Source organism: Melozone crissalis, unplaced genomic scaffold (assembly GCF_028551555.1).
Source record: "Melozone crissalis strain CALT ecotype California unplaced genomic scaffold, PUWL_Pcris_2 ptg000002l_1, whole genome shotgun sequence".
Taxonomy (NCBI): Eukaryota; Metazoa; Chordata; class Aves; order Passeriformes; family Passerellidae; genus Melozone; species Melozone crissalis.
The window spans coordinates 21,877,355-21,929,254 of NW_026535780.1; the positions used below are offsets into that span (position 1 = coordinate 21,877,355).

Genomic DNA, 51,900 nt, shown 5'->3' on the forward strand with positions numbered 1-51,900 from the left:
ACCTGGGGCCCTTCATCACTCCATATACACAAGCCAGTGAGTTTGGCACCTAAGAGACTTTCAGAAAGCTCTTAGCTGCTTTTGGGGCATGGTGATATAAGAAGAGTGATCTTAGCAGAATGCTTGGCATATAGAGAATCTCCTCAGGAGAGAAATAATATTATGGTTCCCCTGAAGGAAAAGAGGTCTCACTCCCTCTTCCCCTTTTCACATCTGTCCCATCACATGTTCCAGTCTGGTTGGGTCAGCTCAGAGAGCCACCCCAGCAAGGAGAAGGATGCAGATGCTTTCTACATGGATGGGTGAGCAGAACTGGCCCTAGGAAGCCACAGGACCTCAGAGCTGGGAAAAAGAGGATGAGCCTTTTGGCAGCGCTGATCCATTCAAGCAGCTTGCCAGGTGCATGAAACCACAGGTTCAAAGCACAGAAATTCAAACCCTTATAAAGTTTGTCCTCTTTCCTTTGGTTTTAGGTGACCAGTGCCCTTCCATGCAAAATGTGAGTCTGCCAAAAGCTGGGCTGGAACAAGTAGGAGGGAACCAGCCCGCCAGGTGAACACCAGGCCCCTCCCAGGGGCAAACAGACAAATCCAGTCCAAAGTTTATTGTTTGCCAGCTGAAACTGTTGGTAAATGAATCCTGATATTTTACAGCAAAAATTAAACAGTCTTGCTCTGCTCCAGAGCTCCCATTTCCAGGCCCCTGGCCAGTTAATACTTCATCTCTTGCTGCAGCATGACCAGCAGTGGAGCAAGCACTAAATGGGTCCTGCTGGTCCTGGTCTGTCACAAATCCCAAGCTGGAGCCTGAGGCACCACGTGAGACACTGCCTGCCTACCACACCTTCTCCTGGTTTGATTTCTGCAGATCCCATGGAGGATCTGTTCAGGAAAATTCAGTCTGCAGGCACAAGTTTTGCAGCTTATCTGGCCCACATTTTTGATGTCAGGAAAAGCACTGCAAGAAAAGAACTCCTTATTAAGGAGAAGGGCTCCAGATATGTTGTTTTACCAGTGCAAAGGCTTTTCTTTTAGCAGGCATTTGTCTGTGGTGTTTTCAACCTAAGTATGGCAAGCAGAATCTGAAAATAACACTGGTTAGAAACTGATTCCTGAAACAAGTCATGTCCGATTCTTGGCAGAGCAGTAACGAATTCTCATAACTGAGTTTTTCCAATTCTGTAATACATTAATTAGTTGGAATATGTTAACATCTCAAGGATCATATCAAATCACAAATTTCAATTGCACATAATTTCTACCAGTGTTTTGGTCCACAAATTATTTTGAAATACACCAGAGATAAAATAAAATACTTTAACCCTTATAATTTTTTAATAAAACCATAGGAAGAAAAAAAAACATTGTTCAAGAAGAAATCCAGTAATTTAAAATAAATAACTTTTGCCTCAGATTTTTACATTTGATTTATTGCTTTAAAGAGAAAATCCTACACCTGGTAACCTCTATTACCTCCTGCAGCCCTCCTGAGCCATGAAAACAGATTTCAGAAAGATGCCCAAGGCCATTAATTTAAAAAAAGCAACAATACCAAATCCTTTCACCCATTTGTTTCCCAGGTCACAGAATGAAAACCTGTAGGCCTCTTATTTCCATCTTTAGCACATACTCTCACTTGAGACTTAGCAAGCAGCTTAAATTTGGCTTGCAAAAGAAAGACAGGCATGTCCTTGCTCCCTGGAGAAAGCATGTAAAAGTCATGTGCTTTTTTTATTTTAATCTTTAGAAACTTGAATTCAAGATGCTAGGCAGGAAAGGAAGGCCAAGCCAAGCAGGTGGTACCATAAGGTGCGGACACAGTGTCTTGTCCTGTGTCAGCTGGAAAAGCCCCACATTGAAAAACAGCTTCCCAAGTCCCCAAATGCCATAATTCCTGGGACATTGCCGCAGACAAAATACTGCAGCTCTGTGTGTGCTTTGCAGCATTTGGAATGAAACAGTGTTACTGGTCTTCAGCTGAAAATTAAATAAACAATTACTTGGGGAAAAAAACTAGACCTGAAACAAAGTACACACAGTCTATGGCCCCTACCCATTAGTGCCCCTGCACATGACTGCAGCTTAATTCAATCCCAAAACAAGACATGAACATTTTTCAAGAGCACTTTCATTTGTTTATGCAGGGGATGTGACCAAAACCCCTGTGCTGGCTGAGGTGGATCAATGGTACCACACAGGGATAAGTGCACCCATGAGGAATTCTTTGAAAAAGCTTTTTTGATGGGGTACTGGGACAAAGAGACACCAAGATGTCCCAAATCTGAACACAAAGCCTGTACTGTCATTGTTGCCATCACTGTTGGCTCTTCAAATCAGTGTGGAGACACAACCGTTTAATTAAGGGAAAATTGCACAATTACCGCAACTGTGGTCCTGTTTTTTACAGCCTTTCCTCATGCAGAATTACCAGTGTTAACAGGAGTTGCCCTACTTTTTTAGAGGTATTTTACCAAGACATACCAAGAGAGGAACCCTGGCTACCCCACTTCCTCTGAAGAACCATGCATTTTCTTCGCTAAAACCTTCTTTTGCTGAAAACAAAAGCTAAAACTCAGGCCAGACTGTGCTAAGAGATCCTAGAGCCCACCCCAGTACAGCCCAGTGCACAGGACTCCTCTGGGAGGATGTAAAATGTCAAGTACAGTACCCTAATCCTGCCTGGGCTGGGCACCTCAAATGTGTCCCTGTGCCCATGTGCCTGTGGTCATGGCAAACATTATCTTCCCACTGCTCACACAAGTACTCATTTCCTTGGAGGATAAGAGAATTTATCTGATGGTAGGAGATAATCAGGATTGTTCCACACCCAATACAAAATTATTTTTGCTTTTTAGTAGACACAACTCTATTTGTTTATACTTCATATATACTTACAGTTTTGACTCCTGAAGAGGAATGAAAGGATTTAAAAGGGATTATATATATAGCAGAATACTTTGAAATCACTTACAAAAATTCTAATTTCTCACATTTATCTTTAAACATTTACACAGATCTGAGGAGTTCCAAAGGGGAATTTTTATAATCCTGTTCTGTGCTCATTGCGTTTAAAAGCAATTAATACTCTAAAAATGTCCTCAAGAGGCATTGATACTAGAAGAATATTCCATTTCATTAATGGTGATTTGGTTTTTGTTAAGGCTTCCTTTATCTTTAGGATACATTTGATACAATCATGGGATAAATTAATTAGGATTAAATAATACTATGTCTCATCAACATACAGGAGTTCAATGTATACTTGAATATGTTCAATAAAAAGGTGCTACTGATTCTTGTTCCAGTGGTGTTCCTCCTGTTAACTGGCATGTAAAGTGCTTTCTTCTTTCAGCTTTGCCTTTTCACCAAGTCATCTTCCTTATTCAGTGTGCCATAGCATGAACAATGAGAATCTGGTTGTATTTTGCCTGTCAGATTTTCTCCTAAGGAAATGTGGTGAGAGAAGGAAAAAACAACAACTTTGTGAAGAATTTTAATAAAACATTCCCCACCAATCCATCATTTAAACATTCTTTGCTCCAGTAATCATTGTTTTCATTTGACTAGTTGCAACAATAGCTTGGAAAAACCCTGAAAAATTCTTTGAAAAATCTGTTAGGAACAGGAATAGAAATCAAGTGAACAGTATATTTATTAAATATGACTAGAGCATATTTGTGACTCAATTCTCCTAGGTCATCCCATTATCTGATACCTCATTTAAACAGAGACAGAAAAAAAGCCCTACTTACCAGGAATATGTCCACAGTCAATAAAAGGGATTTGTAAATGCTCCTCTTTTTTATTTCTTGCAATTATAATCACACCAAGGAAAGACAGGAGACACCTGCAAAATAACAGTGGCACAGTATCATTAGAAACAGTTCACTGTATCTGAGATGAGAATTTCTTTCCATGTTTCTTTTTCAAGGACTTCCAAACCCAAGTTGCTGAGTTTATAAAGAAACACTTCTTCCTGGCAGCTCTGTAAATTTATTTTGGGCTTCTTTCAGTCTAGTTTTGCCTCCTGAAGCTTTATTATCAGTTCCAAAGACTCCAGAGCCAAAATTACACTTCCAGCAATATATACCTAATCAGATGCCTGTGGGTGTGAGACCTCAACATTTGAATCCCTGAGCAAATCTTCCCCGAGCATCCAAGCTAGCATTCTAGCATGTGCAATTTCATTAACAACTCAGTCTGGCTGCGGACAGTCGACATCTCTGTTGTTTTTCTTGTTTGATTGCGTGTCTCAGGGGCAGGCTGTACGCCAGGAACAGTGAAAAACTGCTATGGCTGGACACATCTTCTATCTGCTGTGTGTTGGACACACAACCCCTAACTCCTAGCTGCCAAATACATGGTTGCTCATCTCCATGTTTTGTGTCCTTTCCAGCAGACAAGATAGTGGCCGTGTGCACCTACTCCAGCCCAGCTGCAGAAGATGAAGATGTCTGTAGCTATCAGCCCCATTTATTTGACAGCACTGTGTGCAAGACACCTCCAGCAGTTCTAGGAGATCTTTTAAACATTTTGTGCCCATTATTATTACTGTCACCTCTCCCAAAAGTTGTTGTGGTGCTGATACCCGTGTTTCTGCTCTCACAACACCTAGGCCATTCTTCAAAAACATATTTAGCATGCTCTGAATTTTTCTGCAGGCACACTGTGTTTTTCCTGACACAGGCAGATGGGGGAGAGTTACTATAGTACTGCCTTGTAGGCAAGCAGCTCATATAATTGCCCATGCCTAGGGGCAGGAAAAACCAGCCAGACACACCAGGGGAAGCTAACATGGGAGGAGATGTCTCACAGCTGTGAAAGCACCCCCTATAATTTGATATTTGGTGGAGAGCAGTGACTTCTCCTTCCTGCTGAAGGAACAGATGATGCTGGTTTTTCATTCCATCATGAGATTAGTAGTTCACAAGTGTCTCACATTTTTACATATTTGGATTCAACGCCAGGCCTCCAAACTCCCAAAGCACAGACATCAATCTTTCCTTTAATGTTTTTTTTATCCCACTATAATGGCTATTCCATAATACTTTAATAACAAGGCGGTTTCTCCTTACTGAGAAAAGAAGAGATTGCACAAGGCAGTGCCATTTCAGTACAAACCTTAGTGCAGATTTTAGGCTGATACACTCACCCGAACAGAAACATGAACACGCTCGGTAAAGCTGCACTTTGGAATTCCCGATAAAATATGACCCCTGGAATGTGACAGAAACAAGAATTGCAGATCTTGACTGGATTCCAAGTGATATGAATTACAGCTGGGAGGGTCAGAAGAAGTGTCATGCTTAAACAGAGCAAAAAAAAAATCCCAAATAACGTATTAATACACATTGTGATGTGTTCACTTTATGTCCTATATTCCATAATCTAGGCTTTCTCAAGATACTGCATAGGGCTGGAGAAGATTTAGTCAATCAGGCTGGAACACGTGCTGGGTTAGTAATTGCACAGATGCATGTATCTTTTGCATTGTCAGCAACAATTTCGGTGCAGGTCAAACTCGAGGTCTTACTCACAAGCAGCGACATACCAACACAGCTGAGAGGTTCTTCATGGACTTCGTTAAGCTCCTCCAGCAGAGCATGTGGACATCTTAACTCCAATTGGGAACAGATTTTCAATAACTAACTGTGTCCCTGAGGTTTACTCCAAGTGAAGGGCTCCAGCAGCCAAGTTTGCCAAATCTTTCTGGCTGAAGGGATTGCTAGCTCTTTCTGGTCGCCCCTCTTCCAGGAATTAGCACCTCTGTAGTGGAGGTGACAGAACCAGATGTGTATCTGGATCTCAGCTGCCCCTATTAACAGCCAAGTATATTAGCTTTAAACCACTGATGAGCACAGCTTTGCTTAGAAATGCCAGTGGGACCCAGTGCAGCTGAAGTGTGACTGTGTCTTCAAAGGCTGTAACTAGGGATGGGGAAATCATGACACCAGTACCTTCTACAAGCACCCCAGCAAGATTCAGCAGAGGTTGCTTTTCTAAGCCCTACAGTGGTTTAACTAACCTGGTGCAAATGCATGTGTATCCACTCTCAAAGCTATTAAGCCATTCCTGAATAGGTACTTGATCTTATAAGGAGGCACCAGGCCAAATTCCCCATATGGTCACAGGAACACAACCCCCTTTTGGCACAAGTTTCTTCTCGGTCACAAAGTGTAGGTCTCTTCTAACACAGGTGTTGAGGCAATCTGTGCGTGAAGCTAACTCCCCTTCTCATTAATGGCAGCTCTGCATGAGAAACTCCTGCACAGCAATGACAGGAAAGCCCCCAGCGTGTGTTAAAATGAGTCATAAATGTTCTAACAACATGATCATTTTGGCTCATTGCTGATACAGCATCTTAGTCGTCCTCCCAGCTCATGTTCTTGCGCTGCACACCATTTCCAAGATTTGCAGTCCCTCTTTAACAATGCTGAGTTCAAAGTTCTCACCCAGAATAAAATGTTAAATGCTTAAAAAGTTTTTGTAGTCATTTTATTTCCTTCACTTAACCCAGAATTCCACCTTCTGAAATGGAATATATGCTAACTACTATGAAGCACAGCTGGTTGTCATTTGAGTAGTTTGCCAGGCTGTTAAAATTACTCTACCAGTTCGTATAGGGAGAGACTGGTGTGCACATGGTAAATGCATTTACTGGATGTCAGTATGAGGCTAGGATAAATGCAGGTACTTCTAGTAAGCCAGCAAGGTACAGTGAATCACACATAATCTATTTTGGAAAGGTTAGATTTTGATTATTTTTATAGAATTATAGAATTATTTGGGATGAACCTTAAAGATGATCTAGCTCTAACACCCTACCATTTATCTTGTTTCAGAAGTTGTGAACTTATTTATTTTTCAGAATTTAAACACCTATGGCTTAGGAAAAAATTATTTCTATGAAGACAAATATGACAGGTTTGGGTTTCTATTCACAGGGTTCCTGTTCTTGAAAACCTGATGTTTAAAAAATCTTTCTGTAGAGGAAGAAGGTCAGAAACAAACCTGAAATGATGGCACTGGTGGTGAAGAACACAAAATTAATGGGGACAACTGCTGTTGCTTCATACAGATGCATTGCTTGATTCAAGAACCTGAAAGATAAGCATTATTGTATCTCATGCCTACAGGAGATATCTTGCACTTTAAGTCAGGTTAGCCCACTTCCTGTCAGTTTAACAATAACTGTGACCATTTCTTACCACAACAGCAAGTAGCCCTGGACAGCATACACATACTGAATTTACTTTCTGGTTTTGACTCTGGAGAGTACAAATGAATAGGCAAAAGCAAGAAGGTTGGCACGGATTCTTCTGGCCACAGGTTTTCAATGGACATATTTTTGAAGCATTGCTGGAAAAATTTTTTCTACCACAGATAAGGGAGGAATGCTGGGGTATTATTGCTTATGATCTGCATTGGTTCTTGGAAGCAGTGCTGCCTGCCAGCAGCCAGGGACAAGTTGCTCTAATTCAAACAGGTTGTGTAAGGGTACATTGCCATCATGGACATGAACATGTGAGTTCCTGTAGGAACTGTTTCACTTTGCTGAAGTCCACACTGCTGCTACTGCTCACTCCAGCTTGACAGAAACACCTATTTGTATGTTTATCCATGCAACCACATCCAGAAACCCCGTCCTGCAGGGAAAGTCCAGGAAGGTGGCTTCAAGCCCCTTGGGTTGGAAACTCTCTGTCCTGCTGTTCCAAAAGGCAACATGACCTCTCACCAGAAACATGAGCAAGAGTGTGCAGGACTTCAGGAGCATGCATTGCACACAGACCTGCAGGACTGAGACACTGGCCAGGGAGCAGCCTGCACAATCTGCAAAAAGGCATTAACCCACTTGTACAGAGACCACAGCTATCACCATTCACCCACAGAGTGATGAATCATGAGCTGACATCGTGGATGCACCTGTAGATATTCTGTTATGTGAATGGTCATTTCAGAGAGAAAAATCAGGAGTCTGCAGACTATATTCAAGCCTGTAAAAAGAACCACACTTGAACATTTCTCTGGTGCAATATACGCACACAGTAAAAATCCAAGCTTGGATCTGTTTTAGCCATTAAAATAATTGCGTGGTTATTTTAGCAACTGTTGAACAGTCTCCATGGTGCTTTAAAAATAAAGAAATCCTACATATCCACAGGATAGTCAGGATTTTGAAGTCATTGAAAACACCTCATTATTTTTTCCCATTTGCAACAAACTTGGTCACAGGGACTAAATCAGTGATAGCAAGGCCCCGTGTTGGATCCAGGAGATTGTTGCAGCACAGGCTGTTCTCAGCTAATGAATGACAGTCATATAAAATAAGAGAGCAAACAAATAAAATGAAAAATTTAGACTGACAGCACTGTCCCTGTTAGAAAATGAATCTAAAGGAGTAGAGAGAAAGGGATGCTGAGCCCACGGAATGAAATGGGCACATTCACTTCTGCTTTAATTTTGGCCAGCAAAAGAGGGAAAGAAAAAAACGACAAGATGGTGAGGTTAATTCAGCAGCTTCTTATTTACCAAGCTCTTATTTCCTATTGTAAATGCCCTGAGCTGTTCTCCCAGCGAAGACAAGCCGGATGTAAATCACTTTATAATCTGTTACCAGGGAGTTCCTGAGTCAGCCATGGAGAGTCAGTGCATAATAATGCATGGACTTTCTGATTCCACATGGGAATGGTATGTTCTGCCATGAAAAAGCTGGGCTGGCTTTTCCACCAGAAAATAATCATGCAAGGAACTACTCAGGCTCACACTGGAGCAGTCTAGATGAGATTACTGAAGGCTGCTATCAGCACCAGAAGCAGAGGGACAGGCAGAAAGGGAACAGCCTCTGTTCAGCTGCAAGACATATTTTACCGTGCTGCCACCCCCAGCAATCTGCCCAGGCAGCACAAACCAATCACTCCACAGAGCACAGGCCTGCAGGGGAAACTTGAAAGGTATAGCCAGGCAGGATAGCAAAGTGCAACATGCAGATTTACCACAGGCAGGGAGAAAGTTGGGGTTCACTCCCTTCTCCAGTCTGACTAGGGTCATAAAGCTGGGGAACAGACATGGATAATGAGGATAATCACTGTCATTTGATTATTCAGCAATAAAGATTTCTAAAAGTAACCCCCAAACGACTACATAGGCATAAATTTCATTTAGTGTGTTAAGACCTGTGCCAAGACTAGACAAGTAAGTTTGGGAAGACCTAGCTGAAGGTGATAATGAGAGGAGGTGGTGTCCATAACAATCAATTACAAACTAAGAAATAAAGTTTAAATAAACAATACAACCAGCTGGAGGCAATTTTTGCATCTGCCAGGGCTCTGCCAAAATTTGTTGCCTTAATTTGCAACTTGTATCTGGAATCATTATCAGTACCAAATAAAACTGTCAGATAAAACATGTATGAAGGTTAGTAGGTAAGCGGAATCTCACTTACTTGACTTGGAAAGCACAAGACGTTGCCATTAAAATACTCATGATATAGAAAATGGAGTAAGTTAGCTGCATTTTCCCCTTCACAGAAAGTGCTATCATGCTGGACACAGCCTTAACAGCAATGACAGTCATGGATGCTGGAAGGGAAGGGAAGAGATTAGCAGGGCAGGACTCAGACTAGCACTTCAGTGCATCACTGAGGGAGGACAAGGATCCAGGCCAGAGCCACAGGGCTGATCACTTAAGATAAGACTGAGGAAGGACTTGGGCACCTAACACAAGTGTATGATTTGATAAATGCTTGCTAAGCTACTGTCTAAGCTCAGTGGCCTTAGATCCAAGTACACTTTGTGTTTTGCCTTTAAGCCTTTTTAGCAGACTGAACTCCCAGCTGAAGGTGGTACAACAGCCTCCACATCTTCCACAAATACTTTATTTAGCTCCACACACTTTATGTAGCTAATTTGGAGCCCATATTACAGCATTCAGGAGACATCTGAGAGGTCTGGCTATCTGTTCAAAGCAGTTAGGATGCCTCTTTATAGCAGCCTGCATGTGTCACTGGTAGCCTCAAATAACTCATCATCCTCAGGATTTCTCTTCTGAAACAGGAGCTGGACAAAGCTGACTTCTGGGATCACATCCCAAAGCACCTAAATCTCCCCTTGCATTATATATATGAAGAGCAGACAAACAACACAGGGGTCTGCACTTCATCTCAAGAGCCAGGCTCTTGAGACCATTTACTGGATTTATCCCACAGAAAGAGTATTTCAGTAGTGTATTGTCAATCCATTTAATCACTACCATTGTATCACCACAAACAAATTTCAGACAGCAAGCAATGGGTTTTATACATGTCACCAGTTCAGAGAGGTTTTGCAAGAGAAATCTTTCAGAAAAGGGGCTGAGAGTTTAGCTAAGAGTTACTTTAGATGTCCTTTTGGAGCTCTTGGTTTGTGGAAACTAACCCAAGAAGTCTGTGATTACTGCAAATGAAATGTAACAAATTAAAAAAACCCTGAAAAATTCAAGAGTCAGGCTGCAGAGATGACCTTTGAAGAGAGGTAATTAATTGTCAGAAGCAGCATCCCCCAGCTGAGATCCAGTTCCACCCTGGTGCAGAGCTCAGGAGTGTTGGATTTCAGTCTGATTCATCCTCCTGTAACATTGGGATTGGCAAGGAGACCTGTGCTGTGCAAAAGGTTCAGGCCAAAGGTTGGGAAAAAAGGAGGGGGAAGAAGAATGAATGCAGGTTTGAGGGTTTGATTGCAAGCATTTTTCTTATAGAAAGTCCAAAAGTTCAGAGGGAGTTTAAGAGTTGCATACATCCTATGATGATCCTGTTAATGATCACGAAATTCACTGTTTTCATGACAACCTTTCCCCCCAGCACTTCACTTCTTTCTCTGTAATGGAAACAGGTGAAGTGCTTTAACAAACACAGCTGTAAAACTGAGCAGAGGTCAAACACTGGCCTGCAGTGGTGCAAATGCTGTGATACAAAGTCAAAAATACACTCAAGCCCCAACAAGACATCAACATAAAACTGAGATTTGCACTCTAACATGGGGAAGTTATTATTTTAAAAGAACACTTACAGGTAAAAATTAGTGTTTTGAATTGTCATGCTAAGGGTAAAGATTGCAAATTTTTTTCTTTCTGATGGAAGGCCAGTTTCCACACCTTAAAATTTTAACAAGACAGAAATGAAAGCACCAGGAGGTTTGGTTGGTTGGTTTCTATTCTTTGAGAAGTGAAATTATCTTTTTCAGTAAAGTAACTCCAAAACAAGTTTCAAACCCAGGAGTTGTTTTCTCTGTCAGAATGAGCTCCCCTCAAAGCTAGTGTGACAAATGATGTCACTTTCCAGCTGTTAGAGCAGAGACCTCTGAAATCCCACTATAGTCTGAAATGTTTTCCCCAAATTTATGATAACTGAGTGTATACATGAGGTAAGATGATTCTCGCCAAAAGAATCTGCAGAGTTGTACTAACCAAAACTTCATCAGATTTTGTGATCACCTCTGTATTTTCTTGGTGGTGAGAGTAGCTTGCATATGCAGTGAAACACAAGGCTGCCCTCTCTGTAAAGAAACCTTTCCACATTTAATTTACATCATGGAGTATGAACACTCCACCAGGACTATATCACCTTCCATGAGCACTCACCCCTGCAGCAGGCAGGGCCTTGCAAGGGCAGTGCCTGTGTCACACACAGGCAAAGTAATGGACAATTTTCCAGCTCCTCCATCACTTCACTCAGCAGAAAGGTCAGAGACCAACCAGAGTGCTCCAAGTGTAGATTTGTGGGGACTGCCAGGCTCCAGGACAGCTGCAGGAACCAGTCAGATGCAGTTCTGAGTTTCATGCTCAAGGGAAATGTCAGTATTTCAGAAGGTCCCGTGAACCAGGATTTGCTTGTTTGTGTCTTTTTTAACAGAGCAGAAACAATGACACATTTTTCCTCAGGTTGCATAAGCTCACAAAAACCTCAGCAGCCCTTAGCTGAAAATGTATTTTTGGTTGGTTTCAGGCAGAGCAGCAGGCTGCAGTCAGTGCCTGCCAGGGCACGGGTTTGCAGCCCTGCTGCCACTCCACGTGTCCCTCGTGTCCCTCGTGTCCCTTTGCCACCGGGGCTGGCAGGACGCGGGGCACAGGCAGCAGGGCTGGCCAGAGCCACTCCCCCAGGGCTTGCTCGGGGCAGCATCACGGTGGGCCAGCCCACAACTGCAGCAGTGAGGTGCAGGAACACATCTGGAAACCTTCAGGCTTCCAGTTATGCAGGAGGAGGAGCTGGACCCGGTCCAGGACTGGCTGGACCTTTGCTCAGGAGTGCACAGTGCTCCACACTTCTCATGGCTGTGCTGGAAGCTGCAGAGCAGCTTTGCCAAGAAGCTCCAGGAGAGCTTTGCCAAAGCTCCAAGGCTCTGTGCTAGGAGCTGGGAATAGCCACACTCACCTGTGCCAGGAGCTGGGGACAGCCACACTGATCTGTGCTAGGAGCTGGGAATAGCCACACTGATCTGTGCTAGGAGCTGGGGATAGTTAATCTGTGCTGGGAGCTGGGAATAGCCACACTCACCTGTGCTAGGAGCTGGGGACAGCCACACTGATCTGTGCTGGGAGCTGGGAATAGCCACACTCACCTGTGCTGGGAGCTGGGAATAGCCACACTCACCTGTGCCAGGAGCTGGGGACAGCCACACTCACCTGTGCTGGGAGCTGGGGATAGTTAATCTGTGCTGGGAGCTGGGAATAGCCACACTCACCTGTGCCAGGAGCTGGGGACAGCCACACTCACCTGTGCTGGGAGCTGGGGATAGTTAATCTGTGCCAGGAGCTGGGGATAGCCACAGTTACCTCTGCTGGGAGCTGGGGACAGCCACACTCACCTGTGCCAGGAGCTGGGGATAGCCACATTCACACTTCCCTCCTCCAAACCAACAGCAGTTAGACCTAAGGCTCTGGGGGCTCTTCCATCTCTGCCTCACACAGGGAACATGGAAATCCTGCAATGCTTGTGCAGAGCTACAGATCCTAATACTCCTAGGGCTGGGAAACCGACATAGGAAGACTGTCCCCAAAAAGTTGTTCTCAAAGTCTGAGTTTTTAGCTGAGAAAGAAACCACTCAGGGTTTTTTACCCTGAAGGGAGGGAGTTAATAAATCTGTGAGGGTTTTCACATTCAGTTAAATCCAAACTTTGTACCTGGCAAACTTTAGTGAAATTCTATTTTATCAAAAACCCTCATGGTCATCTCCATTAGAAATGTAAGTCTTTGCAGACTGCAAGTCTTTGCACCCGCTGAAATCAGAGAAAAAATAACCTTTGACTTCGATGGCACCTTTCACTTCAACCAAAGACTTGTGTCCCATTAGGGTTTCATGGAGAAATGACAAGACAAGGACAGGAGAATTTGTCACATGGGATGGTGAAAATTTGTGATATAACCCTACAAGCATAGGAGCTTTAGAGATGAACTCCTGACATGTCTCAAAATAGATTCAAGTTTAATTTTATTGAAAGATGCCAATAAAATTATCTCCTGTATTTTCCCTGGTTATTGATTGTGGTGACAATGATAGAAAACAAACTTCAGTGGTCCACTGAGTTCTTGTTCTTCTTCAGGAAAGGTGGTAAAATATGAAATGTTGCATATGCAAGTAGTCATAGATAATTAGAAGTTGTAGTACATTCACACCATATCACTGCACTTGTTTACAGAGCATTTAGAAGGTCTCCAGCTTTTAGAGAACAGATTTTCACAGCCTGCTCTCCAAAGCAAAGTTTTGAATAGTCCACTTTCCCAGGATCAAAACCTAAAGTTTTATTTAAAACAAGTTTCAGAATATCCTTACGCATAGCATATTAATTTGAGGGTATCTGTAAAAAGAAATAGTCCCATCAATAAGTATAAAACCTATGTTTAAAAATCAGCTTTTCCCTTCAGAAAGAGACCGCAGTAAAAATCACGTGAAATGTTTCAATGACTCTTCTTCAAGCACACTGCTTTGAAATGGCTCTAATCTAAAGTGTCTGGAGAGATGGAGTGACAAGGAATTATCAAGTAACAGACAGGAACATTAAAGTGAATAATATGTTCTTACCCAGTAGAGCTACCATCATTAGCAAAACCATGATGTGTTTCACAGCCTTTCTTTTGTAAAAATAGAGGAGAATGCAGAATATTAGAATTTCTAAAATCTGAAAATAAAAGAAAAGAAAGTTAGAGCTGTAAAACTATGTAATGAAGCTTCATTTAAAGTCTTTGAGATGTCACATTCATTTTTGCTGCTCTATATGTTCAAAGCAAAGAATGGCTTTATAAAATATCTTATGCTAAAAAGAAAAATCTATTGACAGTTGACTGAGCTATCAAACAACTGTTGTCATTTATCTTTCCTGTTATAGCAAAAGTTAAACTTTGAGCATTTTTTATATCCTCAGTTTCTCATTACCTCAGTCCAACCCCCTGGTAGTTGCAGGTAGTGGCAGGCAGTGCCAGGCAGCACCAGCTTTGGCTGAACCAGGTCATCACAGCTGGCTCAGTCCATCACCCTTCTCTTGGTCCTCATCATTTCATCATTTCTTCTCTTACTAAAGCTACAATAAAGCTCCACTGTCATCTCCTCCTGCTTAAAAGCAAACCAACCCACCAAGAAGACACATCTGAAAGGAAACAGCCAAGCAAAACAATCAAAAGGACACTGGAGTCCCTGATGGCAGCTCTGGAAGGGGTGCACAGGTCGGTGTGCATGGCCTCCCCTCCCTCCAGGGGAAACCCCAAGAGCAGCCATGGTGTTCGGCCAGAGATGGCAGTCCTGTGGCCAAACCCAGGGAGATAAATGATGTTTGCTTTTCAGGGCTGCTGTTAAAGTTTACTTAGCTCTGTCAAGTCTCACATACTGAGCTGGAAATCCAAACAATTAGTTCTCAGTGCTGCCCAGCAGCCTAACTATTCTTCTGTGATTCTCTGCCACTTGGTGACTGACCTACAGGTCATTTTTAATCAGAAGACAAGGGAGAGTCTGTGACAATTAAGTTACACTGCAAGCAGAGTCCATGGCTCCTAACAGGGGCTCACATAGCTGGGGTGCCCCAGCTGCTGCTTAAAATTGTTTTCTGAGAACTACCCAAAACAGACCTTAGTTTCATCACTGATAGTGTGATGCTGTAGTGATAAATATGAAGTCCAGGAATGGGAAGGACATAGATTATATCAGCTTCACGTACTCTGTTTAGAGGAAATGAAGGAACTTTACCGGCTTACAATCATCTGTGCTATTACAGCTAATCTCTGCTGAGGTCTCCTCAAGCCCACATATCATCAACATTTTTTAATAATCATGTTTTCCATGTTTCTAAGCTCTACTAGAAGGCACCAAAACAAAATACCACATTGGCTGCCTCAAATGCTTTCTGGCATATACAGGATGGTCTTCTAGGCACTTCAAAAGAAAAGCAGAAATGTTTTGAACCTGACTTTGCAGAGATTAAATATTAACAACCCAATTCTTACTATGCTTCTGTTTAGGGAAACCTAAGAGCTTCATCTATGATTTACGTCTTCTGTAGAGATTCCAAGTGCACATAAGCAAAAGAGAAAAAAACAAACTAGAGTAGTCATTCTTGCTCAGACATAATCATGCTACTGCAGAGACTCAGAAGGTGACTCAAAGTTGTCTTGTGGGAATAGGGGCTATTCTGCAGAATATAGCAGTGGAGTGCCACATGGGGATGGTTTACCACCCACAGAGAGCATTCTGAACCATTGGAGCTTTGTATTTCTCAGCAGACCACACTTTGGAGCTACTTTTAGAAAGATTCTTGGACTGTGTTGTACTTCTGTACTGTCTCCTCATTGTATATTTAGACAGGAAATTCTGCGGCTTCTGCTGCACTTTTTGATATCTCAACAGCCAACCTGTGCTAGGCATTTTATAACCAGTTTTGAAGAGCATGTTCCCTGTCCAAAGAGGAAGTTTACAGCAGGGTTTGCTTGATCTTTCAGGAGCATACCAGGGTAATCAAACTGGTATCTCAGTCTCTTGTGGAGCCTTTGACTTGTCCCCTTTCCCTGGTCAGAGGAAGCTCAACACAGATGAATGCACAGAATAGAAGGAACATATAAAGTTTTAAATATTGTTGAGTCAAGATTTGCTGTGTATTTGCTCTGTCCTTCCCTACAACCTATGCTATACATGCAGAATTAGATGCTGGCTGAGATAGGGAAAAGAAATAAAAGAGAAACAAAGTTCAGAGGTTACCTACAACCTCCTCACAATGTCTCCTAAGAAGAATACAGCACATTCTTCCTACAAATTCAATTGTATTCTTGAAAACTTGTCCTGAAATTAAGTTCAAAAAGTCCTCAGGTGGGGAAAAGCCCTTTTCCAGGAATCTGTTGTTTTCAAGAAAATGTGAATGGTATATCACACAGAAATTTCTGGTGTCACTGAGTGTGGATAGGGAGTTTTCTCTCTCCACCATTTATACATAAATGGGTGAATCAACAATTTAAAATCAGTCTCTAAAATGTCAGGCTACTTTATCATCTATAAGTGGAACTGCATGGTAGTGGGTGATATTCAGTAGAAAAGAAAGAGCATTGATATCTCTATTTTGAACTCCCTCCTCTTACTCTGCTGACTGCATGGACTTCTTGAAGCTCTAGTAGATGCTGAAGCTATTCTTACTGAGTACCCCAAAACCCTTGGGTATTGCCTTCAAAAGCCTCTCTGCTGCCTGATTAAAAGTACATGTTGTGAGTTATACAGCATGAATATTAATTTTTTCCACTGAGCTGAATCAGCATCTTCCAAGATCTTTTAAAGGGCACAAAAAATTGAAAGAGAGTTTAAAATGCACAGCAAATTGAAAGAGAGGATTAATGTGTTTCATGGTAGCATGTGATTTGTGCTTAATCGGTAGTTAATGGATAGTTAGATGCATGTAAATTCTGCAAGCTGGCTAAAAGATTAAGGTCCTTAAACTGCCTACTCAGTGGCTTTCTAACTGAGATTCCTACTAAGAAAAGCCTGGGCACTAAGACTCTAACTTGAGTGAGTCCCTTTTCTGGGAAATAGTAACTGCTTCTGAGGCTCCAATATTGCATTTTTACATTCGGCTAGAGGAAAACATTTTCAGCTTTCCAGGGGAAAAGAGGGACAGAAATTCATCCTACTCACTCTGGTCTTGTTCCAGATGTTAATTAAATACATCAAATAAGATATATGATGTTTGAAGTTTGTTTAAAGACACTTTAATCAAAATGTTATTTTTGTATTTGAATTCTATCTCAAGTTCAGATTAACCTAAGTGGCAGTGAAGTAGGGCACCCCTTCACATCTCAGCTCCATACAGAGCTCCTTTCAGCCAGGCTTAACAACATGGGAATAAAACAGAGAGATATGAAAGACAAAAAGTAGAACCAAGAACATAGCCTGATTTTTAAAATCACAATTCCACCACATTCCAGAAAAGCCCTGAAACTTAGAGGTACAGGCAGACAAGGTGCTATGAATGCATATATAGGAAATTTAAACAGTACCAATATTTAGGTTTTCCCTCAAGTTCCCCAAATATCAAAATCTTTCCACTCTTGTTAATCCTGCACAATTATGACTTTCCCCTGACATGAAGTTAAAAACTATCTTTTGTTGCTGCACATTTTCAGTTTGGATTCAGTAGGATGATGGGGGACTTTCTCTCCTTTGAAAGTCACACAATTTATCTTCAGGAGCAGTTTTGCTACCACTAATTTATAATGCTATAAAAAGCCCAGTAACCCCAGTTTCCTGAGTAAGGGAGTAGCACGAACCAGATACTCACTGAATATACCAAAAAAGGCCAGCTCACTAAGTAATTCTGCACTTGTCTTGCTGTGAGCTCTTGAGGTACACTTGGAGCAAATGTGACCAACAAGTATATCCCTGTTATTGTCAGCGTTCCTCCTTTAAAGAAAAGGACACGTTACTTTGGCAATACAGTGCTTGGTGATCATAGTTATACTTGACTTCCATCTGATTAGGAAATAGTTTCTAGAAGAAACTAGAAACAATTTAAACAGATCTATACTTAGTCAATTGGATTGCCTTGCACTTGTGGTCTTATCTAGTCTAATTTTTACTAAAGGCTCAAAGAATTTTGGAAATGTGAAAAAAAGCTGTCAGTAAAGCCACGTGAATTAGGGTACCAACTCAACAATGCAATTTCAAGTGTGTCACAAAGGAGGATTAATCCTTTGTATTTCCCCCAGGCACAAAGTTCATCACACAAACTTAGCCTAAACTGAAAGGACAAGTTTCCTACTAGTGCAGTCAGCTAGATGATTAACCAGTGTAAATAAACATGACTGTGCCAAAGTCACTGTGGCCACAGAGATGTGCACAAGCCACCAACCTGCCCTGGAAGCATCAGATGCAACACACATGTGCCACTCCAGTGCTCAAGTGAAGCTGTCACAGGGCCAACATTCTGGCTGCTCCCTGTTGCATTTGCAGATCTATGAACTGTTTTATAAAAGGATGATTTGCAATAGACTGTTCAGCCACTAGGCTGCCAGGGCCCCGTTTCAAGGCTGAACTTGCATTATTATGCTTTTAATAAAAATCTGCAAGTTCTGCCTTGTGGACATCTGCCTGTGACAAACACAGATGTTCGCTGAAGTATCAAGATAGAAGTGAGATGATCCCAAGATCATAAACTGTATTGGATTAAGGAAGACATTAGCTAATCAATTTTTCTTCAAGTAATCTTTAAAATTCTTGGTAAAGCTATAAATCGGTGAGGAATGCAGGGCTCAGGAATACAAAACAAAGCACATCCGGAGGGTTTTGTTGGCACTGCTATCTCAAACAGCTCCCTTGGAAAAGCAGAACTGTGTTATATTTATGTGCTTGCAAAACCATCACCATATTTCCCATCGTACAGCTCATTCTTATGGAATGTAGCAACATTGTTAAATCCATCTTGCAAAGTCAAACTCACAGAAATAAAATAAATCAGCTGAATACCAGTTAAAGCAACACACAGTGTTTAAGGCCATAAGGGAAACATGATCAGTGAAGGGAGGGGGGATTTGAATTTAGCAGCTGAGCTGGCAAACTTGGATTCCAAACCTAAATAAATCGTATATAGTATTCCTGGAACGATACTGAACAGATCTTTCCAACACATTCATGAGAACAGCTGTCCTCACTACAGTTTGGACAATCAAGCCTAGATTTTAGGAGCCCACAGAAATATCAGGTGCCCTGCATCAGGTGCACTGTCCCAGCTGAGGTGGCTTGGTGTAAAGCCCAAACCCTGAAACCTGGTTTTCTCTCACTATTGCTGCATTCAAGGGGAGCAGTCTTGATAGGCAAAAAAATCTTGGACACAGGCAAAAAGTTGTCAGGCTTTTACAGCGAAGACCACATTTCCCAGCTGAACACTTGACAATATGATTATTTGTTTTTTGAAGTGATAAAACTAAAACTAAAGGATAGTTATCACTTTAAATTGAGCTTGAATTTTTGTGCAATAGCTATGCAGTAGGAAAAAATATCTTATATTTGAATAAGTAACTCAATAACTTCCCTGATTTTATTAATTCTGTGTTGTACTCATAAAGATAATACTAAAGACAGCCTCAGGGGCAAAAATAGAAAATGAAAATAAATTTGAGCAATAAGGGCACATAAGGAATGAATTACAGTTATAAGAGCAGAGGATTTGGGAATACAGTCTTTTCCTCATGCATTGAAGATTCTCTTCCTTTTTATCACTTTTTCCCAATTTTGAAAGTATCTGCCTTGAAACACTTGCTTGGGAAAGTGGGAGTGTGAAGGTGGGGGGCTGTGTGAGAGTTACAGCTTGCTAAGCATATGGCAGCACACGTCTAAATTAGCAAATGCTTACTTACCCAATATATCAGCAGTCCTCATGGTCTTCTTTAGGAAAAAGACAGAAATAAATGCACTACCTAGAAGAGATATATAAAGATTTTTATAAATATACATATATTTGTTAGAATATCAAGTGCTACTGCAGAAACCTGCCCTGGGACAAGTTTAAATATATCTCATGGGTGTTGTTGTTGCACCATACCATGATATAAACAGCCAGCAGTCCACTCCTGCAAGCCACCAAAACTCACTGTCTGTAAGATTTCAGATGTATCCAGCAGGCTCTTACATGGTTGAAAAGATGCAATGCCCTCCTTATTTCCCACCCAGGGGCACTGCTTGAACTGCTCTGATTCAGTCGTGTGTGGAAATGTCAGGAAAACTGGGCACTGATCAACCTTACTGTTTCACTGCCCATTTGGCTACCAAGTCTCTGTATGGACGTGCTCAAGGCAAATTGCATCACAGAGCAATAAAATTCTGCTTCTTTAGTCTTCAATGTATTAGAAGCTTATAAGCAAAGTAACAGCAGTACAATTGAGAAGAAAGTCACTGCAAGTACATAGTATTTAGCATGAGCTAAGTGGTCATGATGCCTGCAGGCAAACAGGGAGAAAACCCACACATGTACGGGAGCACTCTCCATGGTCTTTCACAGTGACTTGCACTGAGGAAGGAGAAAACTGTGAGTCCTAGAAATGATTTCCTGTTTTCTGGGAAACACTTTCTCTTGTTCAGCTCTTGCATCTGGCCTCTGCCAGCTCGTAGTCCTGCCTCCTCAGGATGGGCAGCAGTGGGGGATGAGCAGCAGCAGTGGGGGATGCGCAGCAGCAGTGGTCAGGGCAGGTTTTGTGGTTAGCAGCTCAGTGGGGACATGTGCTGGAGAGAAAGGAAGGAATGGCTTTGAACTTAGGATGGATGAGACTGGGAGACATGGCTCTAGCCCAGCACACAACAGCTACCTCTAAAAAGAAGAAAAAGAGGCTGGATAAAAGAGATAAGTAATGTCCTTTGTGAGAGGTGCATCAGCAATGTTAGATTCATTCAGAAAGCTCAAAGAAAGACTGCTCAGGAGGAACAGTGAAGGAACACATTGAAACAGTCATGGGATGCTGCTACAAGAGCTCTCTACTTCTCTACAGCATGGTTTATTCTTGAAATAACAATTCATTTTTATAACTATTTTTGCCTCTTTATCTCTATTGTTCTCATGGAAAACTTAATTCGTGGTTAGCTAGTAGATGTACTCTAGAAAAATCTAGAGAGGTTCATACCAAGAGGTAAACAGAGAACTGGAATTCAGCACCAGGCCTCTGTTTTCCAGTCAGTAGAAAATCAGAGAGAGCAGAAGTCATAAAATTAAACTGTAGCAAGAGTGATGGGGATCTGTGCACACGAATAAGCACAATAAAAGGATCTTCAACTGAAAATGCCTCACTGAAATTAGGTTGCCTGATATGGTTTTCTTTAATCAATTTTACAGGGATGACTTTGCTGAAGACACTGAAGGTATCCAGGCAACACTGGCAATAGAAGAGCTACCTAGGTTTAGGAAAAAGGGAATAAAAAAATGGTAAAGAAGCAGCAGCATCCAAGATAGTGCAGGATTTAATTACTGCTCTGTCTCCCTGCTCTCACAGCTTTTACAAATCCCACCTCAAACTACTCACCTAGATAGTCTCTGTCACAGCAAAGAGTTGCTGCTTAAAGCACGGATACCTCAGTGATTTTTTTGCTGTTCTTTTTGTTCGTTTGTTTGTTTTGAGTACCCCATGTCTGGACTCTCTGCCTTCAGCAGAGGTCTAGTAAATGCAATTCCACTGTTGGCATCCAATCTGGGGTAAGATGAGTTATGCCCAAATGCCAGCTTACAGAGACCCCAGCCTCTGAGGCTGGCAGTGGGCACAAGGAGCTGCTGGAATGCAGCCAGGTAATGAAACCTGTCCCTCTGCTTTAATAATGCATTCAAATGCAGCAAGCCCTGTCTCCAGAGATAGCTGGTATTGCACCAGATCATGAGCTTAACAGAATCTATGTATAATTAATACTCTATGAGGAAGAGTAATATGTAAAGGAATCTAAAAATAGGAGAGGTTTTAAGAACACATATTAGACCATCTGGGAGTAGAGAAAAAGCTGCAGTAGGAAGGGAGGTACAACACCAAGGTGAATGAGGCCCAGGAGATACTCTGAACACACAACACAGCTGCCTCTGGGGTAAGCTGCCAATGCTCCAGTTGCACTCAAGTGAAGAAGAAAAGGAAATGGGGTAAATAAAAGAGAATAAGGAGAGAACAGTTGCACAGACCTGATGAGATGCTAGAAGACATACATGACTGATGAGAAGCCTCACAAACTCTGGCTGTTACCTCCAGAACTAAACTTTAGGTAAGTTATGGTAGCATGGCCAAGAGAATGTGATATTTTAATTTGACTTTTCTTAGTTTTCTGGGGTCTAAGCTCCCAGGTTTGACCATGGGGTATTCTTCCATATTCTTCAGTTTTCGAGGTAGGCTTGAATCAGATTAAAGCAAAGAATCCCAGAGCTGATTGTCTTGTTGCAGATGGGCCAAGAAGGAGGAGTACAAGAGGAGCCTTGGGAATGCAGGCTGGCATTTGCCACTTTTGCCTTCTGCTGGCTTTGCAGCCTTTTCTGGCTGGCAGGACAAATGACAGACATCAAAGTGCTCCCCAGGAGCCCAGAGAGAAATCCAGAGCCCTCCCAGCTGCTCTGCTCCTCCTCCTGGGCTCCTCTGTGCTCCCACTCACAACCCTGGGTGCCCTCAGTTGCTCAGGACATTAACTCCTCCCAAAGAGGCAGTTTAGGCTCTGTGCCAGAGGCCAACACACACTCTCTGCTCTGCTCTCTGCAGGGTGGCCTCCAAGCTGATCCTGCTTTGAGCAGGGGCTTGGGTTAGGCACTTGTGGGGTTCCTTCCAACCTGAGTTCTCCTAGGACTTGTGGACTCTTTGCAGGAGAGCACGTGGGCATCCAGAGGCTGATAACTAGGCCTACCAGATATATGAATACAAGCCCTTACTGTATCCCAAATGCAGACCTGCTGAAACTCCCCAGACTCTCCTCTCTTTTCCTACCCTCCCTCAGACCACAGGTCAGGTGTCTTGCATCTTCCCACCTCTCCTCCTCTCTACCAGTGATGTTCTACCCCCATACTTTCCTCCTAGCCCATTTGCCCTTGATTTCACCCCATCACCACAGTGTAAGTTTAATTCCCTACCACTTAGCCCAAATTTTTCCTTTCCCGTGCCAGAGCTCTTTTGCTCTTCCTTCACAAAAACTGTGCTTCCTCCTCCTCCTCCATTATACTGATGTGAGAAATAAACTATTGGACATTATGTTTCAGTCTGTGAGTGAATAGACTGAGGAACTTGGGCAATTGCTGTGCTGAAAAGTATGAATACATCTTTGCAATGTTTTTTTTTTGTTTGCTTTCTTTTTTTAAAAAAAATGTAGTTATAGAAATTGAGATCTGTGTCAAAGTGAGGAATAGTTTCCTTCTTGTTGTTTTTTCTTTTTTTTTTTTTTTTTTAATTGGTTAGCAATAGAATACAACAATACAGAAACCCAGACAAGAAATCGTGTCAAAGCTGGCAGTAGCTTGGGAACAAAACAAGCAATTTATCATTGTTCTGAAGCCTCGCTGGTTTTGAACCCTGGCTTTGGGAATGCAACACATGGACAGCCCCAGGCCTGGATTATCAGCCTTCAAGACATCAAGGCATCCTTGGCATCTGAGAAGACTTGGGTACTTTTGGGTGAATTAGAATAATTTTTTAGCTTTTTCACTAATTATTAAGGTAAAATTTCCAAAAATAGGCAGAGATCTAGCTCCCATTCCCAGTGACAATGGTGGCCTGCTAGATGAAGAGAAGGGCAGAAAATCTGTAGATGATCTGTTAAGGATTAAACATCACAGAACCAGCACATCCTAAAATAATCCTTGAGTTTGTTTCATGCCTTGATTGCATGCTTGTATTAATACCCATAATCTGAGAAGTAAATAGGTCCTTTAAAATGCTTGTATCCACATGACAGAGCCTTTCTTAATGCTCATGAAATTAAAATGGAAAATGTGATTTGACACTACATCAAAATCATGATAAATAAAAACTGTTGGGTGGAGAAGGGGGGAAAAGGTTTGTTCAGGAACTTAATTGTTATCTAAAAATCTTCATCTTTTCATATATCAGCATAAACCAGGCTGGTTACATTCATTATTGAATGAATATATTAATTATATATTGAAAGATCATATATTCACATATATTGAATAAATGTGCACTCATTGCAGCGTGTGAACTTCAATGTAAATTGAAAAAAATGATAAAAAGATTTGAGGTTTTTTATGGTATACAATTAAGTGACTTGAGGAATGGCTGTAATGGTGCTACACATAGCTCTGTCAGCTGCTCATTCTCTTAGGAGAGTGATCATTCACAATTATCTCCATATGTAGGTTTTCTCCAGCACAAATAAAAATAAAAAGCAGTGTGATGTGTGGGTTCTGCCACTAGCAGACAATGAATGGTGAGAATCCAGCTCACAAAATAACTCCTCTGCTTCCTAGACATGAAAGCTGCAGTTAGGATTGGGTTGTCTTTGTTTCTTTAAGAAAGGGATAACACACAACAGAAGTAAAAGACAGAAAACACATAGTGATTCATGGTATGTATTCTGTGTATTTTGTCCAATCCAGCCATAAAAAACTCAAGTGTGTGTACAGGATTTATTTTTCCTATGCAATACTATTTCACTATAATTCACTATTGAGATGTTTTCCTAATACTCAGGCCATTTATGAATATGATCTTTTTACCTCTTGTTTTTACTGTCTAATTTTACACTAAATAGTTTTTGTAACAATTGTTCATAACAGTTATATACATATATCTGTTCATAACAGTTAATAACAATATTATTATATTCTTTCTTTTCCTCTTTTCAATTTCTAGATGAGCTTTATGCACTATTTAAAAAGACTAATGCTCTCCTTACAAATGCAAAGACTGCTTGCACTACTGTCTTCTCCAACAGTTTTCAAAAAAAAATCCACAAAATTTCATATTTGCTTTAAATGTTAATTCTCTTAAGCTTAACAGATTCAGTCAGGTAAAGGCATTTAAACTCACCCATGCAGAACACTTCACCAGTGGTCAGGATGAAATACCAAGGGAAGAGAACTAGATATGACTCAAAGACTATTGCACCTCTCTCAGTTTGTGCAACAATATTTCACTTTGAGACCAAGCATTTACTCTGTACTATGCAATTTAAGGGTGTGCTTCCATCTAATCAAGCAGTTTAAGTTCACCCAGTTGATTTTGCCCCAAATCATTTGAGCAGTGCTCCAGTTATGAGGATGCAGTTGCTGGCAGTCACATTCCAAGATGTGACCTCAGAATATGCTTTATGTGAACAGACTCTCAGCCTGTCTTCCAAGCTGAAGTGATTCAGGACCCTCCCAGTACTGAAAACTTGAAGATGCTTCAATCCATCCCCAAACAGAAGCTATTGTGGTCTGCCACAGAGTCAGCAAAATCTGAAGAGACGATGAGTTACATGGTGCACTTAATTGCTGCAGCTCAAATGACACCTGGGAACAAATTCATTACATCTAATTGACTTCTAAAAGCTCTTCTTAGTTTATATGATGGAGATTAATGCTGCACTGAATACAGAGAAAGACATTACAGATACCTCTTGACAGCTGTCTTGCACACTGAACCTGTAACATTCCTAACACGATCAAAGATTAGTACTGGAAAAGTGGTGAACAAAACATGAAACTTTTTTTCCCATCTGAGAAACTGCTCAAAAGAGAGACCATTAATTTTGGAACCTGGATTATAGGACATACACCCTGCAGAGAGAAGGAAAAACCCTGAATATCCTTTTTTTTTTGCTTTTTCTAGACAAGTACAAATCAAGTATTTTAAAGAAGAGTTTAGTGAATGCTTCCTAGGTATCATTAGTAACAGAGTCCTCAGAATTCCAAGTTCTTGGGTCCCAAAGATGTTACATTACAGTGTGCAGGAGAAATCTATTTCTACAAGAGTATCTGAGAATCTTCCTAAAGTATCTCAGGAATATAACTTTTCAAAGCCTGAAGCCTCCCACTGCTGTTTACAGGAGCATATAAAAATGCAAAGGGATCTTAACAATGTCAGGCTGGGTGAGGCAAGTGTAAAACAACTCCCCACAGAATGGTGAACACTGCAGAAGAAATGGTCTCCAATGCCACTGACTCTTCCTTACCTTTCCCATCCCCAAGTCATTTCTGCAGGCAAAAGCAAGATGATGAGCTAAAAAACACTGCAACCTAAAATTACCCAAGCTACGTGTAAAACATGAGCTTTACTTTTTAAGTATAGGAAGTTTCTTAATGATCACATCAAACATGTATTACTCCTCCACTTTTAAATTAAAAATTTACTAATTTCTCCTCTTGAAGAAAACAACTGCTGTCTTCTCAAACTATTTAAAACCCTGAACAGATGTAGAGCTTGCATCATTGCAACCACACACAGAAATACTTCCACTGTGTAAGAAGAAAAATATATCATTTTTCTCTCTTAATCCTAAAAAAAAAAAAAAAAAAAAAATTAAATCTCTTGGCGCCATGCCAATTCATGATCTTTGGTGCTCTATTCTTTTAAAAACAAGACACTGGAACAATCCAGCTCAATAGAAAAAGGCACAAAGTTTTCACTATTTAATTGATACCAGGTTAAGTGCAAAATCCAGTTGGATGTAGTTAAATGTGGTGGCAGAGCATAATAGATGTTGGCTCCATCTATTTTAAGATGCTTCCCATCTCAGAAGTCTGGATATGTATGATGGGTACAGCCCAAATCCATTCTGGGCAGAGACTCCAGTCTGCCTTCTCTTCCTCCAAACCCTGGTTTCCAAGCAAAGGAAACTCCCTGCAAACCCAGAGACCTGCAGAGAATCCCCTGGATGCCTGGACGTACTGCAAAGTACATTTCTCCCCAGCACACCCTATGTCCTGCATTTCCAATGGCACTGAGAGTCAGCCCTTACCATATGGAACATGTTGACACTGAATTTGGGAACAAAATGCTTCTCAGAAGGTTGGACTTGGGGTTCAGGTACGCATTTGGAGTTTGTTATCAAGTACTTAATTTGTTCATTAAAAAAAATTTAATTTATGAAAGACATTCAACAATACCACAAAAAAACCTGTGAGCTAGACTCTGCAAAGGCCACTCCCACCACTTAAAAGTGGTCACAACTTAATGAGAAAACGATTTCTTGTCTTTTAAACTGGAAAACCTGCTGCTTAAACTACCCTTGGTGCAGTTGCTAGCAGATGATGCACACGTGACTTGGGCAGTTCGTCACTGCCCTAAATGATGAACTCTTTTAAAATTGAAGGGATGCTCTCTCTCTGGCTTTAATTTCAGAAGACAGGAATGTATCTTGTAGTAGGAAGTGTCACTGGGAAGTTATTGCTGTAATTGACTGTCTGCACGATTTTTACTTGCTCTTCCTTAAGGGAATGTTTGCTAGACTAAATAAAATTTCAGATATTTCTATTGTTTGGGCTGTGAAATGGACACTGTCAGCCGATTTATGGGAATGGAATATAAGATATTAAAGTGCTTTCTGAGATCTTACAGAATAAGCATTCTGAGACAGTTTAAAAAAATAAAATGGGTGATAATTTTGGTAAGATATAACAGTTAGGAAAATGGTTTCTTGGTATTTATTGTAAGTGAGGAAAGTGTCAAGTGCTGGAATCACCAGATGCAACATTTCTTCACTTTCTGAAAAAGCAAAGAAGGAATCTGCTTGGATAAAAATCTACCCTAAATGTGATCTCATCTTTTACAGTTTAATAAATATTGGGATTTTTCTTCCTACTCACTGCTTTTTGCCTTTTCTTTCTAATTTTCTATATTTGCATTTTATTCAGCTTGGACAACAAATGAGATTAGCCAATGTTCTTTGATGTTCAGAGAAGTTCTGACAATGCCTAAAATTGTTACAGATGTAACTACTGCCATCAAAATCACACTGGGGTACATCATATTAATTTACATTTTCATCTCAAGTAATATGTCATTCCTTTCTTTGAGAACTCTCTCTCGCTATGATGAACTAACATGGCTTTATATCTGAAATTCTGCAACAGAATTTAACATTGAAGGTTGGAGTAAATTGCCTCCAGTTTCCTTTTCCCTCTCTCTCTGCTAAATTGAACCTATATATTGTGAGCAGCTTCCTTTCACTACAGCTAGGCATTCCACTGGGAAGGCATTTCATCTTTTCTACCTTCCCATGGAGAGCCACTCACTGCAGTGTCACTTCCAAGCATGCAACTGGTAGCTGGAGACCATGCAAAGCAATCACTTGCCAATAGCAAGTAAATGAGCTCCAGCATATTCAGAACTGTTGGGATCTCTCAGTCCTGGATGATTCAGCTGTGGATGTGAAGTGACCAGGTTAAGGGATGTAGCTGCACCCTCTATTCCTGTTTTTACAGCTTCCGGGCAATATTGCCCTGTCCACCCTGCTTTACACTAGCACAACATAAAGACATATTTTCAAATGTGTGTCACTTTGTCAAAGAAACAGACATCTCATACCTGAGCACCTTAATAACAAAAACCTCCACATGAAGTAAAGAGTGAGATCATGTCTCTTCAGCTAAAGTCCAATTAATCTGCACATAAAGGAACAAATGAACATGTTTAATAATGTCCATAAATGTACTAAACATTTCTGGAAATTTCTAGGTCCTTTCTGTCACACACCGCAGAGTGTCAAGCAAGTTTGCCCACGTCAACATGAATCACGGTGAACAGGCAGCAGACACTACTTGGTGTGATGGTAACACAGCAAATGTACTCAGGATCAGAGCACAGCTCTGAGCATGCAGCAGGATGCCAGTCCCCCTCTTTGGGGGCTTGCAGAACTGGCAGCCCTTACAGCACTGGGCAGGAGCTAGCAGAGCACAGTGACACAAAAGACAAAACCATGGAAAAAGAAATATATTAGAAGAGTCTTTGATTTAAGTAGACAGTTTTTGTCAAACTGTCAGCTTATGTAGTTATATGAATAATTTCTTTTCAAACCACGACATTAACATTTTCCTCTTGTGTTCCTGCCGCAGTTTCTGTGGTATCATTCCTCTAGCCAGAAGCAAGCATTTGATTGAAGCACATACCCGAGCAAGAAATGGCAAATGGTCTCACCTATGACAGAAACAGATCCCAGTGGAGCCACCAGAGCGATGGGGGCGAGGGCATAGGCTGAGAAAGTGCCCAGCTCTGCCAGCCCCAGGAGGGCAATGCCACAGCACCACAGCTTGCTCCTGTAGCACAGCTCCGGCTCTGCCCGGCAAGCCAGCCGCAGGTGAGCGCATTTCTAGAAAAGGAATTACCAGGAACAGGCATGAATAGAAAAACTTCCATTGTGTTCCAATGTCTGACACAAGTGGAATAATTAAGGGGGCTGTCAACTTCAAGTTCCAGGTGCGTCAAGGTTTTCTTTTTAAACATGACTTTGAGCTTGTTGGTGCAGAGCTTTGTGTTAACTCGGTGCTGTTTCAGATGTGCTTTCTTAGCCGTGCTGGAAAAGGCTGAAAATTTAGGCCTCTGAAAAAACCTGAAAAATGCTAAGTGAACACTAGCTAGTGCTTCCTAGCTATCACTGCACACATCCGCTCCTGTCCCAAAGCAAAGCTCAGCAGTTGTGCTCTGAATCTGGAAACACTCAAAGGCAGGAGATGGGGCCGAATCAGAACTGTGGCAGCAAACCGGGACAGGGAAACAGACAACAGGGTGTTCCTGTCTGTGAAACCTATCCTCACCACAAATCTACTTTCAAAATGAAAATGGCAGCACTTACTCACATCTTCTGTAGGGAGGACTCTAAATTAATTAAATAGAATTTATGATTTGGTGACAGTCTCCTGTTTTACCTTAGAAGGAGATCATAAGTAAAGCATTATTTTCTAAAGAAAAAACAGTTGGCAGAGTTATAACATATACTCCAGTAATACTTCATGAACACTTCCTTTACATGAAGAAGGTATCATTGGCACAAGTTGTAATTGTTTTTTCTCTGGCTGTACAGCAATAATGTGTATATAGCAAGACAATTTGTCTTTGATCACACTGATCCTCTGAAACAGAGTCCAGGCAGTCTCTATCAAGAAAGTGTCATAACTGGGAATGATGCAATGTTCTGTAGATTATATTTTCCTTTCTTATACTCTGCAGATTATATTTTCCTTTCTCAAATTACTCTCCAGCCTTTCTGCACATGGGTCAAAAAAGGTGGAAATCAAATGATATAGTTATTACAGTACAAATGGTGGTAAAAGAATTGTTTTTTCTCCATCACTTGATATTTGATTTTAGAAGTCTCCCTGCAGAGCCCGGGGAGGTTGCAAAGGATTTTCCTCATACTCCCATCCTTCTCTGTAGGCTACTTGACAGAGCATGGGACCAACAGCAATGTCTGTGATAGCCCATAGTCTTAGTCAGTGCTCTTGTTGAGAAGATGCAGCACTTTGTTGCAGCTTTGTGCTGTGGAACGTGTTCAGGGGATGAAATTCTAGAAGAAAGTTTAGCCCTCCAAGAAGAAAAACTTGTGCCACCCATCCAAAATGGATTTTCCATTTTTATAAACAAAGAAACCCCAATAAAGATACAAATTAAATTAATAGTAAATAATACTAAATTATTATTCAAGAATCTGAGTTTCTGCCAAAAATTAAATAGGACAAATTCTTAACTGAATCCTGAGGGGTATTTTCACCCCAGATTCTTGTAGGATTAACTATTGAAGACACAGTGAGACTGAAAAGCTGTGCAGCAAACACAGTAAGGTGAGCTCAGCAGCCCCCCTACAGCCTTCTTTCTCCAGATGTCTGTCTTCTTTGCACAGTGATGTGTGCAAATGGTATTTAGGTGGAGGCTGTTTATAACTCAGCTGAAATTGCAAATGATGAGCTGTTCTTTAGTAGACAGCCTGCTAGAGAGATGAGAAACAGAATAATGGACTACATGGTCAGAAAGGGACAGAACAAAAAAATTTGGCCTGTCCAGTTAATAGGATGTGAAAACAAATGTGGAGATCTAGGGAAAGTCATTATTCATATTTAGAAGTTATTGTTACTAAATGGAGAAAAACCCAATTTAAAGGATAAAAAAATTCAGTTTAAACTTTCCGTCAAATGGCAATGAGAACCATTGGGTTTCCCTAATCAGCATTTAAAAAGCTGATAGTTCAAATCCAGTAAGGGCTGTTATGATTACAAGTCAGTGGAAGTCTGCTTGTATGCCTTGGTACATCCCCTTGCAAAGCATCTACTTTGGCACCCAGTACCCTCAGCAGACAAAAGATATGAACTCTGAACAATCTCATTATTATGGACAGATGAATTTCCAGTTCACTTTTCTTCACTTCACCTTTATCTTTCCACTTCAACTTCAGAGGTTTTCTTAGAGCCTGTCCTAGTGCTGTCACCACCTGCAGGTTGCAATTCCTGTTGGAAATTCCAGCAGTCATCTCAACTTGCCTACCTCCTCTGGCTAAACAGGTTTCTTTCTATGGGATTCTCCAGCTAATGATGTTTAAATAGAAGGGAATCACTGAAGAACCTTCTAGCTTTATAAATTGGGTTACTATGAACAGAAACTTTCATATTCCACAACTTTGTCTTTCATTCTTTACAGAAAAAGCAAGAAGTAGCTTTATATGAGACTTGTACAACTTCTAAAACACTAGCTAGCAAAACTGCTTCTTCTGAACAATTTACACAACGTCTTCTGTGCTTTAAAAACTTTTGTTAGAAGACCTCAAAATACAACTAAGCCTACAAGATACAGACTATAATGAAAAATTTAACTTTCTACTGAGTATGTATTCTAACTATTAAAACAGAAAGTATTTTATAATTGACATCCTACAATACTTTACCATAGTTGTAAGGACAACACCTTCCTTTACTTTTATGATTTAAATAGTGTTTACTCAGATTATTTTATCTTAATTGCAGAAGAAGAACTAAATTGGCCAAAGTTGTTTTGGGGTCCCATATTGTAAAAACCTTTGTGTCTGTATGCATTTATGGAACAGGTCCTCAGGGAGCTGACTTAGGGAGGTGCCAACCTTGATCTGCTGCCTGTCAGCTCTCGTGAGTGACGTGGTGACTGGCACCGTCTTGGCCACAGAGACCACGAAATGACCAAGCTTAAAATCCTTGTTGAAGGGGGAAAAGTGCAGCAAAACCTCAGCTCTGGACATGAGGAAAGCAGACTTCAGGGTTTTTAGGGACCTAGTAGGAAAAGTCCCCTGGGAAATGTTTCAGTAGTGCTGGGGTCTGTCAGTGCTGGTCACTTTTTAAACATCAGCTCCTAAGGGCACAGGAGCAGCAATTCCCCAGTGTCAGAAGTCAAGCAGAAGGCTGGCTTGGTGAACTGGGATCCTCTTTTGGGTCTAAGGCAAAAAAGGAAGGTGTGTGCCCTGCGGAAGCAAGGTCAGGTGACCTGGAGGAATAAGAGATGCAGCTTGCCACCGTAGGGAAAAAACTTCTTGTGGCCAAAGCTCAACTTGAAGACAGACAGAAATGCGGAGGACAATAAAAATAGATTTTTCAGATATTTAATAGCAAAAGGCAGCATAGAAATAACATCACCTGTTACAGGATGAGGATGGGCACCTCACAAACAGGGACATGGACAAGGCAGAGGTGCTTAATGCATTCTTTGCCTCTGTCTTCAACACAGATGATGGACCAAGGGGGTCTCAGTGCTCTGAGCTGGAGGACCATGGCTGGGAGAATGAGCAAATCCCAGCTGACCCTGAACTTGTGCAGGATCTACTCCTCCAGCTGGATCGCTAAAAATCTATAGGGCCTGATGGGATTCATCCAAGAACCCTCAAAGAACTAGCTGATGTCATTGCAAAATCTCTCTTGATTTTGATCTCTCAGTTGACTGGAAGCTGGTGAACATCGTCCCAGTTTTCAAGAAGGAGAACCCTGAAAAATTCCTGTCAGTCAGACAGGAATCAGAATTGAGACCTGTCAGTCTCAATTTAGTGCCAGCAAAATCATAGAAAAGATTATTCTGGGAGGTATTAAAAAACACCTCGAGGTCAACACAGTCATTGGTCACAGCCAGCAGAGCTTCATGAGGAGAAAGTTCTGCTTGTCAAACCTGACTTCCTTCTGTAACACAGTAACCCACCTTGCTGATCTAGGAAAGCCAGTTAATGTAACCTTTTTGGACTTCAGCAAAGCCTTTAATACTGTCTCTTATAGTACCCTTCCTTAATCCCAGGTTCAGTGAGACCACAAGTGACTCACAGCTGGTGTTTCTTTCTGGCACATTGAAAGGAGGAGGAATTATGAATATTTCTTTTATTCCTGTATGACAATCACAGCACAGAACAGGCTGAGAGCTCCCAACAACTCCCAACTCCCAGCAATTATTGCAGGGCACTGCTAGATTACAGTTCATGAAAGAGAGAAGGTTTAAAAAATGCAACAAAAGTTGCACTTTGAACTTCATCAAAACCAAACTGCAATGTAAGTACTTGCTAAGCATAAACAACTCTGAATAAAGAGAAACCATATCATACCTGTATATTCAAGGAGACACTGATGAGAAAATTTGAAGCAGCAGCAAGTAAAACTCCAAACAGCTGAGTCTGCAAATCACAAGGCAAAGAAATACAAAAATACTTATTAGTTTAAGAAGAGCAGTATAATGGTGGTTTTCTGATAGCACATTATGACCCAATCAAAACCAAATTATTGTACTTCTCAGTCACTGAGTTCATGCTGCAGTGAATAAAGTGGTAAGGAATGCCTTTGCATAGTTGACTATGGCTTAAGTAATAAACAAGTGGGAAGGGAAAGGCATGCTGGTTTTGCTGTCCTTCAGTAGAACACCTTCTTAAATCTCATTAAAGACAAAACTAGGCAGTTGAAAACCACAAACAGGGTTTTTTCCCCCAAAAAAGGACCTAGTTTTCTACATTATCCAGAAGGAAAACCATCAGCAATCAAACCATTGGATAATTGTGTTCCTATTGGAACACAATTATCTTACATGTTAACATACCCACTATTTGACAGGGCAGCCAGGAACACAGGTGTCCTGAAAGTGTCTTTAATGTATTGTGTTATTTCATTATAAAAATTCCTAATCAGACTGTCTAAATTCCACTAAGATTTGCAAGCTTTCTATGAAGCCAAGAAATTAAAAACACTCAAGCAGGATTCATTATTTTGGAAAGAAGTCATTTAAAGATGCCATTTCAGCAAGGTCAAACAACATGTACTTGACAGAGCTCCCTGTCCACTGTCAAAAAGTTCTAACACATTGCAAGCCATCCTAAGTGTATTAAAAACCCATTCAAGGTCACTTCTGTAGTGCTGTGAGGAGCCCCATTAGCTTGTAGAGAAGACAAACATAACCATCAGTTTTTATAAACAAGGTCACGGTAATATAACCCAGCATAACAAAAGTTTCCAGGCTGTAAAGCAGCATCCAACTCTGTGCTTACAGCCTCATGTTTCATACTTACCCAAAAGGTTCCTGAGCAGCTCTGAACAGGCAATGCCTACCACCACAGAGACTGCTGCCCCTCAACACTTATAAAGAGCTACATGTTCCAAAAGCACTTGGAGGGGGGATTGTTGTTGTGGCTAGATAGTTCCCAGACTGAGCAAAGGCATCCCCAAAAGTGTGAAGAAACAACAGCCGTATTACAAACCAAATATAATATTTAAGCCAAGCAGCAGAACCCAACTGTTTCCAGCCCCTCTGTTTCTGCAGTGGCCCAGAGCTGGCAGGAGAAGCAGACAACAGACCTGATCAGAGAGCAGCGCCTGGCTGCCTGCCAGGTGTCACCAGGACATGACTGATGGGTCCAAAGGGATTCAGGGACAAGAAAGCAGTGAGTGAGGGGGCTCCCTCTGCTAACTATTACAGCATCAGTGCCACAGCTTGCATACAAGAAGCATCCAGTGAGAAGCATTACTCAAGATTTTAGCCCATAGCCTCTGGTGCGTGGCCACTGGAGGTCCTTCCCTTCTTGCATCCTCTCCCTGGGATCCAGCAGCATGTTCTGGGCTCTCACACACACTGTGTTCTGGGAACACACCTCCCTGGAGCCAGTGTGTGATGTGACACCTCAGCACAGAGGCCCCTGCAGAGATCAGCACCCACTGTTAGAGGGACACACAGCCTCCTTCCACTCTGGGGAAATGCTGCACATGGACACCACCCTCTGCAGAAACCCAGGGGATGGGGTTTCCTTCCTTATGCCTTAATGCTGTAGCATCAAATCGTGAGCACTGATCTTGCCCAAAGTTTGACCACTTCATCCTGCCCACACAGCAGCTTCAAAAAACAGCAACTAAATCAAAACTGTTTTCTTGCTCCTGAAGACTTGTACTTTTTAAATGACAACATGCTCCCTTGTGAGGAGGTGGAGAAGTGGCCTTGTCAGCCTTGTCATGAAGTGTTTAAGAAAAAGGAGACAGAAGGGAATAGAAAACAGAATCTGCCCCCTCATTTACCCCATCATTTCACTGCAATTACATTAGTAATTGTAACAAATCCCCACTACTCCCAGCTGAGAACTCAGTCTCTCTGTGGCTCTTGTTGTTCCAGAGGCTGATCCTATCGTTATGGCTGCATCTCTGGATGCAACCCCTTGCAGCTCCTTCCTCCCAGTTTTCAGCTGGGGGTCACAAACCTTGCACAGGACTCAGTAGGCAACCAGCACACCACAGAGAAAACACCATTGATGTGAGCCAGACCACAAGAGGGTCTCCATCCAGCTCTTGAATGCAGCTGGTGAGCAGAGGATGAGGTCATGTGTTCCATTGGTCATCTAAAATACTGTGCTAAATCAGATCCATGTGTGGGTACTGATGATGACCTGAGTGTGTGCCTCCAGAGGCTGTGAATCAAATCTCCAGCAGCAGGTTTTCCAATGCCCTGCATCATGGGTGTCCTCCCCAGAACAGCAACTGCTTTTGCACCACGGTGGTTGCTTCACCAGGTACCTGTGAGCTTGGCTCAGATATCACTGGGGAACAGATAAGATTTCTATCATGATGACCAGCCTGTGTCTGAACAGAAACAATGTTACAAAGGTCAATTCTCTTCTTGGAGAAACACAGAATGGTTTGGGTTGGAAGGGAGCTTAAATATAATTTAATTCCAACCTCTCTGCCATGGGCAAGGACACCTTCTACCATGCTGGTCAAAGCCCCATCCAGCCTTGAACATTTCCAGGAACGGAGCATCCACAATTTCTCTGTGCAAACTGTTCCAGTGCCTCACCACCTCATTGTGAAAAGCTTCTTCCTTGTATCTAGTCTAAATCTGCCATCTTTTAGCTTAAAATCCTTATGCTGTGACACTCCTCTGTGCCTAACTTAAGCAACCTCCTGGTCTGCACCCAAGGAAAAGCAGTGCACATGTAGAGGCAGCAGGCTGGGCTCCAAGCTCACTCCCATGGCTCAGGTCACCTTATGGCAATGACCACACGTTTCACCTGAGCGTTGCTGTTGGCATCAATAGTGCAGGGCCTTCCCCAGGGGACTCAGGAGCTCTGCTCAGCTGGGGACAGCACCGTGCTGCCAAAGGCAGGGCTGCACACACCCCTGAAGAGTAAGAGCAGAGCACGATGCCCTAAGGAGGTCAAACATCACATGGATCCATTCAGGGAGATGAGATGAAAGCACAGCAACACCCTGCAGCTACAGCATGGCAAAGCTGTCTCATGTGGGTTCATACCCACACGTGCTTATATTAAATTAAAAAATGGGGGGAAATGCAGTAAAGGGGAAAATTACATTGCAAACATCTCAGGCGATTTCTAATGAACCAGGGTTACCACATACAGCAGCACTCAGAGGAGAAAAAGCATATCTCAGGCTAGGAAAACCATTTATGAGAGACAACCTGCAACTGAAGACAGATCACAAAATTGCTGTACTGCCCTGAAAGCCACCAGAGCCCTTCTGTTCCCATCTTATCATGTGAAAGGCTTCATTATTTGTGCAGTGTCTGCCATTTAACATCCTTCAGAGGCTAAAAGACTGGTGGAACAGCCAATTTAATAAGTAATAAACATGATATTCTCTGAGTTTCCAGTTGTGATATCCAGTTGTGATATCATCCACAGCACTGCAGAGCTTCCCACATATAAGTCTCAAGACAAACCTCAGTTGGGGAATTCAGTTGCAGACACAACTTCAGAGCCATGGTACTGCTTCAGTCAACTAAGGACTTCTACAGGAAAGAGCTTTAAATATTCAAAACTGTTGGCATAAAATGCAAGTTTCTTCATCACTGAAACATCTGTCTGAGCATACAGGCCATTTTGTCAGGCCCCAGATTTCAAACTGTTGACATATTCTTCCAGTGCTTCCAAATGCATGAGGCTTGTCAGAGAAACAACCTTAAGTTTTCCAGAAAATAAGAAACAATACAGAAATTTATTTTACTTCACTTAAATATGTTTTGGAACAAGCCATGAAAGCCACCTACCCACTTTGAAGTCCTTCCTCGATAGCCCCTGAGCACACAGACCATGGACTGAGATTGTGGATCTGCCAGCATTTTCCTTGGTGGCAAACAGGCTTGAGGAATGCTTTCCTCTGGCCTGCTGCTCCCTCACTGCCCTGCTTGAGTGCCTGAAATAATCCATCCAAAACTTACCCCATTACCATTACGTTCTTTATCAGCCACCTGCCAGTGTTTAACACTGAAGGAGGGTGAAAAGTCACAATTCACAGCAAGGGTTTCAAACCAGTGACGCTGTGCAGTTTGTCAGGGGTGACACTGCCCTGTACAGGGGGTGCTGGGGTAAATGAGTTCAAGAAATGGCAAATTTGCCTCAAGCAAGGCACCCTCAGCACTGGCCTGGCACTCCCATCCCAGCCACATGAGGCTCCTGCACAAGCTGGGGTGTGGGGGAGGGAGGTTTGAACCATCAGCCAGGAGAAATCCACTTGTCACGTGGAGGGCAGCACTATTTTGCTATTCAAAATAAGCGAGCAGCAGTGTGGCACTGGCTAGGTATGGTCCTGCTCCCAGCACTCAGGCAGGACCTGATGCTTGTTTACCAGAAAACCTTTTCACATCATTCTGACAGTATTTTAAATTGACATTTTACATGCAAAGTCTCTATTTATTGTCAAAGTAAAATAAGGGTTTTATGGCAAATGAAAGCCAGGCTGAAATCTGTATCTTTGGCAATAATTCTACTAAGTTTATCCCTTGCAGACTAAAATCTGCATTGGAGACTCAGTTATATGGTGAAATGCAATTTATCCATATTACATGTGTGTTTTCCTAAAGCACATTAAACTGCAGTTGCCAGGTCTGTGAAATGAAAACTTAGAAAAAGGAACATAATTTGCACTGACTAAAAGGTATATGCCATTATTTATGGAAACTTGCTATGCCTATAAATTGAACTGATGAGCAGAAAAAACCCCAAACACTTTAAATGTCTGTTGTCAGCTCACTCATCAAGGCTAGTTAAAGTGTGGCTCCTTTTTTTTTGTTGATTTCTCCACGTATTTGTGATCTAAAGGTGTTCCCAACAAATTTAATGGTGTGTACCGTTTCAAAAGCTATGCACCATTTCCAATAACTGGGATTTTGTCAGACCTCAATGGATCTTATTAAAAAAAAAAAAGAGAAAGGGGTGGAACATGTTCTAAACTTCCAATTATGAGTTAACTCTGAAGCAAGAGGAATTCAGAGTCCTTAACAAAAACCATATTTTTCAAAGAGCTACCATGTGGAATTGGGAGAGGCTTATCATTTAGCTATTATTATTCACAAAGCTCTGGCTGTACTCAGTACTTCACAGATGTACAAATAAAACAAGGTCCTTGTTCCAATGGTTTTCATAGTGCAATTCATATACTCAGATATCAGTTAAGGTCCACATGAAGTACTGAAGGACAGCTGAAATAAGAGTAAAAGGGCAATTACCAGTGTGGGAACCTGAAATGAAAATGCATTTGATTTTTTCATTGTGACATAAAAGAAAAGGGGCATTGTTCAACATATGAGAAGGAGAGAGTTAAAACATTTGGCATCATCATTGTCAGGAATAGAGAGAGGAGACTTGGTAACTACATTACCTCCCAAATTTAAAATTTATCTTTTTCCAGGAAAGTAACAAATTGCAAAGGCTGGAATGAGAGTCTGTTAAGTTATGAAAAGGTGGGGGAATTTCAGAGGATACAGCAGCTACAGAAATGGGACTCTTTTATTTATCTCTAGGTTTTAATCTCTTTCCTGAGATCTTAATTATATTCATCACTCTGATTATTTTAATTCATATACATAGCAGCTAGCAAACCAAGCTGGAGAATATGAACTGTGAAATAAAGTAACTAAAGTAACTTTTCATGTGCTTACTAAGGTTATGTACAAACATATCCACCCACTGTACTGTTAACAAGCCTAGAATCATGGAGTTAAGTTGAAAAAGACCTTTAAGATAATTCAGTCCAGCCATTAACCCAGTACTGCCAAGTCCATCACTTAAACCCTAAGCACCACATCTACATGTCTTTTAAGCACCTTCACGGATGGTGACCCAACCTCCTTCCTGGACAGACTGTTCCAGTGTTTCAGAACCTTTTCTGGGAAGAAATTTTTCCTAATGTACTATTCAAACCTTCCCTGACACAACCCGAGGCCATTTCCTCTTGTTCTATCACTTGTTACTAGGGAGACAAGAATCACCCACCTCACTACAACCTACTTTCAGGTACTTTTAAGAGACCACTATGAGTAGCAATTTTTTTTTCCTTTTTTAAGAGTTAAAACTAAACCTGTCACTTCTACATTTCAATTTCTTATTCTCAGGAATGAAATCTTAAAAACTAGAAATAAATGGGAAAATGGAGAAGGGGCAGAATAGATTTTTACACTGTTTCCACGAGCAGCCTGTGATAGTTCGGGACATTTTTGTTCCTGGGATATTTTGCTGCATAATCAAAGACCATTTCATGTTTTTAATAATGCCTGCTAGATTGAAAATAAAAACCTCTCCCATGACTGTATAAAAACATCAATCATAGCTGAAAACATCTTAATAAAAGATTTTCTCAAGTACCATCACATACTGTCTCCGTGGCAACTACAGAAATTAAATACCAGGAAAAGCAAGAATAGGAATATAAACTTTTGTCAGTTTCCAGGTCCCACAGGAGAAACAGGGAGGCAAACTAGCACTGCCTGACCAGCTTCTCCCCTAAAATAGCCAGTTGGCTTGAGGATATGCTTCTGTTGCTGCCTAGGAGCAGGCTTTCTGGATATCCCTGTCTGACCCAGGCTAATTCCTGGTGTACAAGGTAAGGTCCAAGCCTAGGAATATGAATCCCCAGAAGCTACAGTCTGGCTCACATTGAGAGGCTGTGCTGTTCCTATCACATGCTTAATGTGGCTCCATGGACCCCTAAACTGAGAGCCAAGGAGGTGACACAAGGCTTATGGCAAGCTGGAGGCAAGCTCAAAAGGGAGCTATCTGAACAACTGAGTAAACAGAGCTGTTCAGTGTCACAGCAGGCAGGGCAAGGCACAAGGAGTACTCTCAGAGAGATGGCTCACTCTGCATGCACACACAACCTCTGCATGGACACACAAATGTGCCTCCAAGCCAGGCACAGAGAGCTCATTCCCTCCTGTTATTGTAGAACAAGTCTTGCTAAAGAACAAATGAGCTATTTCTGACTCTACCTCAATCAGAAACAGAAAACCCTGAGAGAAATGTAACCAGCTTAATACATTATTTAGCAAATCCTCAAAAGAATTTTTATATAAGAATCTCCCTTTACCAGTTGAGAGGAATGGCATGCCTCTTCCAGCATGCACCTCTCCAGCATCACTTTCAAACAAAGGCAGGCTTGTCTCCCATCCTAACTCAAATAATCTGTTAGCTGCAACTAACCCTTCCTTTGATCTTCACAGAAAATGCTTCTCCATGTCACAACCTGAGTGCACGTGCTCAGTTGTTGAAACACAAAGTCACCCATGTCAGACAGGGGCAAACACAGGCAGGAAATCACAATGCTCCCAAGCCAGTGGCACTTCAGAAATATTCTAACAGGAATAACAACAGGGCAGGGAAAAAAGAAAAGACCTGACTGCAATTAGAATGAAGTTGGATCCATCTGTTAAAAGAATTACTTGATTTTATGTCAGGGGAAGGAGCTACCCTTCCAGCCTGCTGTTCCTGCAGAGGAGGGTTGCTCTGCAATAGTTCTCTTGCTTTCCTTCCTGCACCTCTCGCACTTGGCTCTCCTAGTTTGGTTTCCAGAGTGTTAATCATTTACAGATAGTTCCTAATGCAAAAAAAAAGAGTGAACTCCAGAAGGCAGAACCTTCTGCTTAGCAGCATTATTCATTTAAATATAAACAACTGCTAGATTATCAGTGGTGACCTAAAACAAGAGGTCCTGCACTGCCTGAAATATTCACACATATATAGATGAGTGCCTACGCATAAACACACAGCTGGATGCTTTTAATTTGCAGATACTTATGATAAAAACTGTAAGATGCAAATCTTGGAATAAAAAAATAAACTCTAAAGAAATGGCCTCACATGCAAGTTTCTTGCAAGGGCCTGAGACAGAGGTAGCAGGCTCATGTTTGCTCCGCTGTCTCCCTGTGGCACAGTGCAGTTGCACATTTTGACATTTTACTGCAAACCAGTTTAGTGGTAGTTTACAGGTTTAAAATATAAAAAAGTATTATTAGCATTTTGTAATTCATAGTGAATGCTGACATAAAGAGTAGGGGTTTAGCTCACAAAAATCCAAAGCATCTAGTTCATATCTGCCTTCTGCAAGAGGAAACTAAGACCAGTGTAGCTGAATGATCTCTTCTACATACCTTTAACACCTTTTTATATGCTCCGTTGTACTTACAGAGAAAACAAGGTGGTGATGGTTTTTCCCCTAGTTTTGAGCATTGTTGGTCTTTCAGCAACTGTATCTTATGTGGATTCTCCAATATAGAACTTGCTGTCTCTTTTTTCTGCAATTTTAGCATTAGTATAGGATTTAATGGTTATAGAGCTTCTTCTTGACAGGGATTACTATGGAAATGGGGTGAGGAAGATAAATTCCTTTTCAGGAATTGAAGAGATGAAGGAGAACTGAGTATCCTTTTCATGAGGCAGATGCTATTATTTCTCACATGCATGTTTTTTAAACCATGCACTGCTCTTCAGTTTGTCCTGGCAGCCTCAGATGTGTGGTTATCACAGCCGCCAGCAGCTCAGCCTCACACAGCTGGAGCCACCCTTCCAGCAAGATGGGGGAGAAAATTGGAAGGGTAAAAGTGCAAAAACTTGTGGGTTGAGATAGAGACAGTTTAATAAATAAAGCAAATGCTGCATGAGAAGCAAAGCAATGTCAGGAATACATTCACTGCTTCCCATTGGTGTATAAGTGTTCAGCCATTTCTACAGAAGCAGGGCTCCAACATGGGTAATTTACCTAGGAGCACCAATGCCAAGTGTCCCCTTTTGCCCTTCTTCCCCCTGCTTTCTATGCTGAGCACAACCCCATATGGTATGGAATAGTTCTTTGGTCACTTGGGGTCAACTGTCCCAGCTGTGTCCCCTTTCCTGCTTCTTGTGTCCCCTTCCCTTTCTTGCTTCTTGCTTCCCAGCCTACACATTGATGGGGCAGTATGAGGAACAAAGCCCACCTCAATGCCCTGCAAGCCCTGCTCAGCAGTAACTAACACCCTGGTTGCTAGCAGTACCTTTTCATCAAAACTCCAAAACAAATTACTATGAAGAACATTAACTCTGGCGAAAACAAGTACAGTAGTCAAGAGATGGAGCTAGAGACTTGATCAGGTGAAAGCTGCTATTATTTGTTTGACAGAAGCTTCTGCAGACATGACAAGCTTTGCTCTTGGTCATCTTGACATGATGACTGAGTCATTGCTGCACGATAACACAGACACAATGAAAATGTTCATGGTGCTTTAGTCACTGCTGAGAGCAAAAGACTATTACTGAAAGAGAAATAAAGGAAAGAAAATAATGTGATAAGAAGTCAATAAATAAAAGAACCTTGAGACAATTACAAAGCAGAAAAAATCCCCAAACCCACAGCAATACCCCCAATAAAAATGGAAAAGAAACATTAAGAAATAGTAGGTTAGAATCATAAAACAAAGTAAATGAAGTCACAATCTATTTACTCCTAAGCTGGAGCCCAAAAAAATTAAACTAGGTTTTAACTGAGAGTTAACTGTGTGGGTACAAGTCTGTTATGCACACAAAGCCTATATTTTGGTTGTTTTTCACAGGAACATATTTACAGTGGAGATACCCTTGGCTGTTGAAGAAAAGGGCTTCAAGTACAATCTGTACTAGCTGGCAAAATTACTTTGTTTCCATTAGGATGACAGTCAAATCATTGAACATGCTAGCTAGGACTCTGGTGGAGGTTTCAGCTCCCATGAGGCTGATTTGGTTCTGGGGAATTAAATGGCAGCCAGAGGCAGAGTTGTCCACAGAGGGACATGCACTTCTATGTTACTACCTCACCTCACCACCATGACGTCCTGTCCAAGGAGCCAGCATTTGCTTTGCTCTGAGTCATTGTTTTCATGTGTGGAGGGACTTCCTCCAAACCTTGCACCTCACCATAGACCTCTACATTACAGGTTGTTTCTGCAAACCACAGCAGGATTCAAAGGAAATATAGCCAGAGAGTGGCTGTGCGCCTCATCCAAGAGTTTAACAATTCTGTGACTTCTCACTATCATAGTTCCATAACCTCTCTTCATTTCCCCATTATGGGCAAAACAGTTCGTATCACCAAACGAGGCCAAAGCTTCTAGCCTAGATGATGTAAGTAAGCCATGAACGTCATCAAGGAGAGTGGAATTATACCAGTATAACCTCAGTCCAAGCAGCACACACCTGTTCAGTTTGATGGTGACTATTTACTTTTGAGCACACTGCAAACATCCCTTCCTTAAAAGCTCTGCTCCTCGCCTGGTGTTGATTCACACACCAACTGGCTGCTCTTTGAAGCTGCTGGCTGCTTGTTTCAAAGTTCATATTAGTCAAAGCATGGGAAGCATATCTCCCCACTGCTCACATTAGTGAATGCCATTTTTCTGGGACAATCCATGGTGACATTATAAACATGAGCATAACAGTTTATACATGTCACCAAAACTCCAAATGAAATAATCACAGTCTTCAGATGCCAGGTTAGTCAAAGGTCCCCACCTCCCTTATCACTGAAGCTCACAGTTGTTGTTTGTTCATCTTTCTAAAGCCTTTTTTTTGAGTTTGGTCAGATTTCTGCCTGAGTGATTTGGGTTTTTTGATTCCTTCAAAGAGGATTTAATCAGATATGGCAGACTATTGGAGACAAGCAAGGATAAGACATTTTTTATCAATGCCCAAAGCAGGCTTCAAGACCCTAGTAAAAGGATCGTACTTAAACTCTGAAGAGCAATGCAGTCTTTGGATCACAAAATCTTAAGAGGCTGGTGTTACAGGTGAGATTTTACATGAAAGACAACTTTTATTTTAAAAATTATATCCATGAGTATTTTCCTGTCAATTTACCCAGACAAATTGCCTCATCAAGGAACCAAATGAATGCTAAGGCAAATGGAGCACCAGAAGCACAGATTCAAGGTGGGAGCAACATTACTCCTTTGTGTGACAGCAATGTCCAAGATCCAAACAGCAACCTCATGAAATCTCAGGAACAGACAGGTGTTGCATGAGCAGCCAGACTCTCACCCTCCATCACTTTGCAACTCGCAGACATGCTGTGAGACTCGAAAATCAACACAGTGGCCACGGCCAACTCAATTTAAAGTCATTACTTGCAGACTAGTCTAGAAGATGGGGACAGGAAGGGCAAAGCACTGCACTGAGCCAGGTACATCCAAAGGAGGGTAGAGATTCAGATTCAGGCCATGCCTGGTCTTTCCCACTCAATGTTGACTAAGGGAAGAGAAGGACTTGCCCTGCTCTGCTGGCTCCATAGTTTTAAGCCCTCTAGTCAGTGGCTAAGCTGGATATCAGACACAGCCTGCTCTATGCACCCCATTTTTCTTCAACATTCCATTTTGAAGCAGTCTGAAGCAAAACTAAATTGTGCACTATGTAGGATATGTGTAATTAGCGACTCAAGTTTCTTTGCATCTGTCTTTTGCACCCCACTTTCTGACAAATGACAAGTATTGTAATGTTCCTTAGTGCCTAGAAATTTCCTAATTAACATTATCACGCCTCTTAAAACAGATTAGTGTAATTACAAAGCTCCTCTTTAACTTGCAGTCACCTCAGTCACCAGTTAAAAAAAAGGAAAAGAAGTCAAATGCAAATGTTCTTTAATGTCCTCAGAAAAAAATTAAAACTCATTTTACCATTGCATCTGCTGGGAAGGGAAGCATGGAAAACAGTCTGAGATTTCTGAAAAATAGCCCAGTGAGAGTCAGACAACAGACAGACAAGCTGTAGCTGGTGCTTAGCATGGCCCTAGCTCTGCAAGAGCATTCATTTCCAAGGTCCTGCATGAGGTGTCCAGGTAGAGCTACCAAGACTTCTTCAAAATGAATTGTGAGCCATCAGCCTAAATAAAAGAGTTTTGCTCACCAGCTTCTGTTGTCTGTCAGGCAAGGAAACACTCCTGCAAGCAGCTCTGCCAGCAATGCTGAAGAGAAGAAAATGCCCAGCTTAGATGGACTGTGAGCTCTCCCACCATCAGCGTTTGCTTTGAGCGCGTGTGCCCCAAGCTCAGGATGTGGAGCTGGGTTGGTTTGCTGCTCTCTGCTGCCCAACACCACGCTGGGCTTGGCAGGAAATTGCCATGGGCTCGTGGCTCCTTCCAGGCTCTGTAGGGGAATCCAAGCAAGATACTAGAGGCCTGCCAATAGCACACACTAGGCAATTCTGCTCTGGGACCCTGAGAAGTGCCTGGTGGAAACCAGATAAGCAGGTCACTCCTCAAGCAGGCTGATAAAACTGCATACTGCCTCCAGTCTTTGGGCTACTCTCCCACTGTTCCAGACCTGCTGCCCCATGTCCAGCCTCCTCTATATTCATAGGAACTCATGGTTTGCTCCCACTCTGCGTGCAGTCATCAATGGCAAAACCCCCTACATTTCCCTATGGAATATGAGAGCTGGGATGATACAAGCATGCTTATAGTGTTGTGCAAAAGGACAGGCAAGGGGTAATGCTTTCCTGTACTTATTTCCATTACCTTTGAGTCATGAGCAAGTTCCCAAGCAGCAGCTGATCTCCCTTTAACCTGGAGGCTGCAGTCTATAAGCTGTGTGCTCATTTCCCATCAGAGATGTGATCTTTACATCTGCAGGGACAGTTGATGTTCAACACAGCAGAATGTATGAGGTTAAAAAAAGATATGGACAATATTTTCTAACCAGTGTTCAATTTTGCCCTCTTGTGTCAGCTTCTTGGTCACACTAAAGCTAATCAGAGCATAACCCTCAGCAGATCAGACCCACAGCTCTGGCAGAGCCTGAGAGCTTGTGTGCAAGTTAGCCCAGTTGAGAGTCCTGCATTTAGGAGCCAAAGCCACAAATTGTTTTCTAGCAGAAACTAGTTAAATGGGCATAAAACCATGGAAAGTTGCTGGATTCCTGACAGCAGAACAACACTGGAAAATCATGCAATGCTTCTTGCTTCTAGCTGCAGTGGGCAGAAATTGAAATATAGGAGATTCCATCTGAACATAGGAAGAACTATTTTACTGTGAGGCTGGCAGAGCACTGAAACAGAGAGGCTGTAGAGTCTCCTTCTCTGCAATGACTCAAAAGCCTTTTGGACACAATTCTGAGTAATGTGCTCTAGGGAGCCCTGCTTGAGCGTGGAGATTGAACCAGATGATCTCCAACCTTAGCCATTCTGTGATTCCTTCCAAACTTACCCATTCTATGATCATGTGCTTCATTATAACATTTAAGTTTTGAATTCCCCTATAAGAGATTAAAAAAGGTTACATTTGAAAGGCTGAAGAAAGTCCTCTTTTTAAGTATTGATTTTTTAGGGCTGAAATTAATATACATTTCTGCAATACCTAGGAAATTATTTGCATTTTCTCCCAAACACATTTCCCAGTAAGATAAAGGAAACTGAAACTGCATGAACTCTGAAATCTCACAGGTAAAGGACAACAGGATGACATAGGGTCAGTGTTTTGATACTCTTGTTTGCTTTCTGTGAAGAGTTTTAGAATAAAGAGCTGAAGGGATGGTGTTGAACAGGAAAAACTTCACAGATGAATACACCACCAGAAAGCAGGGTGAGGACATTTTTCTCCACTTTCCCCATGCTCAGGGACTGGTTTACTGATTAACCTGGAAAAGCTAACATCTGCAGTGCATCAGGGAGCATACTGGAGACTGAGGTATCCTACAGAGACAGAAAAAATAAAATTAAAAACCCCAGGAGGGTTTGCCTTCAACAGACTTTCTCTTCCTTCCTGCAGAGGAAAGATGTCCTGATTGAAACCCACCTGTGCTGTGGCCATGCTGCCCTCTGACTCCCACTCACATCTCCTATGGACACCTTGAGTTGCTTAGAGCTTTTTCTAATTGAAAGCCATGGCTGGAAATGCCGTTGCTTAAGTATTTAAAATGTCCTGGTGATTGTTTGTAGGGATGTACCATGACAACATTTTTCTCTGGTGATGGTGCCAGCTGAAGAGACCCTTGCTGTTTCTGGGGTGCTTCCTGAGCCAAGGCAAATGGAGAGAAAAATCTTTCCCTCCATGGAGACAGCTCCCTGCCTTCCTGCCTTGGGTCCCTCACAGCTCAGGTGAAGCAGTCCCCATGGCATCACAAGTACCAGCAGGCACTGGAAAAAATGAGACCAAATGATGCTCTCACCTTGCTGAGGCTCAGTGGCACTGGACATCAAGCCCTGAGTTGAAGCACTGAAGATGTTTCTCTTGAACAGAATGAGATAAAAACCTCAATTGTGGCATTCCACAAAAAAAATCTAGATTTCATCTATATGATAGAAGGCAGAATAGAAAAACCTCTATAATAATCTGCTTAATCTGTGGGATTTCTCCTCACAGCTGATAGCAGCCACCACCGCTGGCTGATGAGACCCCACAAGGCAACAGGCACACACTCACCACCTGGCAGGCTCTGATGGACTCTGAGGGGACAAGAGGCCACAGGTCCATCTGAAGGAACTGTCAGCATTGTCAACCCCTAAATACAGAGTAGAAATTATTTATTCCTACAACCCACAATATAAGGCTGTGGGCTGTAGGAAGGTGGCCGTCTGGGCAGCCAGTAATAACTCAGAGTCTATGAAGTGATAGGCAAAGAAGGAAAAAGAAGCAGAAGTGAAATAAATTTCTATCTCTGGCTCAGGTTCTGCACTTGAATAACTACACACAGTGTCTACACACAACAGACGTGAAATGCTGAGTTACAGAATAGTTGTTATGGGGCTCTGAGTAACATGGTTGAGTGGAAGCTGTTCCTGCCCATGGCAGGGGGTTGGAACCAGCCAGCCTGGTCCTTCCAAGGACCTTCCAACCCTTCAGCAAGGTCCTTCCAACCCAAACTATTCTATGATTCTATTTCATCTGAGCTCTCAGTGACTGTTCTCATACAGATGTTTTCGCCTACTCTGATAATACAAAGTCAAACCAAGATCAGTACTGTAGATAATAATCTCAACTAACCCTGCAAATTGTTTTTGTCCATAAACAACAATATTGTAAATAAGTAAAAACCTATGAGAAGTCCTGAGGGAAATAAAAATGTATTACACTGAGGCAATTACATACACTTTCTATTAAGCAGACAAAGCCCACATGTTGTGGCTTCCTACACTCATTGCTCCAGCAGACACAAAAATATTACAATATTAGTTTGCAGGAAATACTTCAGGTAACTAAGTACATATTTCATCAGATTTTACTGCACCATTAAACACACTCATGTCCTGTAACACACCCTGCCTATACAGGGAGGGCTGTGGGAGCATGGCCTGGGTATTACTGATTTCAGAGATGGAGCTCCTCAGGCAGTATCAGCCAAGCTATATCAGCTATGCTGATGGCAAGGAGAAATCCAACTCCACTGCTCTTCCCCATGGCCATGTGTGCTCCCTTCCACACTTAGGCCAACAGCTAGCATACAATCAGCCTGATCAGGGTCCTCTCTGGAAAATAATCCCAATTAAATCAAAAGACAAAGAAACGTAATTCCAACACAAAGCAGTATTATACTACACAGTCACATGGACACAGCCACTTAAAGTTTTTCCAGGGAGCTGAGTGTTTACAGACATCACTGAAGGCCTAGACCAGTGCCATGGATTTCCCTAAAGAATGTATCAGATCTGCTGCTCCTGGGTTGATGTGTCTGATGCCCATGTGGCATTAGGCATCCACAACTGGCAGCTGTGCCAAGCCCCTCATGTCTAGGAGCTCTTGAAAGGGGATCTCACTCTTTCACCTCCTCATGGGGTTGAAGGGGCTGAAAAATACTCTCCCAAAGGTGATTCACCTCAGCTGTCTTGGGCTGTTCCCAGGCAGATCAGAGCCAGTGTAGTTATAGTCTCTTGTAGAGGGAGAAAACAAAGAGCTCATTTTCAAACCAACAGAACAAAATGACCTCAAGAAAAGGGGAAGGGAAAGCCCCTGTGCAAAGACCTGAAAATGGGACGGTCCACTGAATCACAGGATAGCCACGAATGGGAGGAGGGAATTGTTTCTGAGGCTTCCAGAAACATAAAATGTGAAAAAGGGGGTGGACAGAAGAATGGAACTGTTGGAAAAATTAGGGTTGGCATCAACACATGACCCATAGCTACCCATTACTGCTCCAAAGCTACAACTAAAGTAAATAAAAGAACAGAGTATCAGTCTCACCCACAGACACCCAAGCAGCTCTACAATACTATTAAGGTCTACCCAGAAAACGACCACGTTTAAAAAACAGCCAGAGTCATGCAACAACCCCAAGGAGTACAGGAGCAGGACTGGGAGGTTTTCCAAGCAAACAGAAACCCCCTATTTTGACCTGCAGGTGGGTATCCCCATGCCAAGGGAATTCCCTGTTGCTGCCAACTTCTTGGCAGCTGGGCAAGCTCACAGCCTTGGGACCCCAATTCACAAACCCACAGTAAAACCATTGGCTCCACATTCTTATCTCCCAGTAAGAGACCTCAGCTCTGGTCCTGGGAAGCACTGCCACCAGCCAGCCATCAGCCAGGAGTCCTGCTGCTCCAGGGACCTGTGCACAGGAATTCTCAGTTTTCCTTCACTCTGAGAACATGGGGCTGAAAAATGCACCCTGCCAAATGGACATCCACCCAGCAGCAAATGCAGAATCCAGAGGGGACAGTTTTGGGACCTTCTTCAGGCTATCACCTGCTACTGGGCTGTTCCTAGAAAAAGACACCAGCTAGTTCCAAGCCGTTTATGTACAATTTATATCAATACTTTCCATCATGACAAAGTGGTTTGCCTCTTATGCAGAGAAAGTCAAGAATGCTGGGTATCTTTCCATGCCTTCTAAACAAAAAGCAGAGAAAAGGTAAAGGGTTTAATCAACCTCCAATTAATTTTTATTGGTAGCAGATGCTTCAAATTGCTAGCTCTTAGGGGCTGCTTCAGTCTCTCTTTTGCAGTTGCCTAAATCCATTGTCAGCAGTGACAGAAACACAGATGACAAAAACCAGGGCTGTTCTAGCAGAGAACAGAACAGCTCTGCCCAGTTCCTGCTCAGCAAGGACTGCTCGGAGAGGGAGCCAGGGTGGGATTCAGGCTGAACTGTGGGGTGAGGAGGGAGCAGAGCCAGCAGCCAGCAGGTGCTGGAGTGAGGCCCTTCAGAGGACCCAGAAGAGAGGCTGAATCCAGTGCCCCTCTGCCCAGGCCCTGCTGCTGCTGGCGCTGCACGCTGGCACTTACCTTGTGTGTGCTGTACCAGGGCCCGGACAGGGGCCCGCTCCCGGATCCTGCTCCCCCAAAGGATGCATTCCAAGGTGCCTGGGAGGATGTCCATGGCCCTGCCCTCAGGCCCCAGCCACTGGCCATGCCGTGCAATGTCACACCAGTGGGGAGGGGTGGCTCTGAGGAGAGGTGACCAGGACGTGGCACTCTCTTCCTGAGGTGGGCAAGGCTCCTCACATCCTCTGCACACAGGTGTGCGCAGCCAGGGCTGCAATCGCTGGTGTGCACCAGGACACCCTTAGCTGGAGAGTAGTTGGAGCACAGGAGAGGAAGGGGAGCTTGACAGAAGGTTTTGCTGCTCCTTCCCAGGGCATTCAGGTGCCTTTTTTTTGGTCTCTGACTTCCCCAATGCCCCACCCTCCTCTGAAGAGGCAGCCTGGGAATTTAACTCCTTCAAATCACTGCCTAAACCTAATGGTTAAGTATTAATTCCTCACTGCTAGATTGCAAAACTTAGAAGTTGTTGTTCCCAAAGGCAGATAATCACATAAATTCTTACTTATGTCCTTTATTTTTCTCTTCTAATTATTTCCTGAATAGTTTCTTTTGAGAGACTTCAGGCAACGTGTTCATTCCCGGTCTGTGGCTTTATTCATTCATTCTTTTAGTTTTGATTTGATAATTTGTTTCTTCTGGGGAAAACAATGATTAAACAAGCTCATTAAAGGGAGTGTAAAGCAGGCAAGGTACGAGCTTGGCAGAATTACATAGGAGACAGAAGTAGGCCTCTCCAGAGAAGCATAGAAAGAAATATTAAGACACCACATCTTCAGGCTATTGACAATACAACTGCATGCAATCCAGAGAGCTCACACTGTACCTTGGAGGAACCAACTTGCATTAATTCATTCCTTTGCCTAGCTGGGTTTGAAACCCAAAGTCCTGACAGTTATTGCAGCAGACAAGGGTCACTGGGCAATTATTCTGCTCCCTGCTACATTGGTTTTCTCCTACTCTTAAGAAGAACTGGCATTGATTTCTTAGTCCCAGTAGTGCTACCATCAGCAAGATGCACTGAGAG

General features: G+C 42.2%; 1 protein-coding gene across 1 annotated transcript; it reads right to left on the reverse strand.

Annotated features, from left to right (window-relative positions):
* Positions 1-2,867: 2,867 nt before the first annotated feature.
* Positions 2,868-51,193, reverse strand: NIPAL2 (NIPA like domain containing 2). Its single transcript, XM_054287989.1, is given in 13 exon segments — positions 2,868-3,442; positions 3,752-3,846; positions 5,152-5,215; positions 7,011-7,099; positions 9,442-9,577; positions 14,051-14,147; positions 17,775-17,896; positions 19,849-19,908; positions 29,071-29,242; positions 33,470-33,538; positions 50,838-51,060; positions 51,062-51,093; positions 51,095-51,193. Coding segments are annotated over 13 exon segments (1,353 nt in total). The 3' UTR covers positions 2,868-3,347.
* Between the last annotated feature and the right edge of the window lie 707 nt (positions 51,194-51,900).